The 66,741-nt window shown below is 42.5% G+C and overlaps 3 protein-coding genes across 3 annotated transcripts; 1 reads left to right on the top strand and 2 right to left on the bottom strand.

Annotated features, from left to right (window-relative positions):
• Positions 1–10,825: 10,825 nt before the first annotated feature.
• LOC124663323 (probable LRR receptor-like serine/threonine-protein kinase At3g47570) lies at positions 10,826–15,888 on the top strand. The gene is made up of 3 exons (XM_047201046.1): positions 10,826–11,374; positions 12,160–15,142; positions 15,241–15,888. The coding sequence occupies exons 1-3, from the start codon at positions 10,826–10,828 to the stop codon at positions 15,627–15,629; spliced, it is 3,921 nt and encodes a 1,306-aa protein (XP_047057002.1). The 3' UTR covers positions 15,630–15,888.
• Positions 15,889–17,796: 1,908 nt separating this feature from the next.
• LOC124665432 lies at positions 17,797–22,135 on the bottom strand. The gene is made up of 7 exons (XM_047202848.1): positions 21,301–22,135; positions 20,112–20,396; positions 19,890–20,030; positions 18,891–18,971; positions 18,721–18,773; positions 18,570–18,636; positions 17,797–18,476 (listed from the first exon to the last, which is right to left on the bottom strand). The coding sequence occupies exons 1-5, from the start codon at positions 22,133–22,135 to the stop codon at positions 18,745–18,747; spliced, it is 1,371 nt and encodes a 456-aa protein (XP_047058804.1). The 3' UTR covers positions 17,797–18,476; positions 18,570–18,636; positions 18,721–18,744.
• An 11,167-nt stretch (positions 22,136–33,302) lies between these two features.
• Positions 33,303–51,932, bottom strand: LOC124659974. The gene is made up of 27 exons (XM_047197779.1): positions 51,802–51,932; positions 50,781–50,940; positions 49,228–49,320; positions 48,685–48,787; positions 48,443–48,605; positions 47,719–47,893; positions 46,619–46,738; positions 45,944–46,513; positions 45,290–45,871; positions 45,020–45,088; positions 44,025–44,138; positions 43,682–43,924; positions 42,612–42,659; positions 42,393–42,533; positions 41,588–41,749; positions 41,448–41,510; positions 41,253–41,363; positions 41,081–41,164; positions 40,922–40,969; positions 40,118–40,192; positions 38,274–38,369; positions 37,989–38,069; positions 37,840–37,911; positions 37,312–37,356; positions 35,742–35,825; positions 35,555–35,658; positions 33,303–34,019 (listed from the first exon to the last, which is right to left on the bottom strand). The coding sequence occupies exons 1-27, from the start codon at positions 51,915–51,917 to the stop codon at positions 33,899–33,901; spliced, it is 3,843 nt and encodes a 1,280-aa protein (XP_047053735.1). The 5' UTR covers positions 51,918–51,932; the 3' UTR covers positions 33,303–33,898.
• Positions 51,933–66,741: the final 14,809 nt, after the last annotated feature.

The raw sequence follows: 66,741 nt of genomic DNA, 5'->3' as shown, positions 1-66,741 counted from the left end.
ATGCCTTCTACGTGCGTCATGCTGTGCAGGAACAGGTTGTGGCCCCTCTTTATGTGCCTTCCGAGCTACAGCTTGCTGACTTCTTCACCAAAGCCCAGACCAGAGCACATCATGGGTTCTTTCTCTCCAAACTCAGTGTTGTTGATCCACCATGATTTTGAGGGGGGGTGTTAGTGGTGTATAGTCCCCTATACTGTATATTCCCATAGTGTGAGGGGTTTCCCTGCATATTGTATCCTTGTACATGTACTGGCCTTTGGCCCACTGTGAATACTGGTTGCTCATTCTCAACAGATTTAAGAGAAACTAGTCGTTAACCCGTGCACCCGCACGGCTCTAGAAGTTTTTGTAACGGTTAGTTAGTTGTAGAAGACATTAAAAATAACTTTTTATAGTTTAGGGTAGAATCGCAGATAACACATGATGTCAAGATTATGAAAAGAATTACATTTTATGATCATGCCATTTGATTTGCAGAATTCGACCTAAGAAACATGTTGCTTCATGTGAACTTCTTAGTTCTTGAATTTCTATGAAATTTGTTTTTAGTTGATCATTAAGCACTAAGTATAGCACATGAAGACAAATACCTACCTAAACAAAGCTTTAAACTTATAAAGGATATGTCTATGCTTCATTTTTAAGAAGCTCTAAATCCATAAATAACAATTTGGAGAACCTGATTATTCATAGGGATAATGCGTACGTTCATCTCTCAAATAAATCAGTACAACCTCAAATATGTGTAGTTATCCTAGAAAAAATAAATTAATATACAAAAAAGGTGTATACGGACAATACATAGATTTACGTAACAGTATGTATTTGTCAGCTGTTTCTGTTAAGGTATTCGGTATGGTTGATTCTTTTATTTTCAAACGTTGCATTATAGCAACCATTTTAGTATGAATGGATATGCAAAAGAAAAGTTTTACATGGACGTATCATGAACGTAAGGATATTTATTGAGGGATTGATCACCGTTGGATAGAGTTTAGAAATGAAAGTAGGGGATTAAAACTCAGGTCGACTAACAGATCTGACCATTTTTTTCGATAAAATGGAGTATATTAATATCGCGGAGATACAAATTACACCTAGTCTCTGCAACAACGTAGTTCCCTACGCAGCCAAAAAAAAGTTACATAAAAGAAAACCTCACCAGAGTGATCAGTTTCTCAAAACAGCGGACCAAACACCACCAAAACAACACCAGAAATCCATCAACTCCAAAAACGATGCCTCCACGACGGAAACAGATCTGACCATGGGGAAACATGCATGTTACCCTTATATACTGGGAAGGATCGGTAAAGTGTAACTGATTAAATAGCTAAACTAAAACATATTTAATTCTTAAAATTCGGTCAAGTAAAAGTAGATAGCTCTACTTCCCGAAGCATTCAGACGTATGCGAATAATTGTTGGCAGGGAAGATTAATTAACAGGTATGGCAACCAAATGAACTTAGATTGCGCTATAACCAACACTACAAAAAAATGAAGTAATCACTGGAGGGAATTGTAGCCGACCGTATGCAAAATTACAGTATATGTAGGCAATCTTAGAACAGAGCAGGATATATATACAATAAGAGCAAACATGGGAAATATTAAAAAATGACAGTAACTTCGAGGCATAAATTAATATATGATAGCTACATAACAGGAAATTTGCATTCTTTTTATTTCTTTTGAATAGGCAGCAATAATTTTATTATATGTAACATATACTATCTGGAGGCATACAACAGAATTTGTGCCAGCAATGGCGACGCAGACGAAGATTGACCTCCCTGGTGGCCGGTCCTTGCCCATTTGGCTCCCCTCGATGAGATCCTGCCCATTGAACGGGAATAGTTTAATTTTCGTTTCTAGAAAATATCAGCCTCAATTGAAATCACTGATTTTCAGTGAATTTTAATGGTTGGTGTTTTCATATCAGCCAAACGATCCAAAGTTTCTCTCAAATTCAGTAAAAAAATGAAATTTTTGCCTAAACCTGACCTCCCATATGTGCAGCATCGCCATGGTCTCTTTACTTCACTCATAACAGCCATTGTTACTATAATCATCGAATAGATCTACAAATCTAATATATCTTGCCGATGCTCGAAAGATGAGAGAATCTAGTATATCTGGTTCATGGCCGTGGAAAAAGGCATGGTCAATGGATGCTCCCATAGATACCTGAGCGTACTTGGAACTTGATGGCGAGGAAGCGCAATATTCGGTCGTCCCAGTTCAATGTGTTCATGAGGTTCACTGAAAACATATCATGGGAAATCTAGAGCGTTAAGATTGTGAGAGAAATAAGTGATACCTGATAGATGGTTGCATGCGAGCTTGGTAGGAAATCCACCAAGGACTCTGCTAGCTATTACTCAATCAATCCCATGAGAACGCTGGCTCCACCTGAAAAATCCATCCAGGACTCTGCTAGCTATTACACAGAGATGCCTAGCTGCATATACTTGCATGTTAATCAATCTATCCCGTGGGGACGCTGGCTCCACCTAAAAATTTCATCAAGGGTGAGGCCGCTGCACATAGATGCCCAGCTGCATATATACTTCCCTGCGCCTTAATGAGAGGCTCCGTGGAATCGATGTAAAATCAGCACCTCCCAATTGATCTAGGCCAAGCCACCGGTCTTTTTTCCTTCCTTTTCTCTTATCATGTCGTTGACTGTCTCTTCTTGTCATCCAGATCGGGGAGGCGGCGGTCTCCCGTCCATACCAAGGAGGCGGCATCGATTAGAGACGGTTGTCTTTTTTTTCCACAGAAACGGAGAGAAAGGAGGAGTCCGGGAGGTGGGATAGGCGACAGATGTTTTATTATTATCTAACGGTTTAACATGGACGGTAAAATAGATCGGATGGATCATATTGTTTAACCTCTAGGATTAACGTGGTGCTTTGTTGGGAGTCTCCAATTAGTAAACTAGATGGTACCCCGCGCGTTGCTGCGGGACTTTCTTAGTTTTATAAGAAACTTTATCGAAAAGTTATATATAAAAAGTAAATGTGGCAATCAATGATTAAACATAATATGGAGCAACTTCAAGGTAAGGTGTAAATCATACATAAAGAAAGCAAAATATGACAAATAGATGTCAACACAACACAATACTGATATTTACATTAGTTTTTGTACAAAGATTTGGCACTCTTGTGACAGTCATGTCCTAAGTATTCTTGTTGGCTTGTGAGAGAAACTATTTTTATCGAGTCACGGGGAAAGGTGAGCAGCTAGCTTTGTATACCTCGTAAATATCTGATACATAAAAGGGGGAAGGTACCATGAATAACATATATTACATCTTAAACAGCAAGGAAGCAGTTATATACAAACAGAGGTAAACAAAAAGGGAGTAATAGGTGTTTATTATGGCATGAGAAGCTGAGACCTACATCTAAAGGGAATACAACAGCAGATTGTACCTTGTTTACAAAAATTTGAGAGACTATTAAACTTCTATCCTTTTAATTCTAAATAAAGCAATAGTTGAAAACTGAATCAGCGAGCGATATATGTATTTCCCATTAGTGGCTCGCTAATATATTAAGGTCAATTTCCATGGTAGCAGGCAGCAAGTATTTCCGAGTTATAGAAATAGAAACTGAAACAAAATTATTTGTTACTTACCGGCGGTGCTTAGTTGCTGAGAGACATAACTTTAGGAAAACGACTATGAATAGTTGGAGAGTGGTCTCTTCATAGTAATGCTGAATATTTTAGTACGTAACCACTCCATCAAGGTATCCAATGGGTGGAGGAGTATGTCAAATCTCCTGGAGAAACCGAGGCTGCGACCCTGAGAAAACAGATCATCTGGGCTTCATTGCTATAAAATAATTAAAGTCGCATGGAAGGCAAACAACAATCCTGCAGGATAATCTCCTAATTAGCCTTACTAACGGCATTACATGTTGTCTTGAGTCGGCACATTTCCTGATTCTTCAGTTGCTGAATGTCTCTGTTCCTCATCCTGATGAGGCAACAATGTATGTGCAGAAAGTGACCAGGCAAGATGTCAAATTAACGACACGGTAAGGCTAATAGGAGATTTCATCAGGGATAAGCATGATCTATTCGTTACCTGCGTAGTAGGTATACGCCGCCGAAGTAGAGATACGGTGTTCTTGAGGTGGAGACGCCAGAGACCAAGAGACGACGCCTCGGCTGCAGAGTATGTCCACAACGACCTGGATGCAACGTGTCATCAAGCGCTTCCCCTGTGCTTAGGGAGGTTCGTACCTGACTCGTCCTCCAAATTCGCATCTCCTGCGCGCTGCTTGTAAAGCCGTGGAGGTAGTACCAACATGCCAAGGGCTTGAGATCTCAAGGTTGATGGCAACTCTAGTGCAGAGACGCTGGATACCCAATGTACTGTAGATGAGGGGAACGGATCTAGCAGATCCATTGCTTAAAAAGAGATGAGTGGCTCCATCTGTTACTCATGCCTTTACTCGGTGGGGAAGATGAGAAGGAGAAGAGGAATTCATTGGTCGGACCACGCAAGGAAGTCGAACACAGTCGTGGAGCCGCTTTCTTTTTTTCGCAAGCGAACGTCGGTCCAATTATTCATGGGTCGGTGCCTTCGGTTGGCCCATCTGGTGGAGGGGCGTGGTTCTGGCGACGAAGGTCCGGTTGTTCTGCTCCTGGCGAGGAAACTGCTCTCCTTCGGCTCCCGAGTCCTGCCGTGTCGGTCTGGGTAGTAAAAACGTTGGCTATGCGTGGGAACAATGAGGAGAAGGTGAATTTTTTTAATGAGGTGACGTGGCTAGCTGTGAGACCAACAAAATGAGGCCAACTATTAAGAAAGAGAAGATATAAGATATTGCTTAAACATCACAAAACATGTGTGCAAGTCTCTGTTTTCATTCTCAAAGATGATCCTGTTCCTATGGTTCCATAAAATTACAGAGAGCAAAAATCTACAGGTGCAGGGCCTAGACTATAAAGTATATTATCTAACAAAAAAATACGAATATATAGATCGTGCCACATAAAATTTAGTATTCTTTCGAAATTTCTTGTTATTGGTCGTTGCGTTCAATTTTATTTTGTCTCTTCTCTGTATTTAAAAAGAAAGTCTGGTGCTTCCTGTGCTCTGGATGTGCATTTGAACTCTTAACTGAACAAACATCACAAGGACCAAGAAAAATAAACAAATAACTGGGTTTCCATTTTCAGTTGCAAGAAATAATAGCAAACTGTAGCAAGCTTAGACCGTAACAATGGAAGACTTTAGCAATCCATCTAGATTACGCCTGGCCTTACAGGATTAGTGCTACATTCATTATTGGTTTCTGAGGTGCCCAGAGCTTGGCAATTGCAAGAAAGTACACACCACACTCAGATCCAAGGCAACAGTCCAGGCTCCTGCAGTAGGATCAACTTCCTAGTCCGCCACCAGTTGAGAGCAGTTTCATAACCAACCCACTTGGCGGTGATCCACATTCCATGACAGCTGAACCTGCACACAGGGCTGCAGGCAGCCCTTCTTGCAGCAATAGCAACCAGAAATGTTGCTGTCCTGGCTGGAAATGTGAATGCAGAGCAGCCAGTTGTTGTAATCCATCCATTGCATAATCTGGCCTCAGCTAGCGATGAGCTATGCTGAATGATGGCTCAGGGTTCTGCAATGTTGCTTTCAGATAGTTGAGACAAGATACTGAGCGGCCTGCATCTTCAGCTATTGCTGGTTGCAATCAAAGCCATGAGTTTTTCTTCTCCTTAATGCAATTAAATACTAATGATGCTCATGACTTCCAAAAAAACAGGTGAACAAGTACATCTTCAGGATCAACAAACACTGCACTTAGAAGAAAATTAGAAAAGAGCAAAGCATTAGTAGAGAGCAACACACACAAATGACCTTAGAAGCAATAAAGAAAGGCGGCTATTTTTCACTCAACGCACCCTGTCATTAGCAAAAAAAAAACATCCAAAACTGCAAATTCATGATCTAAACAATGGCTGTGTCTCCACCTGATATAAAAAAAAGGTTTAGACTAAACCGATGAATGTGAAAATGGAAATGACAAAAAGTTCTTCAGATAGATTTACCACGCATATATTAACAAGCCATATTCAAGCAGTTCCATATAAAAACATGTTTCCTGAAAAAACATGTATGATTATGTTAGGAACATTTGAATATGAGTGAAACAAAAATAAATGTATCAAGAGACTTATGGCAAATTAGAATGTGCAGCTTCAAGGCACATCACTATATTATACCTTGGCCAAGGATAAGCACAAAATCCCATAAGCCACCCGGCATATTCCTTGGGGCTTCTGGGCTAGCTATCCCATAACTAATTTACAAGCCCCAAGTAATAAGTCAAGTGGCTAGCTAATTTATACGTTGGTTCGCCACCCTATCACAACCCTCCTTTACCCGGACTTGGGGCCGGCTATTCCTAAAGGGCATAGGTGGAGTCAAAACAAATGTTTATAACTTTAGCAAAAAAAAGTGCGCATGTGTTTCAAAATATATGTTTATATGTCTATGGAAAAAATATTCATATTTTTACCAAAATAAAATAAAAACAAAGAAAAATATTTAAATAAGTGGAATAAACATAAATAAAACATAAACCATGTATACACGTTACGGAAAATGTTGACAGCATTAAACATAATGGGATCGCAAAAACAACATCCATATATTTCTACCACAAAAATAAAACACAAAATAAAAATTGTGAAAAATGGTTAACTTTTTAGCAAATATCCATTTTTTCTATAGATGTTCTTCTATGTGTAAACAAAGGTTTGCGCCTTCCCAAAATTATCCGTATGTGTCCAAACAAATGTTCATATGGTATTCAGTAATAACGAAAGAAAATTTTAAAGGTAGGTGAGCAAAAAACAGAAATAAGAAATTTAAAAGAAAATAAAAGGAGGAAAAAGGCCCTTCCATCCTTCATTGGTTACGGCGTCGGATCTACACCGTTTCATAGTTAAAACTGGCTAAAGTTACAGTTCTCATAACACTTTTTAATAAATTAGTCGAGTTTAAATTAGAAAATGGTTTTGCGGGTTTACGCGAGATGCCACTTGCAACCCTGGTAGGGTAATGAAAACACTCACTATTCCTACCAGGGTAATGAAAACACTCACTATTCCTGATTTGTGACGGATTAACCCTGCTTGTGGGTCTAGAAAGACAACACGCCAAACTTCTCCGGCGAAGCCGTAAGAGCATCTCCAGCGGCCCGACGTAAAACGGACACCAAAATTGACCGCGTGCATCTGTTTGCGTCGAGGCGCGGACACGGAAATGGCTGGAACGGTCAGAGTGTCCCAGTGGCCTGACGCATTTGGTCCGCGCAGGTCAATTAATGTTTTTTCACCGAAAAAAGTTTAACATAGCAAACAAATAAGCGTTCGTTACACACACCAAAAAAACAGGTTTAAAATACTTATTTACTACATCCAAATATTTAAAAGACTGCATGCATTGCTATGCATGAAAATACAAATAGCATAATTCAATTAAGAAACAAAACGAGGTGATATTGCTGACTACTCAATGTCTTCATGGCTAGCTAATGGCGACTGATGTTCAATCAAATCCTTCCGTAGACGTGTGAACATGTTATCGTCAGTGACTTCAAATTCATATGCAGATATTGCTTCCAACTTGATGTTCCAGGGTTTGGCGCAACCAACTCACTCTGTAAATCCCATAAGTGCTCATTGCGGCTATCAGGACGCTCATCCTCAACGATCATGTTGTGCATGCTCACACAATAGGTCATCACCTCATGCATTGTGTTCAGCAACCATGTTCTAGTTGGTGACAAACAATTTCCCACCGAGTTTGGAGCACACCAAATCCCCGCTCGACATCTTTCCTGGCAGCTTCTTGCATATTGGCAAACCTCTTCGTTTTTTCTATATTTGGATTAGAGACAGTCTTCACCATGGTGGATGCCATTAGCAAGATAATATGGTTTTTCATATGCATTTTCGTTGATCTCGTAGCTCACCTAAGGACCTTTGCCTTTCATAAGCCGGCTGAAAAGCGGAGAGCAGTGCAGCACATTAATGTAATTGTTGGAACCGTCCATGCCAAAAAATGAGTGTCAAATCCACAAATCTTACGATATCACTGCCTCAAGAATTACAATGCATCCCTTAGAATGGCCGCTAAACTGACTTTGCCATTCAAATGGACAATTATTCCACTCTTAGTGCATGCAATTTATGTTGCCAATCATGCACGGGAACCCTCCAGAATCATTGATAGACAACAACTGTTTTGTGTTCTCAAAAGTTGGCTCCCTCAAGTAATATTCGCCGAACATGACAATCACGGCTCAGCAAAGCCGGTACATGGAGTCAAGACATGTGCTCTCATCCATTCGCAGATACTCATCGAAGATATCAGCAGTCATTCCATACAATGGCATGCGAATAGTTGCGGAACATTTTTTGTAGGAGGTGAAGCCTAGTGCACCTGTGGCATCGGACCTGCATTGGAAGTACGGGTTGTAGTCTTTTGACATCCGATAGCGGCGCTGGAACAATTTTTCCGGGAACACCGAATTGGTGCGATGGAAGTAGTCTTGGTAGAGCCAGAGGTGCCAACCGACTCTTTTGTGTGGCAGGTTTCTTTGCGGACCTTCACAGAGCCCCAGTACACCGCCAGCATCTGGCTAGCATTGTGCTCGTGGAGGATGGAGGCCGCAGCAGCCATGACCTGCGTCATCTTGTTGGACTCGTCGTCGAGTCAATGAACTCACTGCAGCCGACTGCCACATGTCCATCCGTGTGTGCGAGTGCCACATGTCCATCCGCGTGGGCACCAACAGCGGATCAATGGTAGCCTAAAATGGCGCCCAAAAATGAATCGGCGGGACCAAGCAGATGTGCGGCCAGCAAAGACGTGACAGATGATGTCAAGGGCTGGAGATTCTACCCCAGCTGTACTTCGGCGAGGTGAGGCCCGAACAGACGTCCGGTACTACGACAGTGCAGCGGGGAAGGGGTGGGTTGGCGACGTCGCCCTAGGGCTGCAACTAAGGGGAGGAAGCGAATCCACGCGGTCGATTTCGTTGTCCCTGACGTGCGGGGATGGGTTGGAATACAAGGTCACTGGACGCGACCGCGCAACATTCGTGTAGACGCATTCGCGACGCATATTTAGGTCGTGTTTGCGTCTTGGCGGATGGATAGACGCACCGCTGAATTGAGTGCAGACACACTTTTCAACCACGCGGTCTTAAACGCTGCGGCATCCGTTTAAATCGGTCCATTGGAGATGCCCTAAACCCCCAAAAATTGCTCCAGGTAGCAGCTACAAGTCAGCAACATCGCGTACCAGCCTGCAGCAACATCGCGTACCAGTCTGCGCACTATGACTTTTGTTTCCTCAGGGAAGGAGACTTCTCATGTGTGGCCGCGATTCAGTCATGCACGCCAAATTGGCTCTTTACTTTTTATCTTTCTGATAAGATTCATGTTTGAAGTACCTTATATCATTATTATGTAGGACGCCTCACCTAATTTGTATTAGCCACACTTACATTTATGCACGGCCTAAAACTGCAAAAGAATTTAAAGAAAATTTGTAGAACGTACTCACTCCTCCCCCTTTTGGCTGCTATCTCTATTCTTCAATCGGTGTTAGAGCAATGCCTCTTTTTAAGGGTTTTACCGCCTTAAGAGCGAGATGATTTTGCCGATGATGAGGAACGAGTAAAAGAGATAGTCGGTCAAAGAGTTCAAGGAGATGCTAGCCCATAATAAGGCGGATTCCGAGCTCGATGACCAGATTAGTTAACTATTTGACAAACATTTTAAGGTCCTTAAGGATAAGGCTCTACTTGGTGATCCCTCGGCTAACTCTTCTATAAGCCGTTGTAACCGGGTGATGAAGGTTATTTGGCTTCCGCACAAACCAGTGGTACCTCAAAGGCTACAGAGCCTTATAGTCCATTTCCTTTTACATACTAGCCTAAGTCTAATCCTCTCATGCCTCCTATTAATCATCCGAGGTCCGCTTTCCAAATAAATGTTCATATATTCACTAAAATCAAGAAGGAAATATTAAAAGGTAAGTGAGCAAAAAAAAAAAGACATAAGAAATTAAAATGAAAAAAAAGGAGGAAAAAGGCTCTTCCATCCTTCATTGGTTCTAGTTAGCACTAGGGGAAGGGACGCAAAGCGGCACCCGATCTCACCGTTTCATAGTTTTTAAACAGTAGGCCGTAGCTCTGCCTTAAATTAGTAAGGCCGTTTCCGGCAAGTTATTACAAGGTGCTGAAAACCAGCTAACAGGAAACAAGAAAAGGAATGAAACACAGCTTGAACTTTGAGACCATTGTCTAGGCTAGCGATCTGACTAAAGAGGCTTCGAAGCTGGTGAAGAAGACCGCCATTGAGGGACTCGCACCATCGTCAACCTCCAGAGGCCAAGCACCATCTGTTTCCACCTCCAAAGAAATCTTCTTACTTTCTCGCCCCGGAGGGCGCCATACCTGTCGGAGGTAGACCGCTCTCCCTGAGCACGCATGGATATTGGAAGTTACCGCCAGGGAGAAGGACTCCGAGCACTCGCCTCGCCGTGCCGCCACCCACGAACATCACAGCCATCCGCTGCCCAAACCACAACACACCAGACAAAGATGCCAGGAGCAAAGACGATGCCTACCAACCTTCGCCGAGCTCATCCACCCAAACCCACTATCTCAAAACGGCGCCTCCAACGAGGGAACGACACCACGAGAGCGTCACCGCCATCCAAACCAAAGTTTTAGGTTTTCACCCGAGATAGATAGGGCAGGGAGGGAGGGGATACAACCTCGATGTCACCTTCAAGAAGGAGAGCGGCGCCGGCAGCATCGTCGACGTCGTGGCCGCCACCGGCGGCCAAGGGTTTCCCCGAGTCCAGAGCCCACATCCGACCACACCCACCAGCCACCGGAGGGAGTCCGGGGCCAGGGAGGTGCGATGAGCACCGCAAGGAGGAGCAGCAACAGTCTTCAGATCTGGTGCCAGAGGCCCATCGGGGCGACCTCCACACCATGCCCACACCCGCCGCCCCTTCACCGCCCGCACGGCCGAAGAGCGTGGACTGCAGCACCTGCAACCGCCACCCGCCGCCAGGTCGACGTCGCCCCACCCTGCGCCAAGGCCGTCGCCCTGGATCCATGGCCCCAGCCCGGTCGTCGGAGGGCACCCAACCACCGGCCACCACTCCCAAGCGTCGGCGAGGCCGCGCCGGAGAGATGGACGGAGGGAGTAGGGCCGTCAACTCCCAGCGGCGGAGGCCAACCCCCACACTGCCGTCTTCCTCCCTACAGCTGCGTGCGGGGGCTCGAGAGAAGTTCCCCGCCGCCCCCTTCACCGGCGCCGTACAGCCTTGCTGGTGGCCGCCTCTGGGGGCGACGAGAGGGGGAGGAGAGGGCGGGCGGGGGGGGGGGGGGGGGTCATCGTTTCATAGCTAAAACCAGCTAATTTATAGTCATAACACTTTTTAATAAATTAGTCTAGTTTAAATTGAAAATTGGTTTTGCGAGTTTACGCGGGATGCCACTTGCAACCCTGGTAGGGTACCGGAGACACTCGTTATTCCTGATTTGTGACGGGTGAACACACACTACAGTCGCGCCTAGCCTGTGGGTCTAGAAAGACGGCATGCCAAACTTCTCTGGCGACGCAAGCCGTAACCCTCAAAAATGGCTACACCATCCTCAGCTACTAGTCAGCAAATCGCGTACCAGTCTGCGCACGGTGACTTTTGTTTTCCCAGGAATGTAGATGTGTGGTCGCATTAGATTCAGTCATGCACGCCAAACTGGAACTTTGCAGCGACGCATCGGACGCGTGGCTAGTATGTTATGCGGCATGGCATAGAAGGCGAGGGCACGCAAGGCCGGTATTTCCATTTGCCTGGTCATGCTGCCGCAATGGCATTCACTGCAGGCTGGCTGGACTTGAGTTATGTTAAACACTGAGAACGTATGCAAATGTGAACTGCATCTGATTCTGAATTTCGGACCCATTGACCGAGTAGACGGAACATGGGCCGCCATTCCGCTCAAGCACCGAGTACACTTGATGTTCCCTGCTTCCATAACCAACAACTAACTCACAAGGCAACTGCACTAAATGTCCAACACGTCACTGACTTCTTCAGACTGCAAAAAGATTTTCTCTAAAGCCCCAAATTCATGCATTCCTGGAGCCGCACAGAAAACCCACGGACAAGCACCTGGCTATGGCCATGGCTCTTGTCGTAGCACAAACAATGGTGGCCCTGTCGCTGCTGGTGCTGCCCGGCACGGCCGCGCTCACGCACCCAGCAAACGCCACCGACGTCGACCTCTCGGCGCTGCTCGCCTTCAGGGCCAGCGTGCGCGACCCGCGCGGCATCCTGCGCCGCAGCTGGACTGCGCGAACGCCCTTCTGCGGCTGGCTCGGCGTCTCGTGCGACGCCCGTGGGCGGCGTGTCATCGCGCTGTCGCTGCCGGGCGTGGTGCTCGGCGGCGCCATTCCACCGGAGCTCGGCAACCTCTCCTTCATCTCCCACCTCAACCTCAACAGCACCGGGCTGGCCGGTGCAATCCCTGCCGAGCTCGGGCAGCTAGCGCGGCTCAGGCACCTCGACCTCGACGAGAACCACCTGTCAGGTACCATCCCCTTGGCGCTCGGAAACCTCACCCAGCTCGAGTATCTTGACCTTGGCTACAATGGCCTCTCCGGGGCCATCCCTCCAGAATTGCACGCGCTGTGCAAGCTTAAGTACATAAGCCTCAACTCCAACGACCTGAGTGGCACCATACCTCAAGGCCTCTTCAACAACACTCCTGATTTGAGTGTCATATGGCTTGCCCGGAACAGATTTGCCGGAGGCATACCTGAAGCGATCGATTCTCTGACGAAGCTTGAAATCCTAGTCCTGGAGCTCAACCTTCTTACGGGCACTGTCCCTGCTGCCATCTTCAACATGTCCATGCTCCGAATCTTTGGTTTGGCGAACAACAATCTTTTCGGTACCCTCCCTGGCAACAAGAGCTTTAATCTCCCTATGCTGCAAAAACTAAGTCTTTCACAGAATCACTTCACTGGTAGGATCCCGACGGCACTGGCCAGATGCAAAAACCTTGAGTCTCTTTCCTTGTCCATTAATAACTTCACTGGTCCTGTACCGGCATGGTTGGCAACAATGCCTCGGCTTTCTACCATCATACTGGCGGCAAACAACCTCGTCGGTAAGATACCGGTTGAGCTAAGCAACCTCACCGACCTTGTCATGCTTGATCTTAGTGCCAACCAGCTGCAAGGAGAGATTCCGCCTGAAATAGGCTATTTGAGAAACCTCAATTACTTGAGCTTTTCGACGAACCTCCTAACAGGTACCATTCCTGAATCCATCGGCAATATATCAAGCATCAGCACTCTCGATCTGACGGTCAATTCCTTCACTGGATCAGTCCCAACCACGTTTGGGAATATCCGTAGTCTTACGGGCCTCTATGTTAATGGAAACAAGCTTAGCGGCAAGCTAAACTTTCTCCATGTACTCTCCAATTGCAAAAACCTCACCACACTTGGAATTTCAATGAATTCGTTTACAGGAAGCATACCTGACTATTTGGGAAACCTTAGTTCACAGCTCCAGTACTTCATAGCAAGTTCTAACAGCCTAACGGGGAGCATTCCAGAAACAATTGCAAATCTTAGCGACCTTAGAACAATTGATCTCGATGGAAACCAACTGAGCGGGGCAATTCCTGTATCCATAAGTACACTGCAAAATCTCCAAGAACTCAACCTTTTCAACAACACCATGACCGGTGCCATCCCAGAAGAAATTTCCAGATTAAAACGCCTAGTAACATTGCATCTTGATAAAAACAAGTTTTCTGGCTCAATACCGAGCAGTGTGGGCAATCTAAGCGAGCTGCAGTACATGACATCTTCTCTTAACTCGCTGTCCTCAAACATACCGTCGAGCTTGTGGCGCCTTTCAAAGCTCATCACACTTGATCTGTCATACAACATGCTGAGTGGCCCACTGACTATGGATGTTAGCCAAGTAAAACAAATTTCTCAAATGGATCTTTCAAGCAATCTCATGACTGGTGGCTTACCAGATTCCTTGGGAAGGCTCCAGATGCTGACCTATCTGAACCTGTCAAACAATTCATTCCATGAACAAATCCCAAGCTCATTCGGAGAGCTAGTCAGCATAGAGACCATGGACCTATCATACAATTCCCTTCAGGGTTCCATACCAAGGTCACTGGCCAATTTGACCTTCCTCACTAGCTTGAATCTCTCCTTCAACAATCTAGGTGGTCAGATACCGGATAGTGGAGTTTTCTCAAACATCACACTCCAGTCTTTGAGAGGAAACACTGCTCTTTGTGGCCTCCCACGAGTAGGCATTTCACCCTGCCAGAGCAATCATAGATCACGGAAATCATTGGTAAAAATTATACTTCCTGCAGCCATGGGATTTGCAATTTTAGCTACCTGCTTGGCCGTACTAATCAGAAAAAAGATCAAGAAGCACAAAAATATTTCAGTTCCCTCAGAGTCCAACATAATCAACTATCGGTTAATATCATTCCATGAGCTTGTTCGTGCGACAGAGAACTTCAGTGAGAGCAATCTGATTGGATCCGGGAACTTTGGCAAAGTCTTCAAGGGTCAGCTAGATGATGAATCAATTGTCGCAGTAAAGGTACTCAACATGCAACATGAAGGAGCCACTGTGAGTTTTGACACGGAATGCCGTGCTCTGCGCATGGCTCGTCACCGAAACCTAGTGAGAATACTTAGCACTTGCTCCAATTTTGACTTCAAGGCATTGGTGCTCCAGTACATGCCAAATGGGAGTTTGGACAGCTGGCTGTACTCCAGGAACAGCCAGCAGTGTTTTGGATTCCTCAAGAGGTTGGAAATTATGCTAGATGTAGCAATGGCAATGGAGTATCTTCACCACCTGCACACTGAGGTTGTTCTTCATTGTGATCTGAAGCCAAGCAATGTATTGCTGGATGAAGGCATGACTGCACACGTCGCTGACTTTGGCATAGCCAAGTTGTTGTTGGGAGATAATAGCTCTATTGCATTGACAGGCATGCCTGGAACAATTGGCTACATGGCACCAGGTATTACACTTGCCTACATATCTTGTCAACAAATCAAACTTCACACATGAATAAATTTACCTTATTTTCCATTGTGTTCTTATATGCGAAACGAGCAGAATATGGATCAGCTGGTAAAGCATCACGGATGAGCGATGTGTTCAGCTACGGGATCATGCTGCTAGAGGTATTCACAGGGAAAAGACCCACTGATCCGCTGTTTGGTGGGGAGGTGAGCTTGCGGCAATGGGTTAGTGAAGCATTTCCAACCAGGCTTATAGATGTTGTCGACCCCGAAGTTCTATCAATTGGAGGCAAGAGTGGTCGCCATGCTGCCAATCATAGCACCTTGCAGGAGCAGTCCATCACCCTTAACAGATGCCTTGCATCTGTAATAGAGTTGAGCTTACGGTGCTCATCAGCGATACCTGATGAAAGAACCCCAATGGACAAGGTGGTAGTGAAGTTGAACAAGATAAAGGCAGATTACTGCTCCCAAATGAGGTAGAGGGCGAGCGAAACCACCACCTGCTACCGTATTACGTAGAGCAGAAGATCATCTGATTCTTGAGCTAATTATGGCAAGAACGCTTATGTAGTAGCAATAGAATGAGGCACATGCATATCAATTGTACAACTTACTCTCAGTAACAGATGCTCAATCATCTACCTCTTGAGCCAAGTACAACAAGATAATGTACCATGTGCGATGGAGATGGAACCGCACAAATGGCAAGTCTAATACAAACTTGTTCTGAAGTGTTTCAGGCCTTCCTGTTGTATTTTGTTAGATATGCCGGAAAGTATTTCGGAACATGGTATTGTTGTGGGGCAATTTGGATCTCTAAGGGCTTGTTCGATTAATCCCCTGCCCAAGGGGATTAGAGTGGATTGGAGTGGATTTGGGGGTAGTTTTGACTTGCAATTGATAAAATCTCCCTTCAATCCCATATGAACCGAACAAGCCCTAATGCGTGATAAAATCCTCGTATGTCTCACTTGTTGTTACAAGAATAGGCAAATATGCATTGGGAAAAACGAAAATCCATACTTCTCCTACCATAACGATTTCAGATAGAAGCAAACTCCTGGTCTAAGGAAGGATTCACCTCGCGATCATCACAGGGCGTCATTCTCGGGAAATTTTTTTATCACGGGACGTAATGGGGAGTTAACAAATTAAGCACCCAATCAATTCTACTGTATGTTTCAACGCCGGCGGAAATTTCAAGCACCATTGGGAAGGCTGCAGCTTGGATGGTCCGAACGGTAAACCTAGATATTAGCCGTCCATTTGCGCGGCTCCGTCGCGCTACGGTAACGACTACCAAAAGCGCTGGCACCATGCGGCGACAAGGGAACTCGCCGGATCTACTACTAGAGCGCGAGAGAACTTACTTCCTGTGTGGCGGCAGAAGCAGAACGGAGCCTGGTCGCCGGGAGCGTGCGCGGACAGAGGCAAAAGAAGCAGTGGTGGGGAGAGGGGACGCATTCATCTCAAGTTGGGCGCGGAGGCGGAGCAGCGGGAGAGGGCTCCCTGACCCCGGGAGGTGGGAAACGCTACTTCACTTTTACAATCATATAGGAGTATTTAAGATACCCAAGCTATCTTCAACAATTAAAAAATAAAGTTTAAAAGATACTAACAAATCTTTGAGATTTTCAAACTTGTCCAAAGATATATTATAAATGATAGACCTGTAAAATACCAACGAAGGTTCTTCATAATTTTAATTTGACCCGCAATGCTAAGGATGCGTGCTCGCGCGCAACCATTAAAGTAGTCAATTAACATCGGCAAGAGTACCAACACCGGTATCTCATGGAATAACAACCGACCAGCCTTGTCGACGACACTAGAGAGCCGAGAGTAAGAATCACCATTATCGAGGATGTAGCAGCCGGCAAAAACTACGAGGATAATCCTCCTCGCGCCTCGCGCCAACAATGAGAAAAGATCCAAAATCAACCTAGCGAAGCAAGATCTAAAGATCCATATCTAGAAAACTGTAATCTTTCAACACCACTCGGGAAGATCTCGTCGTCGAACGAAAGGCATTGCAAACGATGTCATCTCCATGGAGGGGAACCCAACAAAAAAACAGCTACAAAACCCCTAACATAAACTACTGACAACATTACTTTTATTGAAAACTCCACGTATAGATCAGGTTCCCCACTTCTCCCGGCGAAGTCGACTGGAGGAGGGGAATCCAATCTATACTTTTATTGAAAACTCCACGTATAGATCAGGTTCCCCACTTCTCCCGGCGAAGTCGACTGGAGGAGGGGAATCCAATCTATGGAGGAGGCTAAAGTGGAGACAGCTAGGATTTATTCTGAATGGGGTGGCTATCTATTGCGTGCTTTTGAACAATAAGACCTTTTGTTACGTGGGAAGGGGGTTAACTCTCTCGACTCTCGACTTCACTGGGTGTTGAGATTGCTTATCACGCCTGCCGCGCGATTGGAACTTCAACGATTAGAGTGGCCAGAGTCCTGCCTGAAACACGTATGCACAAAACGCAAAGCAAAAAACTGCAGATATTGGATGCCATTTCTGGATCAACATCTGTAATAAGAAAGTCTGGTGCTTCCTGTTTTCTGGACGTGCATGTAAACTCTAGCAGAACCAACATCGCAACGACCCAACTCTTTTCAACATTGAAGACGCCTTAACATAACCAACATCGCAACGACAAGATAATAAACAAATATCTGGGTTTCCATTTTCAGTTGCGAGAAATAATAGCAAACTGTAGCAAGCTTAGACCGTAACAATGGAAGGCTTTAGCAATCCATCTAGATTACGCCTGGCCTTACAGGATTAGTGCTACATTCATTATTGGTTTCTGAGGTGCCCAGAGCTTGGCAGTTGCAAGAAAGTACACACCACACTCAGTTCCAGGCACAGTCCAGGCTCCTGCAGTAGGATCAACTTCCTAGTCCGCCACCAGCTGAGAGCAGCTTCATAAGCAACCCACTTGGCGGTGATCCACATTCCATGACAGCTGAACCTGCACATAGGGCTGCAGCCAACCCTTCTTGCAGCAATAGCAACCAGAAATGTTGCTGTCCTGGCTGGAAATGTGAATGCAGAGCAGCCAGTTGTTGTAATCCATCCATTGCATAATCTGGCCTCAGCTATCGATGAGCTATGCTGAATGATGGCTCAGGGTTCTGCAATGTTGCTTTCAGATAGTTGAGATGATACGGAATGGCCTGCACTCTTCAGCTCTTGCTGGTTGCCATCCAAGTCATGAGTTTTTCTTCTGCTTAATGCAATTAAATACTAATGATGCTCATGACTTCCAAAAAAACAGGTGAACAAGTACATCTTCAGGATCAACAAACACTGCACTTGGAAGAAAAGGGCAAAGCATTAGTAGAGAGCCACAAATGGCCTTAGAAGCGATGAAGAAAGGCGGCTATTTTACACAGAACGCACCCTGTCATTAGCCAAAAAACCATCCAAAACTGCAAATTCATGATCTAAACAACAGCTGTGTCTCCACCTGATATCAAACAAAAAAATGGGTTTAGACTAAACCGATGAATGTGAAAATGGAAATGACAAGAAGTTCTTCAGGTAGGTTTACCACGCATATATTAAAAATCCATATTCAAGCAGTTCCATATAAAAACATGTTGCCTGAAAAAACATGTATGATGTTAGGAACATTTGAATATAAGTGAAACAAAACCAACGTATCAAGAGATTTATGGTTATCTAGAATGTGCAGCTTCAAGGCACATCACTATATTATACCTTGGCCAAGGATAAGCACAGAATCCTTGGAGATAGATACAATATCCTGAACCTTTTCACTAGTAAAGATGGCTTCAATAGCTGCAGGATGACAGAAGTTAATCCCCAGGGAAATAGGGTTATGATTCACCTGCTATAAAGTATTAACAACTACCTAAATCAAATGAGCTTACTTCCTTCGTCCCTGGGAAGATTTGAAAAATGGCAAATCTAAAAACTGAATAATAGGAAATGCTACTCTTTTGAACAATCACTATGTTTTTTAAGTACTGTGAATGAACTTCTGAGGTTAAACATATAATGATGTAAAGAACAAGTACATGAACGAATACATAATGTTGCTGTTGTTCCAAAAGTAGCTCGGTATTTTAAGGTCTAGAATTTCCTTGTGATGTTGAGCAACAGCACAACTAATAACAATAAAATTTGTTCATCCAGAGAAAAGAAGAATCAGATGTGTTTTGCAATGATTGCGCAACCTTAAAATACAATTGCACAAGTGAATAAGCGATAAATCTGTGAAAAGTGCATTTGGCACATGAGCACCAGTGCTCTCAGTTTTTAAAAACATATTTCTGCAATTCCAAAAAATATGAGCCTAAATATGCACATACATAGGAATCTTCTGAAGGTACGGGAGAAATTTCGGAGGAAAATATATTGGATTATGAACTATGTAAAAAAGACAAACTTCTGACAAAAGCTACCCCTATACACAATTATTATTTTTCCTGTAGCTCAAAATACAAAACTATTTCTACCGGAACTTCGCACGAGTATTCAGGACATGTGTATGTATTCATGGAATAAATATTATAATTTTTTGAAACATAAATGTAAATTTTTTAAATATTTCAAAAACCGGGAGCACTGGTGCTCAGGTGCACCAAATCTGCTCTCATAAATCTGCAATTTTAATAATTGATATTATGTGTGCATTTTTTAGTCAGAACTAAAATACTTAGTGAGAACGAAAAGAACTAGGTCAACGCTGCAAACCTGAGAGCTTAATGGTTGCTAACTCTCTTTCCTCATCACAATCACCATTGTCGCTTTTAGGGGACTCAACATCAAATGCTGGCAGTGTTGACACCATGTGTATGGAATGCGCACCATCTGAAACCCAAAGAATTTGTGTCTCTGCACAAACACTCTGAACACATTTATTAATTAAGTAAACCACCACAATGCGAAAAGAACAACGACAATACAAACACTCACTCGTAAGGCTACTTGGGAAAACAGCGAACGATTGGACCTTCATAGCGCAATCCAAAGAATACGTTTTGGTAGCTTCTGGGGCCAATTCATGACTGAAGACATGCAAAACTCCAGCTGAATCAAGTACCAAAAACTTTTCCTTGGAAAAAGGTTGGATTGACACAGCTTTAACTGATTTTGTCAAATTTACACCACCTTGTGAGTTATGATCCACTTGGTTAAAGGTCAAAAAGATAGAGGAATAGCTCCCTGAACTCTGTTTCACCCTCAAGGTTGTAAGCTTGCCTGAAAGAATAAATTTCGAAATATTAAGTGGTTTTGCAAAAATGCAGATAAAGCAGAGTCATTGAACTTGTCCATAGAAAGACTGTAAGAGTACAACTATACTCTGGTAGCAGTGCCATTGCATGATTCTACAAGTTTGCAAGTTAGCACGTCTGAAAGAAATCAGATATGAATTGCTATGGAATTATCTAAGAATGCTATACATTTGAAATAGGTCATAGTGATCATTCCCACACAGCGCATCATTTGGACAAGGGGTCCTTTGGGAGGCTAGTGGTATCAAAAGACTGCCATATTTATACTTTCTACTATAAATAAATTGGAAGTGGTGGTTATCAATGTAGTATATTTATCTGCAATTTACATCTACACCGTCCCAGTAAATATATGGTATGCAATGTGTGTAAGCAGGTACCAATACCTATGGACACAACAAAGTTAGAAGCAAAATTATCTTGTATGTTGTCTGGGGCTGATCCAACTAACAAATTAGGATGCAGTACAGAATGCTGTTGATCTGTATCGAACTAGACATGTACATCTTTTGCTTATAACAGATTTTTTTTCTCCAAAATGTGCTCCTTTACTGTTGTTATTATATATGAATAAGACAACTATTTACTGACCAAGCAAACAGTAAGTGGACAGTGGCACAACTAGAGCTCCGCACCTTAAATTAATGGAAATAACCAAAATTTTCCTTGTGTGCAATGAAAAAAGAAATACAATGTGAACTGATTATAGAAATTTTGACACACCTTTGAGCATTAGACCTAGCTGGTAACCAAATTACTTGACCATTGTAAGCATAAATCTAATGATTGTGCTTTGATTTTCAGGTTATAAAACAGGATCAGTTGATAATAATAGAATCAGAGCTTAACGGAAAGCTTGAAATACTCACAACCGGAAGCAGCATCTCCTTGAGCACCTCGGGCGTCACCACCACGCCCAACCGGCACAATCAAGCCATTGAGAACCCCGTTCTTCTTGTGCAAGCTCTTCCTTGCTAAAGCCCCGGCAGCGTCCTTCCTCTCCCTCCCACCCTTCATCAAACTTCTCAAGGGGAAGACGCGCACGCCGCCAGCCTCGCCGAGCAGCAGCTTGGCCATGGCGACCTGCATGGCGTAGACGGGCCGCGCCGACTCGAGCTCAACAACCGCGCACTTGTGGAGCTGAAGCGTGCGCCCGTCGGCGGCCATCCTGGGCGCGAGCAGCCAGATCTGGCCGGCGGCGGGGGAGAGCAGCGCGACGGCGTTGACCCCGGCGGCGAGGCGGACGCCGAGGCCGAAGGGGAGGCCGTGGAGGGGCAGGGCGGCGGGCGAGGCGCGGCGCCTGAAGGCGAGCGGGGCGGGCGCGAAGCGGCCGGCGGCGGCGAGGGAGTAGGCGCGGAGGTGGACGGCGGGGGAGGCGGGGGACGGGTGCGCGGAGAGGAAGAGGAGGTGGGAGGAGGGGAGGAGGAGCACGAAGCAGGCCGCGGCGGCGAGCGGGGAGGGGACGGGGGTGGGAGGCGGGGAGGTGGCGGGGGAGGGGAGGGTGGCGAAGAGGCGCGCGGAGGCGTCCGGGAAGAGGAGCGCGAGGGCGCGGGTTGGGGAGGGGCCTGGTGCGAGGAGGAGGGCGGTGGGCGGCGACGGCGCGGGCGGGAGAGGGTGGCGGTGGGCGTTGAGAGGGGGTGGCGAAGACGGCGGCGGGGGAGGAGGAGGTGGTGGTGGGGGTTGCGGAGGAGGCGGAGGCGGCATGACCACCGCCGGTGTTTGAGGGGGTGGGTGGGGCGGCGACCGGGCGGGCGGGCGGAACGAACTGGGTGGGTCGTAGGTCGGCTCGACCTGTTTCTATTGTGTACGTGTAGGTCGGGTCTGATTGAGTCCGTGCCGGCTGCTACCTACGCAGTGTTGCTGCCAGATTACTTATTTTTTCAGTGCCAAATTAAGTAGAGATGAAACTAGAGTACACCACCAACACGTTTCTGATGCAATATGGAAGTGTTTACGGTTCTGTATTGTTTTTGTACTCACAAATTTTATGTAGGTTCAGGGGCCCGGAAAGAGGCAATACCTTTTTTTTACAAGCAATACTCCCTACATATTGATCATACCACGTGTACAGATCGCAATGCTCAAGTTGGTTCCGAGGTTTCTAGGTTTTTTTAGAAACACAGTACAAACGCAGACGTTCACATACAAGCGCATACACTCACTCCTATGAACGCACACTCGCACATCCTACACATATGAGCGCCTCCGAAAGATTGAGCAAGCGAATTGAATCTTGAAATTGACGAAATCACCACAAGCGCCTCGCTATCAACGGGAACATCACCTCCCACTGAATGAATAATCCGTCTTTATGAGACACACAGATGTTAAACCTGGGGGTTGAACTCTGGTGAGCTAGAGGTACAACCACCCCCTAAGAGCATCTCTAACAGAGCCCGTAAACATGCCAAAACTGTAAAATAACCGTCAGTTTACGAGTTCAGTTTAGATATCGGCGCAAATCACTGTAAATGGTACGAAACCGGAAAAAAATTACAGGCCGAGCCCGAAAACCAAACTCTACACCCTATTTGTAGGGGTTGGAAGGCTGAACCGAAGGCTAAACTGTATTCCTAGTGGCGTTTTGGCGGGCTAAAGCTTCAGCTCCAAATAGTGCAGTTCTGCCGGAGAACTCCCGGAATAGGACCAAAATTCGGCAAAATCCGGCAGGAATACAACCAAATTTCGGCGGAGCCCTGCGTTGCGAGCAAAATCCGGCCAGCCACGAGTTCGTCGGGCGGCCCTGTAGGTGTTCGTGACGGGGCGGGGCAAGGTCGAGCTCGCAGGGGCGGTGTTGGGCGGGGCCGGGCGGGGCAGACCTCGGCCTGAGCAAGGTGGTGGTTGCAAGCGGGCAAAGGAAAAAAGATGAAAGCAAGGGGAAAAAAACTAACATGTGGGTCTAGTGGCATATTTAGGAATATGCTTTTTTACAGTTTTAGTTTACAGGTTCTAATCTGCGTCGGCACTTTTTTGGACCCGTAAACACGAGTTCATTGACCTGAACTCGCATTTTACAGTTTGCATGTTTACGGGCTCTGCAACCTCTAGGGTTTTGGTGTGTACAATATTGAAGGGTTTCTAGGTGGACGAGGGTATGGTTCAGGGCCCAGAAAGAGGCAATACCATTTTTTTAAGGCAATACTCCCTACATATTTACCATACCACATGTACAGATCGCAATGCTCAAGTTGGTTCCGAGGTTTCTAGGGTTTTTTTAAGAAACACAGTACAAACACAGGCGCTCACATATAAGCGCATACACTCACCTCTATGAACACACACACGCACACCCTACTCTTATGAGTAGCTCCGAAAGACTAAGCCAGCGAATTGAATCTTGAAAATTGACGAAGTCACCACAATCGCCTCGCTGTCAACAGGAACGTCACCTCCCACTCAATGAATATTCCGTCTTTATGAGACACACACATGTCAAACCCGGGATTTGAACTCTGGTGAGCTGGGGTACAACCACCCTCCTAAGAGCATCTCTAACAGAGCACTTACACATGCCAAAACTGTAAAATAACCGCCGATTTACGGGTTCAGCTTGGATATCGGCGCAAATCAATTACTTACTGTAAATGGTACGAAACAAAAAAAAATTACAGGATGAGCCCGAAAACCAGACTCTGCCCCTATTTGTAGGGGTTGGAAGGTCGAACCGAAGGCTAAACTGTATTCCGAACAGTGCAGTGAAGGATAACGTTGCATAGAAAACAAAAAATTTCCTACCGCGAACACGCAATCCAAGCCAAGATGCAATCTAGAAGACGGTAGCAACGAGGGGTATCGAGTCTCACCCTTGAAGAGATTCCAAAGCCTACAAGATGAGGCTCTTGTTGCTGCGGTAGACGTTCACTTGCCGCTTGCAAAAGCGCGTAGAAGATCTTGATCACGATCGCTTCCGGCGCCACGAACGGGCAGCACCTCCGTACTCGGTCACACGTTCGGTTGTTGATGAAGACGACGTCCACCTCCCCGTTCCGGCGGGCAGCGGAAGTAGTAGCTCCTCTTGAATCCGACGGCACGACGGCGTGGTGTCGGTGGTGGTGGAGAAATCCGGCGGAGCTTCGCTTAAGCGTGCGGGATATGGTGGAGGAGAGATACCGCTAGGGTTTGGGGAGAGAGGGGAGGCTAGGGCGCCGGCCAAGGGCAGCCCTAGGTGGTGCGGCCAAGAGTGGGCAGCCCCTCCCTCTCCTCCTCATTATATAGGTGGAAATCCCCAAGTGTTGGTATCCAAGTCTTCGAATAAGACCCCAACAATGAAACCTCCCATATGTAGGGAAACCTACCCAAGCCGGGAATCCCACTTGGGGTGGGATTCCCCCTTCCATGAGGGGTTGGCCGGCCACCCTAGGGAGTCCACCTTGGACTCCTCCCCTTTAGGGTTGGCTGGCCATGCAGAGTGGAGTCCCTCCGGGACTCTACTTTCCATGGTGATTTCTTCCGGACTTTTCTAGAACCTTCTAGAACCTGCCATAAATGCACCGGATCATTTCCAAACTTGGAATATGACTTCCTATATATGAATCTTATTCTCCGGACCATTCCGAACTCCTCGTGATGTCCGGGATCTCATCCGGACTCCGAACAAATATTCGAACTCCATTCCATATTCAAGTTCTACCATTTCAACATCCAACTTTAAGTGTGTCACCCTACGGTTCGTGAACTATGCGGACATGGTTGAGTACTCACTCCGACCAATAACCAATAGCGGGATCCTGGAGATCCATAATGGCTCCCACATATTCAACGATGACTTCAGTGATCGAATGAACCATTCACATACGATACCAATTCCCTTTGTCACGCGATATTTTTACTTGTCCGAGGTTTGATCATCGGTATCACTCTATACCTTGTTCAACCTCGTCTCCCGACAAGTACTCTTTACTCGTACCGTGGTATGTGGTCTCTTATGAACTTATTCATATGCTTGCAAGATATTAGACGACATTCCACCGAGAGGGCCCGGAGTATATCTATCCGTCATCGGGATGGACAAATCCCACTCGTTGATCCATATGCCTCAACTCATACTTTCCGGATACTTAATCCCACCTTTATAACCACCCATTTACGCAGTGGCGTTTGATGTAATCAAAGTACCTTTCCAGTATAAGTGATTTACATGATCTCATGGTCATAAGGACTAGGTAACTATGTATCGAAAGCTTATAGCAAATAACTTAATGACGAGATCTTATGCTACGCTTAATTGGGTGTGTCCATTACATCATTCATATAATGATATAACCTTGTTATTAATAACATCCAATGTTCATGATTATGAAACTAATCATCCATTAATCAACAAGCTAGTTTAAGAGACATACTAGGGACTTCTTGTTGTCTACATATCACACATGTACTAATGTTTCGGTTAATACAATTATAGCATGATATATAAACATTTATCATAAACATAAAGATATAAATAATAACCACTTTATTATTGCCTCTAGGGCATATCTCCTTCAGTCTCCCACTTGCACTAGAGTCAATAATCTAGTTTACATTTGTAAAGATATAACACATTGGCCTTCTGGTGCTTTATCATGTATTGCTCACGGGAGAGGTTTTTAGTCATCGTATCTGACACGCTCAGAAACGTATGTATTTTGTAATTCATTTGCGTCTCAATGCATCACTCATTTCCAAATGAGTTGGCATTAAATATGTTTGATCTTCTGGTGGAACCTTAATTCCGCTGTCTGAAATATGTCACTAATATTGTCACACACAATATAGCTTCAAAGTTCTGACTCTGTCGGAACTACACCAAGTTCTCAAAGAACCTCTTGACTTAACATCCTTTGTCATTGTCAAAATAATGACATACTCTGCCTTCTTTTGTAGAATCCGTCACAATATTTAGAACTCTTCTAAATCTAGCATAGACAACTTCTAGCTCATTGTGCTACCTTTTAAACAACACTTAGTCTAATTTGAGATTGAAATTATATTTTATATGTGACAAAACCAATATCGGTGTAACACCTTACGGCGATTTGTTTGTCATTTCTTCATACAAAAATATATATATATATCCTTAGTTCTTCTAAAGTACTCAAGGATATTCTTACTCGTCGTCCAATGATCATCATATGAATCATTCCGGTATATGCTCATAACACTTTATAGCACATGATATCTGATTGTGTACATATTATTCGTGATCTATAATCACTCATGTGTTTTTACTCATTGAGTGTCAGATACACTCAAGTCTTGTTAAACCTTCACATGACAAGAACATTTTCTTAATATTTCTATATTAAACTACTTCAATATCCATCATATGTACTTTGACTTAAACTTATTTATGTGTTTCAATCTATCTTCATAGATCTTGACACTAAATTTGTTTCAGTCCATATCCTTTCATTGAAGTTAATTCTCAATGAAACCTTTTTAATCAAGTATATAATTACATCATTTATAACCAACTATATGTCACCTACATAAAGTATTATAAATGTGTCTTAGCGCTCTCACTTAATTTCTTGCAAATGCAAGCCTCTTCATCGTCTCTGATGAAATCAAAAACTCTTTGACTATTTCATCTGGTGAAGATTCCAACTCCGTGATACTTACTTCATCCAATTGAAGCTTGTATACCTATCTAGTATTCCACGGACCAGCAAAACTCTTGGTTGTATCTTGTATACATACTTCGTTAAGTAGTGTATTTTGCCATCCTACTAGCATATCTCATAAAAGAAATATGTAGTGATTACTAGAATAATCCACATAGACTATAAGCATTGCTACGGAAGATCTAATCTTATCGTATTCAACTCTTTGAACTTTGTCGTAAACAATTTTTCGATAAGTCAAGCTTTCTTCAAGGATATTTCATCCAAGTCTATCAATTCATAGATCCATTTACTTTCATAAAGTATTCATCTATCTTGGATTTCATGGCGCATGGCCATTTTAACGGAGTCAGGGCCCATCATAACTTCTTTGTTTTGTAGTTGGTTTATCATTGTTCAAAATCAATCCTTTGTCCACAAATCATTTATTTGATCACAAAGTAAACCATACCTACAAGGTTCAATATGTACTTCGATCTCCATGGCTAAAACACTTTGTAGTCATGAGAGCCATGATCGTCGTGGCCGCTTCCGAAACCAATTCCGATGCTGCGCTACTTTGATCATTATGCTCAGGTTCATAAACCTTATCAAATTATATTGTCCTCCCACTCAAATACTTCACTCGAAACAATTTCTCGAAAATAAGAAACATTGACAAACACTTTTGTCTTTGTCTCGTGGGAAGAATTCCCAATTAAATCTCTGGGATAACCAACAAAGACATTCATCCGATTTTGGTTGACTATTAGGGTTTATACCCATGCCATAACTTGTATGGTGTCATTTCAACGGATCATGATGATGCTCTATTCAATGTAAAAGCGGTAGTCACTAAAGCATAATCCACAAAAATATAATGGCATCAATATTTTATCTCATCATTGATCCAACAAAGTTTGGATATATCTCTTGGATACTTCATCACCACTATGATACTCCAAGAAACGTAAGTTGTAGAACAATTTCATAACTCTCTTAGATGTTCGCTAAAACTCGTAATTCAAATATTTCCACCATGATCCAATCATAGATATTTGATTTCTATTACGATGATTTCCACTTCATACTGAAATTTATTTGAATCCATTCAAATGTTTTAAACTTCTTCCTTATTGAATATATCCACATATATATACTCAATTCATTGTTGAAAGTTTTCATGAAGTAGAAGAATCTCCCGCACACAACTATGCCCAGTGAACACATACATCATCATGTATTTTTCCACTAAGTTAGTTGCCCGTTCACTTTTGGCCTATGAACGGTATTTTAATCATTCTCTTTAGAAAAGATTTGCAAACGCCAAATGATTCAAAAATCAAATGACTCCAAAAATCCATTTGCATGGAGTTCCTTCATGCGTTCCTTTCTAACATGACCTAAATGGCGGTTCCACAAATAAGTGGAATTCAAATCATTTGCCTTATGGCATTTTAGCGTCGATGTTATGTATGTGTGTTTTACCATTAAGATTTATAATAACTTATCCATCGTATATGGAGTAATGTCATAATTTGAACAACTCATTGTTTTCATTTGACCAGAGCAAAATAACAATTATTAAGTTCTTTATTATAAATTCTAAGGGCTAGATAGAATGCTAACGACGAACATAATAACACTTTATTTTGTTCCAGTCGTGCATTCCTATCATATTCCTTGTCAGTCACTTAGGCCATTGTATTCTTGTATTGCGTTGTTTTGTATGATACTTCATACCAACCAATATGGTACAAATACCCAAGAATTTCATTGTGTGACTTAACTAGGAATACAACCATAACATGTATATCATTTATATACACCTGTGCTAGACTTTCTAGTCTTTTCTTTTCTTTTTGCCAAAATATCTTTTGCAGTTTCTCTTTTAGCTTTCCTCATTATTCAGAAAAACACTTCAACATCAATAACTTCTAGGTTTGTTGGTCTAATACCAATAACCTTGAGGTTCTTATTTTGAAGTTAATCATCATATGACAAGTGTTCCGATTTCACTATTAGTAACTTTGTAATACGATGAACAATTTCACTCATAATTTTATCCATTAATTCATGATAACTTTCTGAGACCATGTCTGTACATGCTAGGCTCATAAAGTTTAACCTTAGTATTCACATGTGCAAATCTGGCTTGTACCCGTTGTAAGCACACGTAGAATCTATAACACCCGATCATCACGTGATGCTTCGAAACGACGAGTCTTAGCAACGGTGCATACTAAGAACAATCACTTCATGGATATGCGAATATCGTTAGTGCCCCAATAGTTGGAGGATTGCGACGCCTTGCGTCTTCAACCTTCGTACATTCCCATAAAACTTATGAGTTTATGTAGTCTCACCAAAATATATTCTATCATCTTGCAATAAGGTCTTAGATATCACATATATCTCATACCTTGATTATTTCTGAAAACTAAATTTTCAGCTCCTTATTTTTCAAACAGATTTGAACTTCAAGTTTTACGGAGACAAGATAACTTTAGGTACTAATTGAAACCACAACTCTTTGAATCAACAATGTGAGGTTTACTAAAAGTTTGCAATAGGACTTAATCATTTCTTGATTCTTTAACAATACGGTACCAGTCCGTAAAGTTTCTTATCAGACTTAACAGTATTTCTATCTCAATTACAAGACTAGAGCATGGTAGAAAACGGATGCCAATACTACAAAATTAATTCAAAATACTACTCCGACTATGTTTATGATAATTAGTTCATGTTTTAATCTAATTACTAATGAACTCCCACTTAATACAACATCCCTCATAGTTGTTAAGTGGTACACGATCCAAATCCACTACACCAAAACCGATCATCACGTGAGATGATGTAGCTTCAATGGTGAACATCAACATGTTGATCATATCATCCATATGACTCGTGTTCAACCTTTCGGTTTCCGTTGTCCCGAGGCCATGTCTGTACATGCTAGACTCGTCAAGCAAACCCTAGTATTCCGCGTGTGCAACATGGCTTACACCCGTTGTATGTGAACGTTGAGTCTATCACATCCGATCATCACGAGATGCTTCGAAACGACGAACTGTGCAACGGTGCATACGAGGGGAGAACACTTTATTATCTTGATATTAATGTGAGGGATCATCTTATAATGCTACCGTCGCGTTCTAAGCAAAATAAGATGCATAAAGGATTAACATCACATGCAATTCATATGTGATATGATATGGCCCTTTAGTCTTTGCGCCTTCGATCTTCATCTCCAAAGCACGGACATGATCTCCATCATCAACGGGCATGATCTCCATCATCGTCGGCGTAGCGTCAAGGTTCATGGCGCCGTCTTCATGGTTGTTCACCTCATGTAGTAACTATTACAACTACTTTGAAATACTACTCAACATGAAATTTAAAGACAACCATAAGGCTCCTGCCGGTTGCCACAATACAATAATGATCATCTCATACATATTCATCATCACATCATGGCCATATCACATCACCAAACCTGCAAAAACAAGTTAGACGTCTCTAATTTGGTTTGCATATTTTACGTGGTTTAGGGTTTTCGAGTAAGATCTAATCTACCTACGAACATGAACCACAACGGTGATACTAGTGTTGTCAATAGAAGAGTAAGTTGAATCTTCACTATAGTAGGAGAGACAGACACCCGCAAAGCCTCTTATGCAATACAAGTTGCATGTCGAACGAGGAACAAGTCTCATGAACGCGGTCATGTAAAGTTAGTCCGGTCCGCTTCATCCCACTATGCCACAAAGATACAAAGTACTCAAACTAAAGACAACAAGAGCATCAACGCCCACAAAACCATTGTGTTCTACTCGTGCAACCATCTATGCATAGACACGGCTACGATACCACCGAAGGATAACGTTGCATAGAAAACAAAAAATTTCCTACCGCGAACACGCAATCCAAGCCAAGATGCAATCTAGAAGACGGTAGCAACGAGGGGGTATCGAGTCTCACCCTTGAAGAGATTCCAAAGCCTACAAGATGAGGCTCTTGTTGCTGCGGTAGACGTTCACTTGCCGCTTGCAAAGCGCGTAGAAGATCTTGATCACGATCGCTTCCGGCGCCACGAACGGGCAGCACCTCCGTACTCGGTCACACGTTCGGTTGTTGATGAAGACGACGTCCACCTCCCCGTTCCAGCGGGCAGCGGAAGTAGTAGCTCCTCTTGAATCCGACAACACGACGGCGTGGTGTCGGTGGTGGTGGAGAAATCCGGCGGAGCTTCGCTTAAGCGTGCGGGATATGGTGGAGGAGAGATACCGCTAGGGTTTGGGGAGAGAGGGGGAGGCTAGGGCGCCGGCCAAGGGCAGCCCTAGGTGGTGCGGCCAAGAGTGGGCAGCCCCCTCCCTCTCCTCCTCATTATATAGGTGGAAATCCCCAAGTGTTGGTATCCAAGTCTTCGAATAAGACCCCAACAATAAAACCTCCCATATGTAGGGAAACCTACCCAAGCTGGGAATCCCACTTGGGGTGGGATTCCCCCTTCCATGAGGGGGTTGGCCGGCCACCCTAGGGGAGTCCACCTTGGACTCCTCCCCTTTAGGGTTGGCTGGCCATGCAAGGTGGAGTCCCTCCGGGACTCTACTTTCCATGGTGATTTCTTCCGGACTTTTCTAGAACCTTCTAGAACCTGCCATAAATGCATCGGATCATTTCCAAACTTGGAATATGACTTCCTATATATGAATCTTATTCTCCGGACCATTCCGGAACTCCTCGTGATGTCCGGGATCTCATCCGGGACTCCGAACAAATATTCGAACTCCATTCCATATTCAAGTTCTACCATTTCAACATCCAACTTTAAGTGTGTCACCCTACGGTTCGTGAACTATGCGGACATGGTTGAGTACTCACTCCGACCAATAACCAATAGCGGGATCCGGAGATCCATAATGGCTCCCACATATTCAACGATGACTTCGGTGATCGAATGAACCATTCACATACGATACCAATTCCCTTTGTCACGCGATATTTTTACTTGTCCGAGGTTTGATCATCGGTATCACTCTATACCTTGTTCAACCTCGTCTCCGACAAGTACTCTTTACTCGTACCGTGGTATGTGGTCTCTTATGAACTTATTCATATGCTTGCAAGACATTAGACGACATTCCACCGAGAGGGCCCGGAGTATATCTATCCGTCATCGGGATGGACAAATCCCACTCGTTGATCCATATGCCTCAACTCATACTTTCCGGATACTTAATCCCACCTTTATAACCACCCATTTACGCAGTGGCGTTTGATGTAATCAAAGTACCTTTCCGGTATAAGTGATTTACATGATCTCATGGTCATAAGGACTAGGTAACTATGTATCGAAAGCTTATAGCTACGCTTAATTGGGTGTGTCCATTACATCATTCATATAATGATATAACCTTGTTATTAATAACATCCAATGTTCATGATTATGAAACTAATCATCCATTAATCAACAAGCTAGTTTAAGAGGCATACTAGGGACTTCTTGTTGTCTACATATCACACATGTACTAATGTTTCGGTTAATACAATTATAGCATGATATATAAACATTTATCATAAACATAAAGATATAAATAATAACCACTTTATTATTGCCTCTTGGAATAGGACCAAAATTCGGCAAAATTTCGATGGGGCCTGCGTTGCAAGCAAAATCCGGCCGGCCACGAGTTCACCGGGTGGCCCTAGAGGTGTCCGTGACAGGGCGGGCAGGGTCAAGCTCGCCGAGGCGGTGTTGGGCGAGGCCAAGGCAGTGCGGGGCCAAGGCGGCACAAGGCGAGGCGGGGCAGACCTCAGCTGAAGCGGGGTGGTGGTTGCAAGCGGGCAAAGGAAGAAGGAGAAAGCAAGGGGGGAAAAGAAAAGAAAAAACTAACATATGGGTCTAGTGGCATATTTAGAAATATGCCTTTTTACCGTTTTAGTTTACAGATTCTGATCTGCGCCGGCACTTTTTGACCCGTAAACACAAGTTTGGCCTAAACTCACATTATATAGTAGAGATGCTCTAACCACCCAACCTATAGGGTTTTGATGTGTACAATAATGAAGGGTTTCTAGGTGGACGAGGGTATGGTTACAAGAGACTAGATCGGTTTAGAGATGGATTCGTAGTCAGTTATACAAATATTCATTAGTTTATAGTATATGACTATATAACTTTTGTGGAGCTAGGATAGGATTGCCTTGAAAACAGCTCGGGGCGTCCATGGTCTACTTATGATTTGCTGGCCTCTATAAAAGGGCAGAGGAATTACTTGGACAATAAAGCAAAATAAATATGATAGCTAACAAAATCAATTTTTATATATACAATGTTACAATACACAGACAATCTGTTCGGACAACAGCAATTGTTAGCGCCAGACACTCAAATGCCGGCTCCCTGCCAAACTGATTCTGTTACGTGCAACAACTCTTCTCTTTGGAGGAAGACGTGCTGATCAAATAATATCCCTCGGTTATTTGTAAATAATTAGCTCTGCCCTTTGCTCGCCTAGAAGCCCTCAGCCTGTGAGTGGAACTACTTCTTACCATAAGACTACAGCTAGTATACAACTTGGACTGATCCCCATTCAGGGAAGAACTGGCTCCAGCGCAAACGCAAAAGACCACCCTTTAAACAATCACATTCCAAGCAACCGCCCCAGCACAAACACAACAGACCACCCTTTAATCGATCACCTCCAAGAGCTTGTTGAGCCACTATACTAGGAACAGTGAGACGGTAACTGGAGACGCGCTAAAGGGCACTCGATCTTCATTTGTGCCATTTCACGCCCATACAACTTTTTATGTGCATCTGTGATGAACAAGGCATTCTGCATCTGATCGGTGTAACTACTTGCATCCTCATAACTCACATTAGGGTTGTACCAGGAAGAGAGGAAGTTGTGTCTGCTGTTTGCATCGCAGCAGGTGCAAATGGCATTGGTGCCTGCTGTGGTTCATTGATGAATCCCAAGACATTCAAAGTATGTCTGCCATGAAGAACAAGACATGTAAGAAGTAAGACAGAATATAATGTGCAACGTATGCTTTGGGAGTTTCGGCAAAACATCATGTATTTTGACCAGATTTTAACATGAGAGGATAAAACTCTTAAGCAACTTTTTTACAGAAAGAACATGCCACACTCTAACAAAGTTGATTACCCTTTCTTGGTTTATAACTCAACCACAATATGATGTAAAGCTATACAAGTCACTGCAACTGTGTTTTTTTTTTTTTTTTGAAATGGGTCAGGTACTAAACTAATTTCCACAAGGGGACATTTTCGGCTGAACTTTGTAACAAGAGTCAGAACTTCTAATTTTCACTTCTTGTGCACAGCCACACTCCAAAGGCATGCAAACAGGGAAACAGCATGCAGAAGAAATAAGTTACATCAATATCACTAGCCGATAGGCGGAAGAAATAAGCACTCGAGCATCAGTAAGCATCTAAATAAATAACTAAACAATAACCGCCAGCATTACTAGGTAAGTACCCAACTACAATACATAAGCATAAGACCTGGAAGAAAGGAAACGGAGGAGCCAAAGGGGAGAGGAAAACAAGGGAAGGAATAAAAGAGAAATGGGGGAGAAGAGGGGTAGATCAAGACTCGAGATAGTAGAGGGGAAAAGACCTTGCAGGATAGGACAAAGAGAGGAATGCATCAAAGAGACTCGGAAACCCATGGTGATGAGTTGTGTGGATGGTTATGGAGAGGTTTCCGTTCAGATCTATCTATCAGATGCTTTGGGAGGATGGAGGCCTGGGGAAGGGGCTTTGACACCGGAACTTGTGCAGGGCACCTCCTCACGGTTCTCGCCATCTGCTTTGTTTTGCCTCCCCCATGAGAACATGACTATTCATTATCATTTTTTAACAAGACAGCGCGCATCTGTAATACACCTTCGCAAAACATCTTAAGCACCTGTATTGTCTCCTGCATGATGCAGCACAGAAACCATACTGGCAAAAGCCGAGGCAAGACCTATGGTCAACTACAGCCAAGCGACGTATCGCTTTGATGACACCTAGTGGACACGTAGCTTGGTGCTTAAGCCACAAAAAATTCCATATGCATGAGAATATATCCCAAACTCCACGAAGAGTACCTAGGAGATTAGTAAAAGTCTAGAAAATAATTAAATTTGCCAAGGCTGCAAAATCCAATCAAAGCAGAATTGAAGGTACAAAGCCCAGCACTCCCCACAGCAATACGGCTTGACCCAGACGCAGTTCATTAGCTGAACTATTTAGGATCCCTGATTTACTATTAGCAACAAACCTGTTTGCCACTGCATCAATTTAATACATGGTGATCGACAGTACAGAGATGGCTGCTAGTTTTAGTGCACCTAGCTGTATGACCAAGTATTTTGTGCTCAAGTGAAAGAGTCTGATCGACAGTACAGAGATGGCTGCTAGTTTTAGTGCACCTAGCTGTATGACCAAGTATTTTGTGCTCAAGTGAAAGAGTCCTACAATTACAACACAGTGAGCTGTTAAGGTTAATAGGAAGTACCTGGGCAAGATGTTGTGCAAGTTCCGCTGATTAACAAAGGAAGAAAGATGTGGTCGAAGATTCGGATACTTATTCAGTGCAATTTCAAGCTGCGGCGTAGGTAACTACATGTAGCATCGTCATGGTATGTCAGTAAAAATATCACAATAGGAATGTATTCATTAACATAAAAGACTAGTAATAATACCTGTAACAAAACATCAAACGAGCGTGGTTGAGTCTGGTATGCCAATTTTAAGAATCCAACCCACAGCTTTGGCATTTTCCAGATCTGCAGCAATAGGAGGGAAAACTCAAACTTGAGAAATACGAATATTGTGAAAGGACATTTCGATGCAAACACATATAATTTCTACATGTTCAGTTGTAGATGGAAAAAACTTAAATCGTTTAACAACACGCATCCAAAAAAACATTATGTGGCGAGACAACCTCTAGGAAAGGAGGTGCTTACGCAGAGCTCCCAGGCAACGGCGGCACAGGTATTATGGTATTCTCCCCCACAACTGAGCACCCTCTCTAGAAAAAAGGCAGCGTTGGTAAGGACAAGAAGGAGAGAGAGAGAGATCTGATGGTCCTTTTCTTGATTGGGCCTCAAGATCTCTCCGGCTAGACTGGCTAGACTCCAGGTGGCCGGAGTCAGAGACAAGCGGGTCGCCAAGGCCGGGCATATCGATCACGCTCGATGCCCTGGACTCCGATGTCCCCTTCGTAGTCCTACCAAATCCTAGCGGCCTGGCCCAGCGGAGTAGCCCAATCCAATGGGCCAGGAGGCATCGCCATCATCGCTGTCAGTCGAACGTAGAGGCAACATAACCGTACTCCTGCCATAGCCAGTCATACAAGCTCCACTGGATCATCGACTTGGGAGTTGGGAAGCATAGAGAGGCTCAACCAAGCAAAATAATGGAATCCACAGAACGAGTATCACACACGTTGGTGGCGCCATTTTGCTTGGGAGGGGCACTGATTTAGCTGTATACGGAGTTCACCTTGGTGAATATGGAGTTACAGAGATTAAAAGAGGAAGACGATGAACAATCAAAGAAGATGACATTTGGGATAATAACAACCTAAAGTGTGGTGCTGGACAGTGATAACTATTCCTTTTCTTTTTTTACCGGCTAGATCAACATTGTTATTTGTACCATACAAAAAAAAATTGGAGTTGAGCACAAATTGTCTCGCGTGGGCACAATATTGATGCTAATTTCCAATGATAAGAAATACATCTTTATCTTTACCCAATATGAAAGAATCATGTACTTTCTTCCAAATATTTCATACGTCGGCCTCGTGGTGTCGATTCGTCTACCGGTCCACTTCCACCCGTTTAATACGAAAAAAACATCAGGCTCGAACCGTCCACCTCTCGCCCATAGGCGCAGTGGAGTGCTCTACTAGCTAAAATATATATTTGTTACTATGTATGGTGTTTTTATCATTGGTGGTTCGCAGCGAGATTGACTATCATGCATCTCATCAGACGGCCCATGACACATCCAATAAAAAACAATGATCAGTAGTCTATCCTTAGTGGTCCTTATGTTTACTCTCCCGTTGCGACAAAGGGGCACATTTGCTACTAAATAATAAAAGAAAAGAAAACCTTAGTTTAGAATACCCCTATTTCAAGCAAGCTTATTTATACAAGAAAACATAGGATAGAGAATTATAACTAACAACAGGGGTCTCATATAGTTAACAACAGGCGAGTGGATTCAAACATAGACTGCAACTTCAATAAATTCACAAACCTGCTTATTGACAAGCCTGGAAAGTATTCCCATGACAAAATCAACCTGAAGAAATTTAAACCATGATCAAATCACTGCAAAACAATACTATCCAAACTTCCATGCAGTTTTCTCCTCAAAAGATCCATTCCAATGAGGAAAAAGGTGTACAAATTGGCAAGAAATTGTTTCTATTCTGTGCAAAAAAAAATGTAACTATATAATTGTACACATCATAAAGGGAAATATAAGCAGCAAATATATACACCAACTAAAGCAAGTAATCATCTAATAATTTATACTACCTCTGTCCATAAAAAGGATGTCACAAGCTTGTCTAAATTTAGATGTATCTAGACACCCTTTAGTGTACAGATACATCCGAATTTAGACAACTCTCCGACATCCTTTTATGGGCAGAAGGATTATTAAAGACTGAACAGATTCCAAAGAGCAAATAAGTAGTAGTAAGCCAGTGAAAGTTCTAATTCTACGAGTTATAATCAGATATTATTCACTCTTCATAAATTATCGAGAGCCTGAACATACCAAAGCTGGGAAAGCATCAAGTGCTTGAATAACAGTCCTCATAAAAAGAAGAGGGATCGGAACATTATCGACCTGCATGACAGGGTGAACAGCTAAACAAAAGGAATATGTAAGAACTGCGCGGGATAACAGTGTGCTGATGTAAGTACCAATTTATTCAATGACTTCTCCAGAACTTGCTGAGTAAATACCGTGCGCTGCTCAAAGCAAGCAGTGCAAGCATCTATGACCTGAAAAGAGTTCATTTCCATCAGTACATCACACTGTCACAGCTGCATGTAAATGCATTTGGGCATAAAACCCAGAATTTAAGTGTTATGATTTTGGAAAGTTCGAAGGTGAACAAGGTAGTTGGAAAGAAGCTTTGTCTATCTCTGCACACTACGTATATGCTCAAGAGATGTCAGAACATCATGAGATGCAAATGAAATTACCTTCTTTAGGGGAACTTTGTCCTTTTCTGGATTAATTTCATGGATTGCAATCAGAGCTTCGGCAGGGGTTAACGCTGGACCAGTATGAGCAGAGCCCTGTCGGAAGCACAGTTAGTCCAATCAAAGGTTAAAAAGCAATATAAATCTTGCTGAAAATTGCTTAAAGTGCCACACTAATTTCAAATCACAGACATTGGTTGTTCCCAGTCAAAAAAAACAAAATCATGCCAAACAAAAGAAAGGTGTGTTAGCTAAACGCGCACTAATTTCCAAAAGCTGTCACAGAAACATGAAGTAGTTCCATGAAATCAATAACATGTTACCAAATAGTACAAATACGCTGATGAAAGACGGCACTTTGTATATGCACCAATCTATCAAACATTTATGGAAACAAAGCCAACCTTTCAAAGTTCAGCACCAATAGTATTTCATGCATACTAGGACTGTCCGCCATCACATCTAGAACTCAGCCAAGCCTATTATGCATACTAGTTTGGCCCTCCTGGTCTTACCAGTAGATCCTTTAGCAACTAAGATTATGTCGAGCTGTCACGAACTACCGTGTTCATCCAAAATGAAAGTTCCACTTTCAGAATTCAGTGGGTCGGTTGGATCATGAACCAGCAACGGTTCCAAAGGCTTAAGCAGTCAGCAGTTAGAATTCAGTGGGTTGAGGGTTGGTCCAACCAACATGCATTATGAACACTGTGCAAAGGGTTTTATAAGGGCAGGAGAGCCAAGAATGCCCACTGGCAGTTGAATTAGGTTGCTGGCAGGCAATAGAAAATGAGATGGCTGCCAAACCCTTGGCAGAATTGTGTTGTTTCTTCTTTTCTTCACATACAATCTCAGATTTGGTGTCCACAACACAACATTGGCTCAGTGGCAGCAGCAATGTTGGGTTGGTCATGCCCCTCAATGTCAAGAACCTTTAGATGGTCCATTGTTATTCTCAACAGCTCATCTATGTCTAAAGATTGTCTGGCTAAGAAGTCCTAGTGGCAGAGCACATCCAGCAACAAGGAGCAGGATCAACTCATGGATGTAGCCACCAGCCAGTGCACAGCATGACACTACAAACGAGAACCTACTCTCAGCAACAGCATTCAAATGCTCTGTGAGCTGCACATTTTGTCTTTGGCTGATCTTTCAGGGCAAGTGAACACCCCCATATGTTTCCCTAGACAAGCAGAACCTAGCAACATGGTGTTTGTGCAGGCCAGTGAGTATAACAATTTTAACTTACTGGTAATCACTACAAAAGTTCTTACAGGCTAACATGCAAAGATAATGCAACTGGATTACTGTTACAGAATACAAAAAATGCACACTGGATTATGGTACAAACTATAAATTCAAATGTGAAAAAATTCAGATGAAGCATGAAAGAGAAAAAAAAAATGCATTCCTATCTGAACTTCAAATATTCTGAGTACCAATGCAAACTAATACTGTTGGAAAAGAAATCAAGAGGCAAGAGTGTACGTGGGCATTTTCACATGACAAATTATTTACTTAACAAGTAACTGAGATTCCAAGATCAATCATGACAGGTGATGGCTATGTTGGTTTCTATACTTAATATTAAAAAAGAAGGCAACTCTATCCCACCCAACTTTTATGGAACACCATCAGATAGAAATGCAATACCCATTAACAGAGTTCTTTTTTTTGCTAAAAACTGTAGGGGAGGCCCGGACGGTAAATTTTATTAAAAGAGAACAATATGTACACGACTGAGGGAGGGAATGTACAAAAGGGCTTAGCCCAGGGCATAGCCCAAAAGAACTACAGAGCGTCTAGCTCATAAACAGAGTGATGAATAAGCAAGATAAAACTACCTGCAATATCCGAGCAAGTGCATCTTGGAATCTGGCAGGTGGGAGATCAACTAGTCTAGGAAATATGGGTAGCACCTGAGGACAAAGAAAAAATTGAGGCAATCAGGAACACAGGCGTGACACACAAAAGATCACTGTACATTGCATCCTCTGACAAATTTTCGAAGTTACTTCTTGACATGCATTTATTACAAGCTGCAATAATGTTTTATTCTAGAAACAAGTGTAACTCCAAACAATACCCTATTTATTTAAAGATACTCCAAATATTCAAACATAATAGATAGCATGCTAAAAGTTTGTGCTCCTAAATTTTTGTGCATGCTTTGATAAATATACAAGTGAATCTGCATGAAGTGCAAAATGCTGAACTGGGTGAGGATAGCAAGCTGCAGTTTCGTAATCAAGATTGTAGCACTCATGGGAAAGTTTGGATCAGCCAATACAGAATGGGTAGTGTGCAGTGTCTCCTTGCCAAATGCTAGTTCACCACATAAAATCTATTAAAAGTTACTGTTATGCCTGGAGTATGCTCGTGTGTGCTGATTTAGGTTATGTAATCATTTCACTATTAGCTTCTAGATACCCATATTACGTGGCCTAGTTAAGTTGCTGCCTTGCTGTGGCAATGATATTAGTCACTTAGGTCACAATGGCATAGGTATGCAGTTTTTGGCCAAGCGATTGTCCAGATTGTTAGCATGCATGCTCTTACAAACATCAGCATGACAATGACAGCATTTCTGCTGTGGAGCTAATAAAGATCTAGACAACCATAATACAAATATAAAAAGAAACCAATACCTCTTCCTTCGGAAATGAGGATAGCAATGGAATGAGAATAGATGCATCCTGCCACAGAAAGTTACAATATTCAGCAAATGCGCTGAGTAACAATCTACTAAAAGGGCACATACAACAGTTTCTGAAGCGGTAGAGAATGCAAACCAAAGGTAAACAAACCTTCAGCTTGGTCTCATAGAGATGTTTAACAGCCACAACCAGGTTGGGCGAAGGATTTGATTCTTCGGTCAGTGTTTGAAGTATCTTCAAAAAGAGGACAAGCGAAAAAGCATAAGGAACTTCTACGTTTCGCAGTAATGGACAAAGAGAAGTCAGCGATAAATTGTAATACCAGGCTAACAAGTTCTTCACTGCCTTCAGGTGGATTATGAATAATGTCCAGCATTTCAGGACATGAGGATCCCAGATTTCTTACAAGGGTGGGAATATGCCAATGGATACACTGCACAATTTTGCACCATCATGTGTTGCAAGGAATTGTAATTCCTGTTTAAAAAAACTTCGCAACAGAAGTTAAAAGTAATACCTGTTTGACAACTTTCGGAGACCCTCCATAGACATTGAACAACTGTCGAAGAAGAATGGGTCTCTGGAACAATACAAAATGGTTTTACTACCTCTCTAAAAATCAAATACAAGAGAAAATGAAGTATTCTCTGAGGATACCTTTGTGCAAAGTGCAAAAAACAATGAAGTATAGCGTTTGGCCTCAGATACTGCTGATTGTTTAGGTGAAATCAACGAGGCCTTGGTAGATCCACTTTCAGAAGGTCCAGCATCGGGAACCTGGGAGCCACTAACTGAAGCTTCCTGGATGCCTATTTCAACCTGCTTTCATAAAAACAATCTACTATTGAAACATCCAACCGGAATACAATATGTATCATATAGGTATAACTAAGCCATTGTATTGCTCTCTCGCGAAGAAGAGGTGTTACCTACCAAACTTGCCACATCTAGTTGTGGCTAAGTGTGAGAGCGGAGAAGCCACACACTAACGAGAAACGGTGTTCAGCTAGTTAGGCATAATACAACAAAAAATTATGTTGCTTTATCAAATTACACTTCGAATGCAGACAAATACAGCATTTTTGATGGAAAAGCATAAGCAGAAACGGTCTTTGCCTAGCTTGGCAAAATCAAGGCGAACTGCCATGGCATTGCCTCCAGAGCACCTAACCGATTAGGCAATAAACAGAAGCTGCAGTTCATAGAGAAGCTAGACCGTAAATCGTAACCCATATTTCTTGCTATTGGATTCGGAAACCAAGTAAGTCGGATACCCTGCATCCATTTTTCACTTTGTTCTGACAGAAGAAGCTAGATCGTAAATCTTAACCCATATTTCTTGCATAATAACAATATAAGTTGGATAATCCGCATACATTTTTCGCTCCTACTGGAGAAGATGAGCGCATGATAGAGTGCTGAATGCCTAAACATAACAAGGATTGAAATCATGAAGAATTACCTCGGCTGTAGATTCTTTTGAGGTTGTGAAATTAGCATCTGTCTCCACGCCATGCTTATTAGCAATTGCCAGAAGACTATCTGTGGCGAACTGCTCAACTTTTTCTGATGCATATGTCAGATCACAGAGCTTTTTCACAACCTAAGATACAAAAATATCAGCATTACAGGGAGAAGTATTACACCAAATTGAACTTAAAAATTTAATGAGTCTCCCTACCAATCTAACCGCCTTTCCTCGGACTTCATCTTGAGAGTGAATGGCACACTGCAAATTCATAACAATAAGTGAGTCACAGTTGAAAGATGATAAATAGTATGGTACCACCAGCTGCATAAAAACATGTCATTATTGTGAACTTCAAATTTAGCCTACCCCAACTTGCTTCGGAGAAAAGCTTAGATGTTTTCTGTTTCTTTGTCACAGATTTATTGTAGTAAATCGAAACTTATGCCAATATAGTATTTAAACGATAAATATTGAATGTTTGAACATTGAATACATGGGGTTATTATAGTGTTGATGGTCAAATAACTCAGTAATGGGCCACAACGACCCATGGGGTTATTGGGCCAACCCATGAAATCAGGTCCTTTGTTTCAGTCGGGTTGCACCATGTAAACAATGAAGCCAGGGGAGCCGGCCCTGATTAACCCAAAGGGTCAGTCGGTTTGACCCAGAAGCAGCAGAGCCCACTCACCTCCAACCGCTCCATTGCCACGTACTCTACCACATCGGCGGCGAGGAATAGAGGCGTAACAAAATTGGGATTAGGCAAGAGACCAAGTCGAGCTAGCAAGTTGCACATCAATGGCGTTCACACTTCACAGCTGCATATGGGAGGAGCGAACCAGAGCAAGTGGAGGAGAACCGGAAGGCATCGGCGTTTCATTCTCCTGCTGGAACAGCAGGGAAAGCTAAGCGTGGTGATTAAGGGGTGGAGCGGCTTCGTCCGCAACCAGCGCCTCGCTGCCGGACCATCTCCTATCATCCGATAGATGGGTCAATCCACAAGAGCAGATGGAGCATAGAGGCAATGGCAGACTGCATAAAAGGGTCTGCCCTGTGGACCCCTTCCTATTTTCTGTATCACCGGGGCAGGTCCAGGGCCGGACTGGGCCGACCCATTCCCATCCTCATTTAGGACATTGAATAACATAAGCAGACTTTGTAACTCAAGTAATCATAATTTAGTTATACCAACTTAGAGAAATTGCTAATTTCTATATACTGTCAAAACGATTGATATTATTCTACCAGTTGAAAAGGGAACATCAGTCATCACAAACCTTCAGAACAATATCCAAGCAAGCTTGACGAAGTGGAGGCCGCCCTAAAATAAGACTCCATACTGTTCCGAGGCCTTGGGCAACACGGTCACCCTCGCTGTCCTTTATTTGTTGGTTGTTGCCTTGTGACATACAAAGACCCTCAAGTAATCTAAACAGAGACTCAGGCAAACATGGGGCATCACACAGAAGTTTACTAAAAGATTTATCTGAGGCCGGTAGCGAATCAATCAAGGACTTCGCCTGAGTACAAAAACAAATGAAAAATAACTCTTTTCATGTAAGTTTAACTTATAGCTGGAAGGCAAATGAACAGAAATTCGAATATGATGTGCTAACTTACAAGTGATATAAAGAACTTCTCGTAATGTTCAGAAGTAGATGTGGAACTTTCTGGTGCGTCAGCAATATTGACACACTGCAGCTGATACAACACATGCATAGCCAGTTCGTGACCCTAGGAAAAACATGTGCTATAGAAGTAAGAGCCTTGCAAAATTCACGACTTATGCAGTTTGACAGATCATGAGCAGTTGATGAGTCATGCTCTATTTGGAAAATGGCTATAATTAGAAGTAAGACAAAGCCTAACCAGCTCAAATACAGCACAATTTGTGTTCACATCTTGTATAAAACTTGATTTACCAGCATAATCTCAACCGGAAGAACTACATCAAGCTCGGAACAGGTGGGCACGACACCTGTATGCAAGTCCGAGAACCCAAGAGTCGACTGGAAGTTTTGAAACCTAGAGTCTACGGAGCAATTATCTCGAATGGGGTAGGAATGGACAAGAAACAGGTGGGCACGACAACTGTATGCAAGTCTGAGAGACGAAGATTCAACAGTTGAAATTTGAATCCTAGAGTCTACTTTCTCCATTCCAGAAAAGAAAGTGAGCATGCTTTTCGAAACTCAACTTTGACCAAGAATAAGTCCAACTATACATGATTTATGTTATACAAAATTGATATTGCTAGATTATTTGAAAGAAGTTTCAAATGGTATAATTTTTGTGGCACATAACCCACAATTTATTGGTTAAAAGCTTGGTCAATGTTACATCTCGAAAAACAAGTGTGCCTTCTTTCCATGAAAGGAAGAAGCATGCAGCAATCACCTTGAATGGTGTAGAATGCACAAGAATGAGTTTTGCTCCAATAAGCTTTTATTTATGAGCGTTGTCAGCCTATCAGAGCAAATTCCTAGCTCAGCACAAAATCAACTATACTGTTTCTTATTGAAATGTGTTGACCAAACAGTAGGATGTTGTCGGATCTAGTCACTCGCTGAAGGCAACGCAAGATAAATGGAGATATAGTGCGGTCAGTAAATTACCTTCTGGTCATGATAATGGAAGATAATGTGCCTCTGAATCAAATCCATGATATTATCATCAGCACTACTCTGTCAAGTCACAGATGATGAAAGTTAGAACATAAAACTGTGGCAGAGCGATCATATCAAAATAAACAGGAGTGATCTCAAAAAAGTCTAGCCAAATGAACTACAAACTGGAATTTCTACCATTTAGCCTATAGAAAAGGAATTCAGGAAAGAATTACATGGGGCTACAATTATTAGAATACCATAAGTCCAAAAGAATACCTGAGCAACCAAATGAGCAAGCAAAGAAAATCTTGTGTCCAGGGTATTTTTCTTGTAATCGTCAATTATCCGCCTAACAGCTAATATATGCAATGTGATCTTCTCACTGTCACTCAAATCCAAATGAGATGGAAGAAGTGGCAACTCATGAGTAGTATCCTCTGGTGTTGATATCTTGGGGACTGGTGAAAAGGGATCAACCTCCAAATCCATACTATCAGATTCATTGTTTGAAATAGCTTCTGGTGACAATGGATTGTCCATCTCTTCATTGACATCAGAAGGAATTCCGGCTTCTACCGGTGCGTGCAATTCAAAAATTGCCTCTGGTTCTGTGGCATCATCCAAAAACTCATTCTCTTTGACAATTACTTGATTATTAGGATGAAAAGATGGATGCTCCTCATCTTCACTTTTAGGTGGGTCTACTGAATATTCTGCACATTTTTCACCCTTCCCAGGAACAGAAGGTATATCTGACAAAGTATTTGTCTGATGCATGCTAGTGGTTTCCACCTTCACCTGTATGGCACTAGCAGTAGCAGGTGCAACTGTTCGCCGTGGATCAAGGCGACGAGGATCCTGCAACACATCAACATTTTGACAATAGGAACTTCTGTGACTTAATAAAATGTGAGTTAAGATAGATCATACTCTTCTTGGGTCACGCTTCGAATCAGTAGAACCAGGACCGAGAAGGGCATCAGGTGGTGAAATGCCTACTCCATCTGCAGGTGGTGCTAATTGTGCTGTAAAGGGCAAAGAGTGTGTATGGCCTGGAAAGTTCTCTGTAGGGGGGCTGGAGGAAGATTGCAAATTTGATTGCGGTTCACTCTTATTTGTAGCCAATGGAAATGGTGCTTCTGGTAGATGCTTCATTGTTTCAATTACAATGTCAGCCATGACGTCTGACTCTACCGATGAGATGAGAATACCAAGGGATTCAGCTCCTCTTTCCCCTTCAGCAAGTAAAGCGCCTATCATTTCAATCATCTTCTCAACAGGAGATACATCAGTACTCAAGATAGTAGGGTCAGAGGAATGACCCATATTTGCATCATTTTCAATCTTCACATCTGAATAATCAGGTGTTCCCTGGATTAGCGGATTCGAAAATGCAGAGCCATCAAATCTTGCTCTCTTAGCTATTCCCTCGGCCATAGCAGGAGCAGGATTCTTTCGACTAACATCTCCATAAGGCATCTCCCATGGTGGAGGTTCATCCTATTTGATACAAAAAACACCTTTCAGAAATAAGTGTATAATAAACTTCTGAAAGAGACATGCCAAATCCATTGCACCACATCAGATAAGCGTTCGGACATATACCTTGTTCATACGAGAAGCCCGCTCTATATTTCTAGACAGCTTCTCTACCTGCCTAATAATCTGTTCTGTTGCTTCACCTGGGCTGAGAGCTCGGAGCCGCCTCACTAGTATGTCCTTGGACTGTCCAGAGAAGAATGGACACGATTAACTTGAGAAGTTACATAAATCATTCATCATTCAAAAACCAAATTCAGGTAGTACATGAAAGGAATTAAGTTCAGCAAACATGTTAAGAAAACAGTACAGGCAAGGATATATATACAATCCTAAACAGACATGAGAAGTGATTAAGGGGAAAAAAAGTGGCACAAATAATGAAGGAGTGCTCGAAAGAAACCAAGAGAGCAAACAAAATTCAGTTAATCTAGTTATTATCTGATAAAACGAAGAAATGAGAAACAACGCAAGCTACATATGTGCATATTGATATTACAACATCATCAATGAAATGCTAACCAAAGTTTTCCACTCATTCGTGAGTCATGAGAGCATTATCATTGACTTAATGAGTAGAATTCCTCATCCACTATCCAAAAACTAAAAAAGAACAAGGATGTGTAACGCGAACTTCAAAATTTTCATATTCGACACTGTTTGAGAACCGAGGACAAACAATACTGTAGCAATCCATACGACAATGCATGAGCTCCCAGACATGAAGAAACCTCCCATTTTATAAATGAGAGCAAATACAGCTCAAAGAGCTTACAAGGAAAGATGCAACAGCTCAAAGAGCCTTCATACACGATAGCATGAGATGGACTACAATGAACAGAAGTTATCATTAAATTATCCTTAACAAAATAGCCATTATTTCCCTGATTTACATAACAAGCTTTCAAGATAACTAAGTTACTTTTTCTTACAATCAACCAGAACAGTTTTGCAAATTTTAGCTGTACCAGATGTCTTTTAGTGTGAAATGTGTTGGTTTAACTGAATATTAGATTATCAAAGATACCTAGAGTAGATGTACAAGTAAAAAGCCAACGTTTACAGTCAAAAATAACAAAATAAAATGATAACTGACATAAGTATTTTTGCACATTAAACTTCAAATGATCGTAAAAAGAAGATGTAGCTAAATAAGGTGAGCTCACATCAAGCATTTCTTGGCAAGGACTCCGTAGAAACCCTAAAAAGGCTGTTTTCAGGGAATATCTCAGGCTTGCAGAATGAGCTCCTTTTGAAGTCTGCAAACTAGGGTCAAACCCAAACAACACTGACAGAACACGGTCATAATAAACCGGCCTATTCTTTCCAATAGCTGCAAGACTGACATGTGAAGAAGAACTTATATTTCTGATAACAACAAATATGTTTTACACCACAAAGTACAAAAATATGGAGTGAAAAGAGTAGAACATGGGTAAAGTGGCTAAGCCATTAGAGCTATATATATGACAATTCACTTACAAACAGCAGTCAGGATAAATATGTGGCCAGGTACCATACAGTATTAAAAACTGATGGCATGAATTAATCAATTAAATAAACCAATTAGCAAACAACTTTATAGATAGCACCAAATATTCATCCATGGAAACTCCTCAAAAAATCTTCATCCATGGAGGGAACTAGTGAACAAAGGCAGGCTGGTGGAGTGTGATGATAAATTTCTTCATATATAGGTCTTCATGGGGATATGGGGAAAAATAGTAGGATACCACAAAATGGCCAAACCAGCTACGGCAATACTTCTTGCAAATTCAGAATTCATGACAAACATGTGGATAGAGCTTCATCCACACATATCAACAGAACTAGTGAAAAGAGGAGAGCTTTCACTTCATTTAGGCATAAACAGCTGGTTGAAATGCTTACGAATTAATGGTGCCAACTAGGAAGGATCCTCGGTGAGCATACGCTGATTTCAAAATATCCACCAGGAGGATGAAAGCCCTATTTGCATTGGCTTCCAGAATAACGGGATCAAGGCTAGTATGAAATTTAGCTAATCGTGACGGATCAAACCTCCGGTTGTTTCCTGTTTATAGAGTGAAAATATCAGTAAGCATCCACAATATGCCCCATTTAATTGTGGTTGTGAATAGTGTTAATGGTACCTTCAATTGGCTGTATTCGGTCACTGTTGGGTTGAGGTGTAAGGCACAATATCCATGTTTCAATGAACTTTACGGCGAGTAGTTTAAATGCAATAGGACCAGGCTGTTACATGTCAGAGATAAAATAATATTAGCCAGTAAGTTGAACTAGAAAGACGCATAGGCCATCATTTAAATATCAAGAATATCATTACTTATGATATTCTCAGCAGACGCTATGGCAAAATGCAATTGTCTGAGGATTGTTGCTACAAGAATGGAATGGTACAATAAAGTCCAACTGCATGTCAACATAAATATGACATACACCATCCATCCCATAATAACTGGCTCAGAGTTATCTAGTTTCGCATGTAGATACATGCTACATGCAAAGATAAATCTGAGTCACTTATTATGGGATGGAGGTTGTACATATGACTCGTCTGCTAAATCCATGATGTGTGAAATGTTGATTGCAAAAACGATAACAGAACAACAACAGTTTGATGATATTAATGGAGTAAACAAAGGTTCAGCAGCATAAACTACTTTTAAACTAACCTCATGCATCATAACACATACTGCATCCTTGAACTGGTTCATCCAAGCCCACATCTCTTCAAGCCAAGCATCAACTCTTCCACGCCCGTTAATCTAGATTAAAAATTAAAGTGTCAAAGTGAGTGCTAATAATAGAACTATCCACCAAGTTACAAACATCTAAGGATGCAATAAGTAAAAAATGTTAATCAGGAAAAAAATTAAACTTCAGCACCATACAGCCCGAACATCTCAAAACAAATTAAAAACAAGGGAAACAGGTTAAGAGTTTTTTCTTTAATCTACACTGCCTATAGGTAAATTACCTCATTGACTTGTGTTAATCAGAAAGCTATCATTCGTAAATTACTCCAAGAAAACACCTATCAAACCAAATCTAAGACCATTCTATGCTGCAATGGTTAAATTAGTTAAAACTGCTGAAAGAAGCTTTTCTCTCTTGATTAGAAAAAGGGTGTTAGCAACAAAATCCATTAGGGTTGTACCCATTTTTTAATAGTTAGGTACAATATGCATGTTTAATATGTAAATCAGAATCTAATGGATATCATTTTTCTATAAGTTTCTTTCAGCTTATAAAAACATATACCATGAAAATAAATATATCTCTTACTTCTATAAATTTCTTAAGGTTCCAAACAGTGAATTCAGATGATACTGGATACCACAGGAATGCACCAGTTGTTAAGAACTGAGCATTAACACACACAAATATTGCTTCAGATTTACAATTAAGAAAAGTTTAAGCCTATATTTCTTTAAAAAGGTCCAGTGCATTTATTATCACTTTATTATTACTAGTATAACTATAAGATAGTTGACTGCGAAAACAAGTCTCATTCACATATACTATCCAGTAAGCAGATGTGCATCAAACTATCAACCAACTCCTGTTCCAGCTACTCTAGCATTTTTGCATATCTGGGATTAAATCTACTGCTTTTCACTTGTCTAAATGGAGACAACTGGAGAACAACAGAAAAAAAACTAATTATCAAGTGCCAGAATGTATGTTGGAAGAAGGCTTGACATGGTATCAGTAGAATTGCCAGGATTTGGAGATTTGATCACTGGATGCATTAAATCTTGTAAATAACTGGAATGGCTGGACATTTAGTGGTAGCAAAGTAAGTTCTGTGATCTTCAGGGCTATTATGGAAAAAGAAGAGAGGGACACACTCAAGCAAGCTGACAGTTAATGACAAAATGCTCTCATCAAATGAGCATTCTATCATTGTGAGAAACTGTTACTTTGCATGAAACTGGCCAACTGGAGAGAAGTAAAACAACAAAGTGTTGGGTTTAAGCAGTGACTAACAGTGAAAGAGCAAATCAAGTGGGACATGCAGTGCAACAAGAATACACTGCCTGCGGAGGTAGTAAACTCCTCTTTGTAGAAAATCATTTTATGTCAGGTATTTCTTCGGGCGCGGTAGTTTTTTGACGAATAAGCAAGTAAAATAAGCTCATCAAACAACAGCAACACCGCAGCAGGTAGTAGTTACAACAGTGGATTTATTCATTGATAAATATATCTGTTTTACAAAAAGGACCTGAAGTGCCATCTCTTCCAGTACAGCAGCAAATAAATTTGTCCCACTAGCTATGGATTGCTTAACAACTGCAGGATCATCGTGTTTCAAAAATGACAGCAAGTTTGGCATCAGCACAACCAAATCTTCTGTTACATTTCTGCCAAGCTCTCTCAGCAATCTGTAAGCAAAAAAAAAGAGTTCTATGAGCACCACCGAAATATACGTTCTCAAAGTAGTAATCTGGAGGAGGCAAAGATCTGAGCATTGTATGTTATTTTGAGGTTAAATATTAGGACTACTACTACCAGGGGAGAATCCTCAATTAAAAGGCACATCATGTAATGAACAGCATGAATCAAGATAAATAGGCTATCGGCAAGTAAACTATGTTAGGAGTGAACACAGCTAGGCCTTAGCATGAGAAATAGTATGCCCATGTGAACAAGAGTGCTCCTAAATCTGACTATGCTTTGACAAAAAAGAAACTCACCAAGGCCATAATAACTATTTACATGAGTATTCAACAACCCTCAGTTATTTCTCTTTATTTATCAATACGTGGTCCTGTCCTTCAATATAATTACTGACAAAGAGGCATTGCCAACAGCATTTTCCATCAATGCTCCATTTTGTTATAACATTATTTCATTTTCACGGGAAATCAAATAAGCGTTCTCATGCTATTGTCAGTGCAAACAGATCTAATGCATTGTCACATTATTGCCAGATATATGCCTCAACACGAGACTACTACCAATTCCCCATACAGTCAAGAAACCAACATCGGCGGTAATAAAGATAGCAACTTGTTCAAGCTATTGGCCACGAAATTATCAGAGAAAACTGTAACCGCAGGGGAGGAAAACTACGCTTGCGTGTATCTAGAATACTGTAGTAAATACTGCGACAACTTCCACAGCAAATGTCATATTACGTGGGCTTCAACTAGAACTGAGAAGAGCAAACACAGCCGACGGAACCCTAGAAAATCATTCATCCTGCATGATTACGGGTAAAGGGGGGAGGCCAGGGCGCTCACCTTAGGGCACGCGACGAATCGAAGCGAGGAGAGGGGGCCTCCAGCGCCGGCGGCGGCGCCTCGGCGGAGCCGCCCCGCGGCTCGGGCCACCGGGCGCCGTCCGCCTGGAATTCCATGGCCGGGGGCCAAAACCCTAGCTATCTGGCGCGGCGCCTGGTGGGCTCGCCGCTGCCGCGGGCGGGCTAGGTTTCGGTTTTGTGGCGGGCGGCGGTGGCGGCGGCGCGATTGGTCTAGGGTTTGGGCGGCGGCCGTGGAGAGGTGGGCGCGGCGGCGGCGGACGGAGCGCAGCGAGGCGAGGCGCGGCGCGGGCGACGGGGATAGGAGGAGCGAGCAAGCAGGGGGCGAGGGAAGTGCCTCTTTGGCCTCTGCACGATTATTGTAGTGCGCCGACGCGTGGTCCCTACTCTGTGTTTTCCGTGGGACCCACGTGTAATGGAAAGGTCCGCCACCCGGTTCGAAAGCGGTTTGGGCCTTTGCGGTGGGTTCGAATAGTTTTTTTTAGGAAATTGTGTTCGAAACTTCTGACGTGTGGTGGACCAACGGGAGAGATATGTGGGCTGATGGTCTTTAAACCTCCACTGCCACTTTGGGCCGTCAGTTGTTTCTCCGTGGACGGAGTGTGAAATATTTGGCCCAATTGTAGATTACAATATGGCTACGTGTGTTTGGGCCCTTGTGTTTACAATGAGGATATTATTCCATTGTACCGATTGCCAGGGTCACTTAGCCCGAAGAGTTGGGACAGTTTTGACCAATTAGCCTCAAGCAATGTCACCTACAAGATAGGCTAATAGATCCAAAGCTATTATTTCGGAGATTAATTTTGAGTAATAGTTCTTCTGTCCCGTCACGGATGATATTATACTAGTGTGTGTATTTCATGAGTGGAGCTAAAGAAACTTCAACATTGTGTGCTCAAATTGGACATGCAAAAGACAAGAGGTGAGGAACATACTTCAAGTACCAAATGAAACACTGAACGAGAAATATCTTGAAACGCCTTCGGATGTTGGTCGGTCGCTAATGATGCTTATAAGTACTTGAAGAATCGAGCTTTCGAAAAGAGTCCAAGGCTAGTTAAAACTATTGATGTCGGCAGGTGGGGAGGAGGTCCTGATAAAACCTGTGGTACAGTCGTATAGGTGATTCCCTTGTTTGCCATATCTTGTTTTAAGTTGCTGAGAGGTTTATGTCTTCACATTAACTTGTTGATCCAAAACTTTTGATGGGGAAGTAAGAGAGGCAAATAAAGACACATTAGGTCTCATGGGAGTTCATGTGTTCACCAAAGTTTGTGGGAGTTCTGGGTTTTTGTGCCATCGTACTTTTCAATCTAGCCCTTTTGGCTCAATAAGTTTGATGTCTTCTCCAAGATCCTGAGACTTTGAGTGCAAGAATTTTGAAGGCAATTTATTTCCCTTTGACATATATCCTGGAGGCCACTTGTGGCTCGCACCCATCCCAAATATGGCATATGTTGATCGAGGGGAGAGATGTAGGGTTTGATTAGGCAAATTGGTACAAGATAAAACACTTGTGTCTGGAAACAAAACTGGATACCTGACAACCATATGCTTGGCCTAATGCATGTTTCTAGGTTGCCCCGCCTGTCTGCATCAATGATTTCATCGAGGTTGGATCATCGGTCTGGAATAGAACTACTATGGAGGAGTGGTTTTTATGTCGAATATTGATATGCAATATTCCGCTGTGAGCACGAGGCGACATGATGAGATATGGGCTTCACACTATGAAATCCAGCTTGCTCATTGTTCGCTCAATATATTGATATGCTCGTCCGTACCAAACGTTGATGAGAGTACTGGTTGGAGGGTCGTTCAGCGGGCTCAAACCAGGTGGCCGAGGAGAAGTCATGGCAGAAACAATGAAAGGTTCTTTACCATCAAAGATGTGTGTATTCCTCTAGAGTTGTGCATCAATCTCTGCCAAGGGAGTGACCCTCCTAAATTGCACGATGTCACGTTGGCATTGGTGAACGAGGACGTCCTCCAACAGGTGACGTCCTCCACACAGAATTACTGTGTAATATATGTCGCCCATGATTTTGTTCTCTTTCTCCGTGTGTAACCATCGTACAACGCAAACGGTCTTGTGGGCCCATTGATGGTGTGTATTTCACACGTTCGTTGGGCAACCCCAAGAGGAAGGTATGATGAGCACAGCAGCAAGTTTTCCCTCAGAAAGAAACCAAGGTTTATCGAACCAGGAGGAGCCAAGAAGCACGTTGAAGGTTGATGGCGGCGGGATGTAGTGCGGCGCAACACCGGAGATTCCGGCGCCAACGTGGAACCTGCACAACACAACCAAAGTACTTTGCCCCAACGAAACGAGTGAGATTGTCAATCTCACCGGCTTGCTGTAACAAAGGATTAACCGTATTGTGTGGAAGATGATTGTTTGCAGAGAAAACAGTAAAAACAAGTATTGCAGTAGATTGTATTTCAGTAAAGAGAATTGGACCGGGGTCCACAGTTCACTAGCTTTTTAGGAATAGAGGCTTCGCGCTCTAGTTTCTCTTCTCTAGCTTTTATGAGAGCATTTGTAATATGATGCGTGAAAGCCAAATTTATAGCACTAGCATTAGGACTTTTAGCAAGTTTTTGCAAGAACTTTATAACTTCAGAGATGTGGCAATCATCAAAATTCAAACCATTATAATCTAAAGCAATGGGATCATCATCCCCAATGTTGGAAAAAATTTCAGCGAGCTTTATCACAGAGCGGTTTCAGCAGTTTTAGCGGTTTCAGGCGGTTTTCGCGCTTTGCATTAGAAGTGGAAACATTGCTAACACCAATTCTTTTATTAGTATGAGTAGGAGGTGCAGCAACATGTGTAGCATTAGCATTACTAGTGGTGGTAATAGTCCAAACTTTAGCTACATTTTTCTCTTTAGCTAGTTTTTCATTTTCTTCTCTATCCCACCTAGCACGCAGTTCAGCCATTAATCTTATATTCTCATTAATTCTAACTTGGATGGCATTTGCTGTAGTAACAATTTTATTTTCAATATCCCTATTAGGCATAACTTTCGATTTCAAAAGATCAACATCGAGAGGCAAGACTATCAACTCTAGAAACAAGAATATCAATTTTATTGAGCTTTTCCTCAACAGATTTGTTAAAGGCAGTTTGTGTACTAATAAATTCTTTAAGCATGGCCTCAAGTCCAGGGGTGAATTCCTATTATTGTTGTAAGAATTCCCATAAGAATTACCATAGCCGTTGCCATTATTATAAGGATATGGCCTATAGTTATTACTAGAATTGTTCGGTAAGCATTGTTGTTGAAATTATTATTTTTAATGAAGTTTACTTCAACATGTTCTTCTTGTGCAACCAATGAAGCTAACGGAACATTATTAGGATCAACATTAGTCCTATCATTCGCAAGCATAGACATAATAGCATCAACCTTATCATTCAAGGAAGAGGATTCTTCAACAGAATTTACCTTCTTACCTTGTGGAGCTCTTTCCGTGTGCCATTCAGAGTAGTTGATCATCATATTATCAAGAAGCTTTGTTGCTTCACCAAGAGTGATGGACATAAAGGTACCTCCAGCAGCTGAATCCAATAAATTCCGCGAAGAAAAATTTAGTCCTGCATAGAAGGTTTGGATGATCATCCAAGTAGTCGATCCATGGGTTGGGCAATTTTTAACCGAGAGATTTCATTCTTTCCCAAGCTTGAGCAACATGTTCAGTATCTAATTGTTTAAAATTCATTATGCTACTCCTCAAAGATATAATTTTAGCAGGGGGATAATATCTACCAATAAAAGCATCCTTGCATTTAGTCCATGAATCAATACTATTCTTAGGCGAGAGATAGCAACCAATCTTTAGCTCTTCCTCTTAATGAGAAAGGGAACAATTTTAATTTTATAATATCACCATCTACATCTTTATATTTTTGCATTTCACATAGTTCAACAAAATTATTAAGATGGGCAGCGAGCATCATCGGAACTAATTCCGGAAAATTGATTGTTCATGACAAGATTCGAGTAAAGCGAGGTTTAATTTCAAAGAATTCTGTCTGTAGTAGCGAGGTGGAGCAATAGGTGTGCATAAGAAATCATTATTATTTGTGGTTGTGAAGTCACACAACTTAGTATTTTCAGCGTTGGCCATTTTAGCAACAGTAAATAAAACAAACTAGATAAAGTAAATGCAAGTAAACTAAATTTTTTTTTGTGTTTTCAATATAGTGAACAAGACAGTAAATAAAGTAAAGCTAGCAACTAATTTTTTTGTATTTTGATTTAGTGCAGCAAACAAAGTAGTAAATAAAATAAAGCAAGATAAAAACAAAGTAAAGAGATTGAGAAGTGGAGACTCCCCTTGCAGCGTGTCTTGATCTCCCGAGCAACGGCGCCGGAAAATATGCTTGATGGCGTGTATTTCACACGTTCGTTGGGCAACCCCAAGAGGAAGGTATGATGAGCACAGCAGCAAGTTTTCCCTCAGAAAGAAACCAAGGTTTATCGAACCGGGAGGAGCCAAGAAGCACGTTGAAGGTTGATGGCGGCGGGATGTAGTGCGGCGCAACACCGGAGATTCCGGCGCCAACGTGGAACCTGCACAACACAACCAAAGTACTTTGCCCCAACGAAACGGTGAGGTTGTCAATCTCACCGGCTTGCTGTAACAAAGGATTAACCGTATTGTGTGGAAGATGATTGTTTGCAGAGAAAACGGTAAAAACAAGTATTGCGGTAGATTGTATTTCGGTAAAGAGAATTGGACCGGGGTCCACAGTTCACTAGAGGTGTCTCTCCCATAAGACGAACAGCATGTTGGGTGAACAAATTACAGTTGGGCAATTGACAAATAAAGAGAGCATGACAATGCACATACATATCATGATGAGTATAGTGAGATTTAATTGGGCATTACGACAAAGTACATAGACCGCCATCCAAGCTGCATCTATGCCTAAAAAGTCCACCTTCGGGTTATCATCCGAACCCCCTCCGAGTATTAAGTTGCAAAGCAACAGACAATTGCATTAAGTATGGTGCGTAATGTAATCAACAACTACATCCTTAGACATAGCATCAATGTTTTATCCCTAGTGGCAACAGCACAACACAACCTTAGAACTTTACATCACTGTCCCGGGTGTCAATGCGGGCATGAACCCACTATCGAGCATAAGTACTCCCTCTTGGAGTTAAAAGTAAAAACTTGGCCAGAGCCTCTACTAGAAACGGAGAGCATGCAAGATCATAAACAACACATAAGCATAACTTTGATAATCAACATAACAAGTATTCTCTATTCATCGGATCCCAACAAACGCAACATATAGAATTACAGATAGATGATCTTGATCATGATAGGCAGCTCACAAGATCCGACAATGATAGCACAATGGGGAGAAGACAACCATCTAGCTACTTCTATGGACCCATAGTCCAGGGGTAGACTACTCACTCATCACTCCGGAGGCGACCATGGCGGTGTAGAGTCCTCCGGGAGATGATTCCCCTCTCCGGCGGGGTGCCGGAGGAGATCTCCGGGATCCCCGAGATGGGATCGGCGGCGACGGCGTCTCAGTAATGTTTTCCGTATCGTGGCTCTCGGTACTGGAAGTTTCGTCACGGAGGCTTTAAGTAGGCGGAAGGGCAAGTCGAGAGGGGGCACAGGGGCCCCAGATGACAGGGCGGCGCGACCAAGGGGGGGGCCGCGCCACCCTAGGGTTTGGCTCCCCTGTGGCCCCACTTCGTTTCGTCTTCGGACTTCTGGAAGCTTCGTGAGAAAATAGGCCTCTGGGCTTTTATTTCGTCCAATTCCGAGAATATTTCTTTACTAGGATTTCTGAAACCAAAAACAGCAGAAAACGACAGCTGGCACTTCGGCATCTTGTTAATAGGTTAGTTCCGAGAAAATGCACGAATATGACATAAAGTGTGCATAAAACATGTAGATAACATCAATAATGTGGCATGGAACACAAGAAATTATCGATACGTTGGAGACGTATCACCCATCTTGCCGGACAGCCATAACCCTTGCTACTTTTGCATAAATTAGGACCAACATCGTCCTTATCCAGTTTCACTTCACTCCACATACCGCAATCGTCCCTTCTTTAGAACCACTTGGATGACTAAGTGTCCGGAAAAGCACCTAGCCAGCGAGACGGAAGCAAGCTTCTAGCCAGAGATATTCCTCGTTGGAATGTTGATGTACTCCCATGCGGCACGTTGGGCGTGGAATCGTGTCGATCCACGCATTCGGAGGCTAGATCTACCGTTGATACCTCAGGTCAAGCCGGCTCGTCTTCGACCTCCACCGTGGCCATGAGGGCGCAAGACTACGCCCTCGCCTCCCGCCGGTTTACATTGTTAGCTTGTGTATGTTTAGCTTCTATTTATACCTCAGATCTACTCTAAACACCGGTGTTTTGATGGCGAGATTGGATTATATAGTGAGTTAGATCTATATTTTACTCTATTCGGTTGCTACATCCTTGAGAATGCTCTATTAATACAAGTGTGTGATTTGGTGTATGGGGCCAATGATTAAATCCAGTAGCACAAAACGATAATTCTGCATGTTACCTTCTATTTATAGCTCAAATCTACTCTAAACACCGGTGTTTTTGGTGGCAAGACTGGATTATATAGTGAGTTAGATCAATGTTTTACTCTATTCATGATTTGGTGTATGAGGCCCAATGATTAAATTTGAGTAGCACAAAATGATTACTCTATCCAACCTTATGCGCTATATCAGTGCCACCATGATCCTATGGAACCTTGTGTTTTGCCTAGTTGTGAGTTTAAGTATGAGGATCTACAATGAATCATTGTCTCTAGTTGTGAGTTAGTTTGTGCTCTTTTTCTACGAGGTACTGTACTATGGATGATGAAAACTAGACGGTCTTTATGACATTGTGTACCGAGTGCGACAATACATGTATGTTGGTGCAAAAGAAAAAGAGTGCCGAGTGGTAAATTTCTTTTTTCAGGGAAATAAAGGGCTTTATTAATCAATTGGCCCGTTACAATCAACCATCTTAACTAGATCTAGCTCGGCTAGACATGACCCAGTCAGACCATGGTTCTATCATGGATACGACCAAACGAAGCTAGTTCATGACTTAAAATATTATGAGATCTGCCAATTTTCAAGCATCTAATCTCTCTATCATCGGTAAGATTCCCAGTATCTCACTTATGATATTCGAGTATCTTCACAAACCCCGGGTGTTTGTGATGTACTAATTGCACCAATTGCATCTACACAACCAGACTCCGGGATTAAGTTCAGGAGGTTCAATGCTTTTGCATGTACGGGGGCTGAAATCGCCTCTAAGATGCCCATATTCTTCAAGCCGCCTTCCAAATTGACAAGACTTAACAATCTCCTCCAGCCATCCTATCATTCACGAGTAGCTGGCAATCTGGCACGAGAGATGCATCCAGTACACCTGTTTGATAAGATCGACAAGGTCAGCAGTCAAGGCCATATTATATGGTCGGACAAATCATGAATGCGTGAATGATGCATCGATTTGTTTTGATATCATGAATAAACTTGTCGCCTGACTAAGGCACAAAAGAATCACTGGCAAATGGGTATCAGTATTCCTATTTTTCAAAAGAGCAACCATCGTATTTCATCAACAGAAAATACCAATCAAGTTACATAAGTAAACAAACGTGAAAACTAACAAGCATGAGAAAACAGTCTCGAAACTTTGGAGAAAACAATCTCTAGTGTTTCCTGCACTCGCCGAATCCAGCGGCCGCCGCCAAATTTCAATGTTGGCTAGCCGTGCATTGGAAGAGATGACGAGCTTCCACCATTGCCATATCCAAAATAGCATCATCGCCAATGAGGTTTTATGAGTCGATGAACAAGCTGCTAGCTCTAAGCAACGAAGCACATATTGTGACACATCGACCAGGGACGTCCACGTGCTACCTTGGAAAGATCTGTTGCATGACATCAACGAAGTTGAGAAATAATGACAAATCCACAACCTTCAGACCAACATCCTCGCTCCAGAGAATCCACCTCGCCTCGGCCCCTGGTGCCACCATAGATAAAGACGAACGCTAGCGACACGCCAAGAAACGGATCTAGCTAGATCTGAAGAAATGTGAGAAGACCAAAATACCGATCCGAACGATCCATAAGTACACGATGCCATCAACTCCAAGACGCCACAGTGAAGGTCGGCACCGGTGTGAAAGTAGAGTTAAAGTAAATTTAATCATCCACCAGCTGCTCCAGCCACCCCAACGGTGCACCTCAGTAGATACCCTAACCAAAAACTAAACCAAAATGTAGGAGCGACCATTCCGCGGCTGGAGCGGCAAGCGGAGGGAGAGGAGACCAGTGCTCACCGCGCGCCGAGAGATGAAGGGGCTGTGTTTGGGGTCTCGCATCTAATTGGGTATCGCTATTCTGTTTCACTGGTGGTTTAAGTGCGGATTTTCTGGCGAATTTCGCTGTGTGAGCTATGCGGTGTGGTTGCAAATTCTTCCAAGCAGAAACAGAGTAACAACACAGCACAATGACATCAACTATCAAGTAGTAAAAGAAAAGTTCCACATCTGTAATATCCAGATATTGCATTCCTGATCTACCAAGTGCACAGCAAGAATGTCAAGCTTTCTCGCCAAAAAAGTCTACATCTAACAATGGTTCCCTCAGTATACACATCAAAAGAATGTCAAGACCTAACTCCGAAGCCTGAAAATTAATGGAAACCAGAGCAAAACTGGAGTCTTGGACTTGAGCCGAAAGCACCGATCACTGATCTAGTCGTGGTGGCAGAGCAGCATGACCACGCATCGCCGGATGATGTAGAGCCTCGCCTTGTGCTCTCTCAGCACCCTGCCGAGGCCTCCTCTCTGCTTGCCTTGGCTCCTTGGCTTGCTCATCCTGACTGAACAATCAAGCGATGTCTCTTCAGGATACGACATGCTCTGTATGGCTGTGGCCTGTGGAGTCTTGATTCTCGAAGTGTTTCTGTTTTGTGTGCTTAGTCACATAGCATTTAGTGTGTTTATATAGCGGAGGAGCCCCGGATCACCGGCTCTCTTGACTAGTTGAAGCTTGCAACAACATATTCCATTTTTCTAGATGTTATCATGTGGCACATCTTTTTTTTTCCAGAAAAATAGTACGCCACTTCTCTGGAGACGGCAGTTTCAATTCCACATGCACATGGCACAGTTTGACAACTTACACGAACTTTGATATAAGAGACCTTGGGGGCAATGCCTCCAGAACTTGTGGACCATGTAGTGTCTCATTAGTCGTTCCGATTCCAGTGATATCTCGCTGGAAGTGACCCACTGGGATTTTCTTAGACACATCTATGTATTCGCTGCTAAACATTCCTACTATATATTGACATCCACTTGATTCAGTTTGTCTAGCCCCGGGCATACATATCTCAGTGTCTGTTCTCAATTTGATGAGCTGAGATCCTAAGATTCCCCTAGACAATGGTACCAAAGCTAAGGTCAAGTCATCTTTGTTCTCTTTGTGTTTATCATTTGCATTGGCTTGTTTTCTGTGCTTATCATTTGCATTGAGTTGTACAGACATGTGCATATCACAGTAGATTGAACTTTCCTTAATACTACTACAAGTAGAGGACTAGAGGCTGAATGCATTTCACATTTTCTTCTGCAAAAAGGAGGGAATGAACCACTGAGAAAGTGAAATAAAAGTTGTGACCATCGAAACACCACGGCATTGTACTTTTTTTATCAGATAATATGTCGTGTAAGGTGAAAACTTGGAATCCTTCATCAGAGAGGTTTCCAATTGCAAACGCTTTTCTTTTCTTTCAAGTTTAAATGCTTTGACTATGATAACTTAAGGAAGCTAGGTAATTTTGATTGCACCAAACGCTACCCATTGTTTGACTAACATTTTTGAAGAACATCTTTGCACCTTTTGTTCTGCCAACGTTAACTTTTCTGGCCACCAAGGTTTTAGTCAATTGGCTTGCGCGCCAATATAGCAAATGTTTTGCCTTTACAAGTATTTCCGCTCTTCGGTTTGTTATATAGTAACGTCGATGTGATCCAGTAGCCAATAGTAAGAAGTTAGAAAGTAGACGAGCAATACATACAAGGGTTGGGAGTAGGAAGTCTGAAATCTGAATCTATTTTTGGTCAGAGATAAAAAAAAAAATTCAATAATACCAGGCAAGATTGACTCCTCGCATGTGGAACTTTTAGTTTCAGCCTTTAGCCACTACCTCGGATTTGATTGATCTGACGCTGTTTCACTCGTGTCTGGTTGGCATTCAACAAGTATATGTGGAAACTAAATTTAGAGGAATAAAAAGGGAAGAATAAAATATTGGAAAGAGAAAGGAATTTTTGTAAACATAAATTTTGGATAAAATGAAGAAATAAGTAGGAGACATTAAGAAAGTTTGAAATACTAAGTGTATGGCAATTACCTCAATCATTCCTATTTTTGGTAAAAAATGAATATGTAAAACATACTCCCCATGTTCCTTGATATAAGCTATATAGTTTTTAGAAAAATTCCAAAATATAAGATATATTGCGTTGTATCACTTGTATGGAGATTCTCATTAGAAATTTTATTATGTTTACTTATCTAATGTGAACTCCTCTATTTTCTCACATCAATTAGTCAGGAGTAATCTTACCCAAATATGCTCTAGCTTTGCCTCCAAGTGTGTTCTTTAATATTCGTGCCAAAAACTATATGGCTTATATTTAGGATAAGAGGGAGTAAATATTATGGAGAAAAAACATGTTACAAGAGAATTACTAAATGTCTGAGAATTATTACTAGATGGAATTTCAGGAATTTGTACAAGCAAATCAGAAGAAAGGGGAATCGAAGAAAATATGCATGCCAATTAGAATATATAAGTTTGTATGGTTAAGGGTTTAAAATGCATCATATGTAGCATTGATATTTCTTTTTAGAGGTCAAATATTTGTAAAATTCGGAATTTTCCCTCTTCATAGTTTGTTTAATTTTTGTCAACTTGTGTTTCCAATTTTTTTGGGGTATCAAGAGTAAGAAATTTCCTAGGTTTTCTAATTTATTTGATTTTTTTCTTACAGAGTTTTCTCACTTCTATGAATTATTTTGTTGAGTATGCTAAATGGTTGGTTTAGTGTATGTGTATAAGCAACAGCCATGCTATATAAGCCACAAAATCAAATATTTGTTGAGTATACATGCAAAGTTTGTTTTGTATTAAAGTGACAGTGTGAAAATTCAAAGATAATACATACGGAAAGTAGTTTTTCTTATTACTAATAGGACTTAGTAATACAAAAGTTCATTTAATAAATTAATTGTGTATTGTTAGGATTTGATATAAGACGCATATATCTCATTGAGGACAAAGATGAAACCTAGGCAGTGACTACATGACCAACATATCCAACATAACCGGGTGGAGCATTTTTTCCAAGCAAGTTTGGGTAGGCAAGATATGAAACCCAAGAGAAATGAAATCAAAGGAAAGCAAAACAAGAACGGAAAGGAAAAAAAAGAGTAAACCAAGATTCTGGTACATGGATCATGGATCGCTGATTCTTCATGCAGTCCAATCAAGAGCCAAGACTTTAGGTACATTTCAATCCCTTAAATCTATTTTTACCGCTTTCACCTAAGTTAACTTTTGTCGTCCTCTACCCTTCTAGTTTCCTCCATACTACTTAGAATTCCAATGTTAACTGTGGAGGCCTCCGCTGGATATGCCCAACCACCTTAGTCGGTGTTGGACTAGCTTCTCGTCGATCGGTACCACCCCTAGTCTATTGCGAATTACCTCGTTCCTAATCCGGCCCCTTCTTGTATGGCCGCACATCCATCGTAACATGCGCATCTCCGTGACACTCATTTGTTGGATGTGTTGTCATTTAGTTGGCCAACATTTCGCCTCATATAGCATCGATGGTTTGACTGTCATTCTATAGAACTTACCTTTTACCTTTTTTGGAATCTTTTTTTCACATAGGATACCAAATGCTAGCATCCACTTCATCTACCCTGCCTTGATCCTGTGGCAAACAAACATCATCGTCGATTTCACCATTGCTTTGCAATATTGATCCCAAGTATCGAAAGGTGTCCCTCTTAGGCACTATCTGTGCTTCTGATCTAACATCTCCGTCTTTGCCAGTAACACCACCAAAGCCGCATCGCATGCACTCCGTCTTGGTCCTGCTAAGTCTAAAACTCTTTGAATCCAATGTCCGCCTCCAAAGCTCTAGCTTCCTATTTACGCCGGCCCTAGTTTCATCTACTAGAACCACATCATCAGCAAAGAGTATACACAAAGGAATATCTCCTTGCATATCCTTGGTCACCTCACCCATCACCAAGGAAAACATGTAGTCCTGTCGTGATTTGGAAGGTATCGATCTCACTATCACCTGCGGACACACTTGTCACCACAAGGTCGTACATATCTCTGATGAGGGTAATGTACTTTGTTTGAACTTTGTGTTTCTCTAGCTCCCACCACATGAACACTCTTGGTATCTTCTCATACGCCTTCTCCAAGTCGATGAAGACCATATGTAGGTCGTTCTTATACTCCCTATATCTCTCTAAAAGTTGGCAAAGTAAGAAAATCGCTTTGTAGTCGATCTCCTGGGCATAAAATCGAATTGGTTTTTAGTGACACTCGTCGCTCTCCTCAAGCGATGCTCGATAATTCTTTCTATGTACCAAAATATGAGATGCACATAGGTGCATTCCTAAACTATTCTAGACTTTTGTGGCAAAACCTTCCACACAGAACTCATTTTAAAAAGGAGCACAACACTCATCTGGTGTATTTCAGGTATTTTTTTTAGCGTGTGCGCCTCGTGAAGTCATATTTTTCAGGATTGAACATGATTTTTTTCTCGGATATGGCAAAAGATATCGTGGGCGATTAAAGTGTTGCCTCAATTATTTTCTTCCTTTGATCGAATATGAAACCTTCTCGTTGTTTTGACACGGACTATTTCTCGTTGTTCTGACACGGACTATTTCTGGACACGGGTTGACACTAGAAAATAAATTAATTGTCAACAAGTATTATAGTCAGATTTATTTTTGCGAAGAAGAAAGCGATTCATTGATACCGCGAGCTTACAGAAAAGCCCAGAAAACGAAAGGAAAAAACAAAGAGACCCTTCTGAGCTCCGACCTCGCCGGCATCCACGACGAGAGAGAAACGTGCCGCCGCCACTGTTCATCCACACGCCAAGGATCGACGAAAACAGCTTCCTGACAGACCGGAAGTCCCCACTCACCACCCCCGGAGGGGTAACGCCTTGGATCAGCTCCGCCGCGCAACACCACGTCGCCATCTTCACAAACTTCAACATCCAGATCCGCCACCACACGGGATCTAGCTGGGAGATGACACACAACGCGGATGCGCCGATCCGCGAGTGTGGAGGAAGCAGGCGCACCACCGCGTAGCTCCACCGAGCGTCGCCGTCGAAGGAGCCGCATACCTGCAACAAAATCCACACCGGCGACTGAAGCTCCTCCACGGCACCGCCAGCGGGATACCCAGCTAACCCTACCATATATACACCCGTGAGACGGGGATCCCCCGCCCTCCCGCCGCCGGAGCGGCCGCCGGAAGGCGAGAGATCTGGCGAATCGATGGGGAAGAGGTGGATCTGACACACATGTGAATGATCAATAGTATCCACACTGCAAATGTGCAAGTAAAAGTGAGTAACACTTAAGTAATATCTAGATAATTCATTATAATTTATCAAATGTGCAACAAGAATGTCTGCATTTCTCACAAAAAAAAAGAATGCTGAAACCTATCAAATATCTGCTCGGTGAACACATCAAAGACCAGGCACATTTCCTCCATTTTCAAAAGATAAATGTATGCACATCAAAGAATTGTTAAGACCTACAAACTACGAATTCTGAAACAGAGACCAGAAAAAAATCGGGGTCTGTTTAAGGCCCACTGATCACTGATTAGTCGTGGTGACAAAGAAGCACAACCAGTGGCGGAGCCAGTGCATCAATAATGGGTGTACAAAGTACACTAAAGTCATAGTTTTACTCACATTTTTCCTAATTGATTTAATGCATATTGCTCTGAATGTATATTGAACATAGATATACAAGCCTTTGCCTAAAATAATAGGTGTACAATTGTACACCCATGTACTGATCTCCCTCCGCCCATGAGCACGATGAAGCATCGCAGGATGATATAGAGCCTCGCCTTGTGCTCTCCCATAATTCTGCCAATGCCTCCTCTGGGCTTGCCCTCGCAGCTTGGCTTCTTCATCCTGATTGAATAATTTTGGGTTTCTGCTGAGAGAAAGACACGAGTAATTGAGTTATCAGGTGCTTTCTTTTTAGTGTGCTTATTCTCATAGCATTTGGTGCGGAAAACCAAAATTGATCTCGGGTGCATATGCACCCGGTATGTATAAAACATATTTTAAAAACTTAAAAAATTTAGGATTTTTTTTTATGTAGAGGGACATGTTCTATATGTGCACGTAAAGTTTCACATAAAACCGACAATTTTTTTACTCTGTGTAAAAAGACAAATAATGTCTCGACAAATAGACTATTTTAGCACAAAAAGTTTGTCTTTTTTAACCAGGCACAAAACATATCGGTTTTTGCTAAAACAACTTTATGAGCATGTAACATGTCAAGATATACACGAGGCATTTTTAATTGTATTTTTTTTGATATTTTCAAATATGTTTGAAATGCATTTCAAATAAAGGGTGCATATGCACCCAAACACCTTGTCCCTTTTGGTGTGCTTATATAGAGAAGCCCCAGACTGCCAAATTACTGCCTACCTTGCCTAGCTGTAGCTTGCCATAACATATTCCATTTGGATTCTGTTATGAAAAGCCATTTCTCTGAAGTCGGCAGCTGCCACTCCACAAT

Source organism: Lolium rigidum, chromosome 6 (genome assembly GCF_022539505.1).
Source record: "Lolium rigidum isolate FL_2022 chromosome 6, APGP_CSIRO_Lrig_0.1, whole genome shotgun sequence".
In the NCBI taxonomy this organism is placed as follows: domain Eukaryota; kingdom Viridiplantae; phylum Streptophyta; class Magnoliopsida; order Poales; family Poaceae; genus Lolium; species Lolium rigidum.
This window is presented reverse-complemented; position numbering and strand designations above follow the sequence as displayed.

What these genes read in the sequence shown, in the direction of transcription:
- LOC124665432 (XM_047202848.1), bottom strand. Translation starts at nt 22,135, where the DNA reads ATGCCGCCTCCGCCTCCTCCGCAACCCCCACCACCACCTCCTCCTCCC. An exon ending in AGGAGATGCTGCTTCCGGTT is followed by an intron (nt 20,397 to 21,300) that starts GTGAGTATTTCA and finishes TTATTCTTTCAG; the next exon opens with GCAAGCTTACAACCTTGAGG. An exon ending in TTTCCCAAGTAGCCTTACGA is followed by an intron (nt 20,031 to 20,111) that starts GTGAGTGTTTGT and finishes GTGTTTGTGCAG; the next exon opens with AGACACAAATTCTTTGGGTT.
- LOC124659974 (XM_047197779.1), bottom strand. Translation starts at nt 51,917, where the DNA reads ATGGAATTCCAGGCGGACGGCGCCCGGTGGCCCGAGCCGCGGGGCGGC. An exon ending in GGGCTTCTCGTATGAACAAG is followed by an intron (nt 46,514 to 46,618) that starts GTATATGTCCGA and finishes TGTATCAAATAG; the next exon opens with GATGAACCTCCACCATGGGA. An exon ending in TCTATGAGACCAAGCTGAAG is followed by an intron (nt 40,970 to 41,080) that starts GTTTGTTTACCT and finishes TTTCTGTGGCAG; the next exon opens with GATGCATCTATTCTCATTCC.
- LOC124663323 (XM_047201046.1), top strand. Translation starts at nt 10,826, where the DNA reads ATGTCACCTTCAAGAAGGAGAGCGGCGCCGGCAGCATCGTCGACGTCG. An exon ending in CCGCCCCCTTCACCGGCGCC is followed by an intron (nt 11,375 to 12,159) that starts GTACAGCCTTGC and finishes TGACTTCTTCAG; the next exon opens with ACTGCAAAAAGATTTTCTCT. An exon ending in AATTGGCTACATGGCACCAG is followed by an intron (nt 15,143 to 15,240) that starts GTATTACACTTG and finishes CGAAACGAGCAG; the next exon opens with AATATGGATCAGCTGGTAAA.